The 70,920-nt window shown below is 41.6% G+C and overlaps 4 protein-coding genes and 1 pseudogene across 11 annotated transcripts in view; 3 read left to right on the top strand and 2 right to left on the bottom strand.

Moving 5' to 3' along the window:
* Window positions 1-16,212, top strand: part of PIGZ (phosphatidylinositol glycan anchor biosynthesis class Z) — an 18,718-nt gene extending 2,506 nt beyond the window's left edge. Inside the window, exons 2-5 of one of the 3 annotated variants that reach the window (XM_082626227.1) lie at window positions 8,102-8,344; window positions 9,001-9,159; window positions 11,913-12,121; window positions 14,138-16,212. In XM_082626227.1, the coding sequence (XP_082482353.1) occupies window positions 11,998-12,121; window positions 14,138-15,705 (1,692 nt within the window). In that variant the 5' untranslated portion in view covers window positions 8,102-8,344; window positions 9,001-9,159; window positions 11,913-11,997 and the 3' untranslated portion in view covers window positions 15,706-16,212. Of the gene's footprint in view, window positions 1-7,803; window positions 8,345-9,000; window positions 9,160-11,912; window positions 12,122-14,137 lie in introns of those variants that run through there. The other 2 variants (XM_082626226.1, XM_082626228.1) reach the window with 2 other exon arrangements.
* A 3,356-nt stretch (window positions 16,213-19,568) lies between these two features.
* Window positions 19,569-20,410, bottom strand: NCBP2AS2 (NCBP2 antisense 2 (head to head)). Its single transcript, XM_082625579.1, has one exon. It carries the CDS (start codon window positions 20,318-20,320, stop codon window positions 20,021-20,023), a length of 300 nt encoding a protein of 99 aa, XP_082481705.1. The 5' UTR covers window positions 20,321-20,410; the 3' UTR covers window positions 19,569-20,020.
* Window positions 20,411-20,468: 58 nt separating this feature from the next.
* On the top strand, window positions 20,469-28,047 carry NCBP2 (nuclear cap binding protein subunit 2). Of its 2 annotated transcripts, none has more exons than XM_082625577.1 (4): window positions 20,469-20,628; window positions 22,549-22,730; window positions 25,673-25,811; window positions 26,418-28,046. In XM_082625577.1, the coding sequence occupies exons 1-4, from the start codon at window positions 20,551-20,553 to the stop codon at window positions 26,487-26,489; spliced, it is 471 nt and encodes a 156-aa protein (XP_082481703.1). In that variant the 5' UTR covers window positions 20,469-20,550; the 3' UTR covers window positions 26,490-28,046. The 2 variants fall into 2 exon arrangements, with proteins under 2 accessions (XP_082481703.1, XP_082481704.1); XM_082625578.1 differs by lacking the exon at window positions 20,469-20,628 and adding an exon at window positions 20,652-21,305 and having other exon boundaries at window positions 26,418-28,047.
* Window positions 28,048-28,476: 429 nt separating this feature from the next.
* SENP5 (SUMO specific peptidase 5) lies at window positions 28,477-70,457 on the bottom strand. Of its 4 annotated transcripts, none has more exons than XM_082625028.1 (10): window positions 70,298-70,457; window positions 59,100-60,640; window positions 49,232-49,337; window positions 48,933-49,071; window positions 48,620-48,667; window positions 46,048-46,125; window positions 36,931-37,068; window positions 34,200-34,283; window positions 32,689-32,739; window positions 28,477-31,825 (listed from the first exon to the last, which is right to left on the bottom strand). In XM_082625028.1, exons 2-10 carry the CDS (start codon window positions 60,607-60,609, stop codon window positions 31,715-31,717), a joined length of 2,265 nt encoding a protein of 754 aa, XP_082481154.1. In that variant the 5' UTR covers window positions 60,610-60,640; window positions 70,298-70,457; the 3' UTR covers window positions 28,477-31,714. The 4 variants fall into 4 exon arrangements, with proteins under 4 accessions (XP_082481154.1, XP_082481157.1, XP_082481155.1 ...); XM_082625031.1 differs by having other exon boundaries at window positions 60,078-60,640; XM_082625029.1 differs by lacking the exon at window positions 34,200-34,283.
* Window positions 57,198-57,699, top strand: LOC309806768 (short transmembrane mitochondrial protein 1-like; annotated as a pseudogene). The gene has a single exon. The product of its transcript is annotated as a short transmembrane mitochondrial protein 1-like (transcript).
* Window positions 70,458-70,920: the final 463 nt, after the last annotated feature.

Genomic DNA, 70,920 nt, shown 5'->3' with positions numbered 1-70,920 from the left:
GAGTAGTTGCCATGCCCCATGTTGTTGGCTCCACCCCCCTAGAACACCCAGCGGGACCACTCCTCCAGCGTGGCCTCAGCCTGGGGAGCCAGACGCTGGTTGAGCAGCGGTGGTCTCCTTCTGAAGAGCTCCCACACTTGTTAAGCTCAATGCCCCACTACGTTGCCACCTCCTCCAGGGATCCCCGACTCTATCCTTGACCCTAGCCCCACAGTGGTCCCATGCAGGTGGGCTCAAGGCGCTGAGATGGATACGAATGGCCCCCAGAACTGAGGGTCCTCAGACAGTACAGAGAAGCAATCAGACGGTACCCGCTGTCAGTGCACAGTGCAGTGCAAGGCCTGGCACAGGGTGCTGCCAAAATGGGGTCAGGGAGAGCTTCTTGGGGGTCCAGGCAGTTTGTTTAATCCATCTTCACAACAGCCCTCAGGTAGGTTATACTCATTTTACAGATAAATTATACATTGGAGTTGAGAGATTAAGTGCTCTTTCACCATGACAGAGCAAGGATTTGAAACCGGGGCTACTCGATGCCAAAGCTTGTCTTAACCTCCATATTATAAGCATATCCCACAAAGGAAGCAATGTGAGCAAAGAATAGAGGAGGAAACTACAGGAAAATGTAATGTTTCTGGAGCACCAAGCTCTGTACACAAAGGGGTGAGAGTGGAGGCTGGAGAGGATGCTGGGGGCCTTGGAGAGCCATGGAAGTCACAGTCAGGAATGTGGACTTGGTCCTGAGGGTGATGAGGGGCTGACCCCCACCCCGAGGTTTTATACAGGAAAGAAATGCACTCTCTCTGGCTGCAGTTAGGAGGGTGGGTGCAGGTCGGGGGGAGGGAAAGCAGAGAGGGGACTGCCATGTACTCTAGATCTTGCTTCTAGATGTTTTTCTCATTATGCACACACAGAAAATGATTCCTTTTGTATGACACACTGGGGTAATAAAGGAGAGGGCTGCTTGCAGCTAGAAGCAACCAACCCAGGGGCCCCAGCCATCTAAAGTCCCTGCATAGCCACCCCTACGGCTGAGGAATCTCAGGCAACATGTACCCCGGTCACAGTGGACCTGGACTTAGGTAGTGACAGTGAGGGATGAAGAACAAGTGCTGGACTCAAAGGATGACTAGCAAGCAAAGTTAGTGTCACATAAAAGGTGTGAAGATGGGGCTTCCCTGGTGGCGCAGTGGTTAAGAATCCGCCTGCCAATGCAGGGTACACGGGTTGGAGCCCTGGTCCAGGAAGATCCCACATGCCGTGGAGCAACTAAGCCTGTGCGCCACAACTCCTGAAGCCTGCGCACCTAGAGCCTGTGCTCCACAACAAAAGAAGCCACCGCAATGAAGAGTAGCCTCTGCTCGCTGCAACTAGAGAAAGCCCGCGTGCAGCAACGAAGACCCAATGAAGGCTAAATAAATAAATTAATTAATTAATTAAATTTTTTTTAAAAAGGCATGAAGATGGCAGATGACCCCTGGGTCTCTGGACTGAATAACTGGATAAACTAGTTCCCTCACTGCTACAGAGAACATGAGGGTAGGGCTGGGTCATGGGGAAATGATGCGTTCTTTTCGGCTGCCCCGTGTTAGAGAGAGGTGCAGAAGCCCGACAGGAAGTAGATCAGGGTTCTGGAGTCAAACAGACAGGGTCCAACTCCTACGTTCATTAGCCTACTCGTTCAGTTACCTTGAGCAAAAAACTTGATCTCTCTAAACCTATTCTTTCACCTATAAGATAGGGATAAGAATAGAATTATAGGGTTGTGATGAGAGTAAAATGAGATAATGTACTGTGCCTGGGATGCAATAGGTATCTAAAAGTGGCAATTCTATTATTGTTTGTATTCATTATTATTATCAGTAAATCTGAAGCTCAGAAAAGAAACAATTTGTGATGTCGTCAAAAGGAAATTGAAACCATGAGAATAAATAAGATGACCCAAAGAGTGTGGATGATGAGAAGGGAGCACTGACATTTCAGGAGTGGACAGAGGAAGAGGCGTCTAAGAAGAAATGGTCAGAGAAGAAGGAGGAAAGCCATCAGTCAGAGCCTGGCGTCATGGCAGCCACACACATGACGCAGCTACACAGCTGATCCTCTGTCTCACTTCCTCCTTGCTAACAGAACCTGATGGTGTTAGGGTAAGCCCTCTCCTCTGGATGTCTGTGTGCCTCAAAGGAGGCAGCCCACAGCCCCAGCTCCCCTGCACTGGAAGGTGGATTCTTTACCGCTGGACCACCAGGGAAGTCCCAAGTCTTTAAGCCAGTTTGAGTTTATTTTTGTGTATGGTGTGAGGGTTTGTTCTAACTTCATTGACTTACATGAGGCTGTCCCAACTTTCCCAACACCACTTGCTGAAGAGACTGTCTTTTCTCCATTGTATATTCTTGCCTCCTTTTTTGATGGTTAATTGACCACAGGTGTTGGGTTTACTTCTGGGCTCTATTCTGTTCCATTGATCTATATGTCTGTTTTTGTGCCGATACCATGCTGTGTTCACTATTGCAGCTTTGTAGTATTCTCTGAAGTCTTGGAGGGTTATGCCTCCAGTTTTGTTCTTTCTCCTCAGGATTGCTGTGGCAATTCTGGGTCTTTTGTGCTTCCATATAAATTTTAGGATTATTTGTTCTGGTTCTGTGAAAAATGTCATGGGTATTTTGATAGGGATCACATTAAATCTGTGGATTGCTTTGGGTATTGTAGAACATGGCTATTTCTTGTGTCAACCTAATATATATATATATATATATATATATATATATATATATATATATATATATATATATATATATATATATATATATATAATTGTATGTGCATTGTTAAGTGTGGGATCATTTTTAATCACATTATTGGCTCCAGGGATTTTTTTCTTTTGGGGGAGGTAGTGTGTAATCATGTGAATTCATGCTGAAAACCTATATGAGAGTAGGCTCATGGATACAGACTCTCAGGGGAGATTGCCCTACCCCAATTCAATTAGCATCAGGATCCAAGAAAGGCAGTTTCCCTGAGAACTTGGACCCCAGAAAAACTTTAGATGTTGGAATTATCAGATCTAGCATATCATATAAGTACACTTAATATAATATAGTAAATAAAAGAGAGCCTTGGGCTTCCCTGGTGGTGCAGTGGTTGAGAGTCCGCCTGCCGATGCAGGGAACATGGGTTCGTGCTCCGGTCCAGGAAGATCCCACATGCTGCAGAGCGGCTAGGCCTGTGAGCCATGGCCACTGAACCTGTGCATCTGGAGCCTGTGCTCTGCAATGGGAGAGGCCACAACAGTGAGAGGCCCATGTACCGCAAAAAAAAAAAAAAAAAAAAAAAAAGAGAGAGAGCCTTGAAAATATGACAAAAGAGGAAGCAGATGTAGAAAAAAATCAAACAACTCCTAGAAATGAAAAATTGAAATTTAAAATTCAATAGATAGGTTTAACAGCTGATTAGATACAGCTGAAAGGATGATTAGGGACATGGAAGATAGAGGAGAGGCAGAGAGATGGAAAATATAAAATAGAAGTTTAAAAGACATGGAAGATAGACCAAGAAGATGTATCATACACTCAGTCATAATTCTAGAGAGAGTAAAGATGAGGGAAGAGGCAATACTTGAAAATAAAATGGAGGATTGCTTTCTATAGATGACAACAGACCCTAATCCACAGTCAAGGAGCCAAAGAAATTCCAACTATGATTAAAGAAAAATGCACACTCAGAATCATCATAGTAAAACCATAGCACATACTATATTAAATATTAAAACATTAGATAATGTACTGCATTTTATAACATAATAGAAATCAAGTATAACTTCCAAAGTGTTAGAGAAAAAGGAATGAAGAAAATAAAAACCAATCCAAAAGAAGGCAAGAAAGGAGAGAGAAAAGATAGAAAAGCATGAAAAAAGAAAACACAGTATAAGATGGAAGAAATAAATATATCAATAATTGCACTAAATTTAAATATTTTGAAATAAAGCTGCATTTTAAAGACAAACATCAGACTGGGTAAACAAAATCCAGCTATTTGTTCTTTGCAAGAGACATATGAAAGTATAAGTGTACAGAAAGTTTGAAAGTAAAAGGGTGGAAAATGATGTACTAGGTAAATACTAAATAACAGAAAAGTCATATAGCTATAGGAGACAAAATATTTTAAGGGAAAAAACTTATTAGAGATAAAAAGATAACTGTATAAGGATAAAATATTCAATTTTCCAATACGGTATAACAATTTAAAAAAATAATGATATAGCTTCAAAAATGAGCTGAAATGACAAAATTACATGGAAAATTAGTCAAGACCACTATCTCATGAGCTATTTCAACACACATTTCTTTGATTTTCTGTGAATAAGCAGTAGAAAATCATAAAGGACATAAAAGATTTGAGGAACACAATTAACAAGCATGATCTAATGAGCATATATAGAACTCTATATCCAATAACTATCCAATATATGGTATTTTCAAGCATCCGTGGAATATCTACAAAACTGGACCATTAAAAATTCAATGCTGGGGGTGAGGGCATGAATAGTCAGAGCACAGAAGTTTTCTGGGCAGTGAAAATACTCTGTATAATACTATAATGGTGGATACATGTCATTAAACATTTGTCCAAACCCATAGAATGTACAACACCAAGAGTAAACAGTAAGGGAAATGGTAGACTTTGGGTGACAATGATGTGTAGATGTAGGTTCATCAGTTGTAATAACTGTACCACTCTGGCAAGGGATATTGATAATGGGAGAGGCTATGCATGTGTAGGGGTTGAGTGTATGTGGGAAACCTGTATACCTTCTTCTCAATTTTGCAGTGAACCTAAAACTGCTATAAAAAATAGTCTTTTTTAAAATTTTATTTATTTATTTATTTATTTATTTATTTATGGCTGTGTTGAGTCTTCGTTGCTGTGCGCAGGCTTTCTCTAGTTGCAGCGAGCCGGGGCTACTCTTCATTGCAGTGCACGGGCTTCTCATTGTGATAGCTTCTCTTGTTGCGGAGCACGGGCTCTAGTAGTTGCAGCCTGCGGGCTCAGTAGTTGTGGAACACAGACTTAGTTGCTCCATGGCATGTGGGATCTTCACGGACCAGGGATCGAACCCATATCCCCTGCATTGGCAGGTGGATTCTTAACCACTGCACCACCAGGGAAGTCCAAAAAAGAAAGTCTTAATCAAAAAATCAACTGCTTCAGCCATAAAGCATTAGTCAAGGAAGAAATTACAATGGAATTAGAAAATATTTAGAAACAAAGAGCTGATGAAAATATTACATAACAAAACCTGTGGGATGCAGTTAATATAGTATTTAGAGAAATATATAACCTTAAATATTTCTCATAGAAAAGCTCAAAAATTAATAAGCTCAAAAGTTAAAGTCTCCAAATTAATGAGCTAAGTGTCCAATCAAAATAACACCCAAAAAAGTAAAAGGAAGAAAAAAAACTATAGATAAGAAAAAATTTTTTAAAGAAGATGAACAAAGCCAGAGGTTGATTTTTTAAAAATATTCATAAAATTGACAAAATTCTGGTGACAATGATCAAGAAATAAAAAGAAGGCACAAGTAACCAATATTAGGAATAGAAATGAGTTAAGAATACAAGCCACAAACTAGAAAACGATATTTGTCATGCAATAAATATAAAGACTATATAAAGAATTCCTATACGGAGTAAGAAAAAGATAGACAGCCAGTGGTTCAAAAGGAATTCCACAGAAGAAACATTTCACAAATTTTTGAAAAGGTGTTCAGGAATTCCCGGGCAGTCCAGTGGTTAGGACTCTGTGCTTCCACTGCAGGGGGCACAGGTTCGATCCCTGGTCAGGGAACTAAGATCCCGCATGCCTCGAGGCGCAGCCAAAAAAGAAAAAGGAAAGGTGTTTAACCATATTAATAATCAAGGAAATGCGTGTTAATACCTATGAGATTCACAAAATCAAAACGTCAGACAATACCAAGTATAAATGAGCATATGAAACAGGGGCACTACACTATCTGCTAGCTGGTAGCAACCTTTGGAAAACAGTTGGCCTTATTTGAAGTTAAAAGTGTGCATACCCATATGGATCTTTTGCCTAAAACACCTTTTTTCTTAATCTTACTGAAAATATCTTTATTTCTGAATTCTTTCTTCCTTTAACTACAACATTGATTTCTTCATTTTAATTTTAAATACATCCTTCTTATTCTCTTGATAATGGGATTTGACTTTCTCTTTTTTAATGGGAATTTATTCCCTCACCCAGCTTATATTAAACATTTTAGTATCAAGATCCCATTAAAAATTTATTGAGGACACCAAAGAGCTTTTGTTTATGTGAGCTGTAGCTATTGCTATTTACCATATTAGAAATTAAAACTGAGAAATTTTTTTTAAAAAAATGAAAAACTATGCATACTCTATGACTCAGGAATTCCATTTCTAGATATGTACTTCAGAGAACTCTTGAATACAAATGTTTATAGCAGCATTATTACGAATAAAAAAGAAAAATCTTGTAACCCCCTGGAGGTAACCTAGCTGATAAACAACAGTAGAAGGGTAAGTAAATAAGCTTCAGTCTATTCACCCAAGGGAATACCATATAGCAATGAAAGGAATTGCAGCGACAGAGAACAATAGGGTGAATACCATTATCAGAACATTGGGGAAAAAAAGCAAATCATCAGTGAGTTACATAAAGAATTATCCCATTGATCTAAAATTCAAACAGTTACAAACACTGAATTATTTAGGGTGTGTTGGTCAGTTTTTTGTGTCAGTTTGTCTAGGCTAGAGTTCCCAGTTATTCAGTCAAACACTAATCTAAGTGTTGCTGTGAAGGTATTTTATAGATACATGAAAGTCCATCATCAGCTGATTTTAGGTAAGGGGGATTATTCTAATAATAATCTGTATGGACCTGTTGCAATCAGTTGAAAGGCCTTCAGAGCAGAGTCAAGGCTTTCCTGAATAAGAAGAAACTCCCACTGTGGACTGCAGCTTCAGCTCCTGCCCAGAAGTTGCAGCCTGCCCTTCCCCGTGGCCTACCCTGCAGATTTTGGACTTACCTAGCCAGCCCCACAAATGCATAAGCCAATTCCTTGCAATAAATCTTCTTAATATAGGTCTCCTACTGATTCTCTTTCTCTGACTGACAGGTTTTGGTACTGGAGGTGGTTCTAGAGGAAGAGAATCTTAAGGATGAGTTTCCTGAATAGGTCCTGGATTTGCTGGAACTGTTTCTGTAGTCTGATTAGATTTAAAGGCACAAATGACTCTATTTCAAGTGGTAAAGGGGGTACTGGTAGTCCATGGAGTGATGATATTAGAGAAATGAAAAATATCGCCATTGGATACTCCAGGCAAGGGTTTGGATGACCTTTGAACTTTTTTTTTTTTTTTTTTTGGCGATGCCACGAGATTTGTGGGATCTTAGTTCCCCGACCAGGGATTGAACCTAGGCCCTCAGCAGTGAATGCGCCGAGTCCTAACCATTGGACCACCAGGGGAATTTCCTGGGTGACCTTCGAACATTTTAGTCAAACTAAATAGTATAATGAGATTGGCTGGTGATTCCTAACTGTGCTGGACAAATTAGGAAAAGAGAAGGATAAGCTCAAGGCTTTAAATTCCCAGCTCAAGATTCTCATAAAATGACCCAAACGCTGGCAGAAAAACAAACCCCATATCTCACTCTGTGAGTGGCTGAATTATAATGCAAATTGAATTCCCAGTCTCGATGGTATCTACTGTTAAAGTGAGGGCACTGATTGCGAAGAGATGGGATACTGAAAGTTGGAATGAGGACACGTGGGAAGACCCTGAGAGAGATGGGGACGTTGAGTCCCTCAATTCTGGTGAGACTTTTCGAGCAGTAGAAGCAGACTTTCCACTGGCATCTGAGGGGATTAACCCTGCATTGGAAACTGTAATGGCCTCCCCAAAGCAGCTGCTTTGCAAGACAGTGCTGTTTCTCCTCAGGACCCACTCCCACCACTCCCTTTGCTTCTGACCTACCATTAGACTCAAGTCCCAGCATGTCCCTAAAGGTGAAGTATAAAGCAGGAAGAGGTGTGCTATTCACCAAAAGACTGCATGATTTTCCCAGTTTATACAGACAAAGCCAGGGAATATGAGATTGGAATGTTAGCGTGGGGTACTTCTGTAAGACCTGCGCGTCAGCCCCAGGAAGCTGCAGAGGACACTTGTCTCACCACAACACAGAGGAATACATACAAAGTGGGAGAGACTATCAATACCAGCAAAGGAGTGATGTCCCTCTCACCCCTACAGCCTCATCCCTCCCACCAAGCCTGGCAGAGAAGAGAAGGGCCAAGACTCACCTTTATCGGTACTTTTCTTAGTTCCTCTGATCAGACCAGCGTGTCATGCACCCAACCCTGAACCAATTAGTGTGGCCAGTGGGATGGGAAATGTTATTTGGCTTAAACAATTCAGGGTCTATACCTGGGTTAGGGATGGGATCAAATCCCAAGCCACATAGCTGAAAATAGGTGATGGGGGTGAGGAGTACAGTTCTGAGTGGGAATTCTGACTACAATTAACTGGAAAGGGGGAATAGATGGTGGGCACCAAACAGGATGAATTTCCTCTGTTGCTGCAGAAGGAAAATAGTACAGACTCAGGACCCAGGCTTGCTGTGTACCTACTCACACCAGGGCAGGGCAGGCTGGGTTTCTGTGTTCCCTATCAGTGTAATGGATGTGGTGTTTTAATCTAATCATGTAGTAAAAGTTCCATACTTGAAAAAAAAAGTTCCATACTTGAGAAAAGCTTCAAACACATGCATAAATGTATCTTGACAATTGGACTATACCAAATCCTGTTTATTATCGTAGTCAGTAAAAGTGCTGGTTTTGAGGATCTCCTAGTGTTGGAGGAGGTCATAGAGAGCATGTGACCCACGAGCTGGACCCCAACAACTGGAGGCCTCTCACCCCCTCCCCATCCTTGGAATGTGTGCTCTGCTTGTCTTCCTCATGCTAGAAGCTGCCCAAGGACACAGCTTTGAGATAGTCATGTGGTGCTGAGACCATCTGGACGTTGTACATGATGGAGCCCAGTTCAGTCCTCTGTATAAACTTCAAGATTCTGGCAGGTGGGTGTGGAGATCTGTTCATCTTGCGGCCACCCAAGACAAGCTTGGTAAGTAGGTTCTCTTGCTTCTTAAACCTGCCACCTACCAATCTGCAGTGGTTTGCCTCTTTCTTCAGTCTCCCCCTGCCCTTCACCTATGGGGTCAGTTTCAGAAGCTCCCAAGGAAGTTGCAAACTAACACCATGGAGCAGCATGGATTATTATTTGTGCCTCAACTAAAAGTAGTAATAGCTTTTAGCTTTGGTCACTTATACATGCAAACTCTGTATACTAAGTGCCCTCCACGCATCAGCTCTTAAATCTCCCTCAACCCTGTGAGCTTGATATTATTATCTGACTTTCCTGATAAGGAATCTGAGGTTTAGGGATATAGGCAGCTTGTCCAAGGTAACACAGCTACTAATGGCAGAGTTGGAATCTGAACCAGGTCTACAGGACCGCAAAGTTTGTCCTGTATGATGGGTATCGTGCTTTGCCCCTACCCCTATCTCCACCCCACACCCATGCCCTGTCCTGCAGTATCATATTGGCTATTAATGAAAAAAAAATTCTGATTCAACCTTTGCTTCCCAGTGCTAAGTTTGGCCTCATCTTCTATCTGAAAACTCTAAAAGTCAGGATATTCACTGGCTCTGGAAAAATAGTCTGCACAATTCAGCTGCAAAGTTTGAGCAGAGGCTACAAAACTTATCTTTTAAGCTCTGTGAGGTTTTAGTATCAGGAAGCTCCTTGCCAGCTTCTGTCAGATTCCTGTTCTGTTGCTTCACTTTGTCATGTCTCCTCTGTTATGACTTGATGTCATACCTAAGAACAATAGCTGTTTACGGTCAAGCTTTAAAATATCAAACTCAGGGCCTCCCTGGTGGCGCAGTGGTTGAGAGTCCGCCTGCCGATGCAGGGGATACGGGTTCGTGCCCCGGTCTGGGAGGATCCCATATGCCGCGGAGCGGCTGGGCCCGTGAGCCATGGCCGCTGGGCCTGCGCATCCGGAGCCTGTGCTCCGCAACGGGAGAGGCCACAACAGTGAGAGGCCCGCATACCGCAAAAAAAAAAGAAAAAAAAAAAATCAAACTCAGGAAGTCAGGGAACCATATGTATTTCTGGAGGAGTAACAAACACGTTGTCAGACTTTTTTTTCTATGCACCCATGATAATACACTGGTGTTGATAAAAAGGTCCATCATGCCGTGGACTCAGATTCCCACTGATCTTTGAGTCAAGGGAGTGAGAACCTAGGGCCTCCCTGGTGGCGCAGTGGTTGAGAGTCCACCTGCCGGTGCAGGGGATACGGGTTCGTGCCCCGGTCTGGGAGGATCCCATATGCCGCGGAGCGGCTGGGCCCGTGAGCCATGGCCGCTGGGCCTGCGCATCCGGAGCCTGTGCTCCGCAACGGGAGAGGCCACAACAGTGAGAGGCCCGCATACCGCAAAAAAAAAAGAAAAAAAAAAAAATCAAACTCAGGAAGTCAGGGAACCATATGTATTTCTGGAGGAGTAACAAACACGTTGTCAGACTTTTTTTTCTATGCACCCATGATAATACACTGGTGTTGATAAAAAGGTCCATCATGCCGTGGACTCAGATTCCCACTGATCTTTGAGTCAAGGGAGTGAGAACCTAGGGCCTCCCTGGTGGCACAGTGGTTGAGAGTCCACCTGCCGGTGCAGGGGATACGGGTTTGTGCCCCGGTCTGGGAGGATCCCATATGCCGCGGAGCGGCTGGGCCCGTGAGCCATGGCCGCTGGGCCTGCGCGTCCGGAGCCTGTGCTCCGCGGCGGGAGAGGCCACAGCGGTGAGGGGCCCGCATACCGCAAAAAAAAAAAAAAAAAAAAAAAAGGGAGTGAGAACCTCCACCAAGAGTAGTCTGTTTGGGCTGCTTTAACAAGATACCACAGACTGGGTGGCTTTTAAACAACATAACTTTATTTCTCACAGTTCTGGAGGCCAGAAGTCTGAGATCAGGGTGCCAGCATAATGAAGAAGGCCTTCTTCCTGGTTCATAGCCAGCAACTTCTGTGTCCTCACATGGTGGAAGAGGTGAGGGAGCTCTTTTATAAATGGGTGGTGTCTCTTTTATAAGAACACTAATCCCATTCATGAGGGCTCCACCCTCATGACCTAAGCAGCTCCCAAAGGCCCCACCTCCTGATACCATTAGAATTTCAGAATTAGAATTTCAACATATAAATTTGGGGAGGGGGTGGGCACAAACATTCAAACCACAGCAGTGTTTCCATCACCTTCCAAAAGGTAGGATCCAGGATGTGTAAAAGTTGGAGGGAGTGACTGAAGACCATGGGGTGGAATGTAGTTCGTTTTTGCAAAGAAATGGATGGAATCCATTGAGGTTCCTAAGTTTTCAGAAGTGTAAGAGCCAGGCTGCCATGCTTGCTTGTGAATAAGAGCTGATGAATAGGATGGGGCTGTGAGACCCAGATTTGGAAGTTACCCTAATCCTACTTGCAAATGTCATATTTAGACACTTAGCAAAATGTCATATTAGGAAAAATATTTAGCAAATGCCATATACAGACACTTAGCAAATATGGTTAGCAAGTAACCAGGTTACTCAACAGAGGCCTCAGTTTCCCCATCTGTAAAATGGGGATAATACGACTCACTGCCCCAGACTGTGGAAAGGATTAATTGAGATATGGATGTAAAGTTCCTGGCATTTAGCAGGTACTTAGTAAATAGCAGCTATTATTATTAACATTCTTATTGTGTGTAGACCCATATTGAGTTTGTTCAGACAATTGAACATATAATTTATAATAACTAACAAATGTTATGCTCCTCAGATGCAGGTCTGTGGAACCAGAATAGCATCTGTAGCAGCTGAAGTCATCCTAGGCTCTTGGCCCTGTGTCCTGGCAGCAATTTGATATGAAGATGGCAGCCAGGGTGCTGTGGGGCAGCCTCAGCCTGCTCCGCCTGGTGTGGTGTCTCCTTCCGCAGACAGGCTACGTGCACCCAGATGAGTTCTTCCAGTCTCCTGAGGTCATGGCAGGTAAAGCTCCCCATGTGTGGTTACGATAAGCTGCAGCAAAGTCTGGTCAAGGAGCTGATTGGCTATTTAGTGCGGAGGGAGAAAAATGTCTGTGCAGATGAGCAGTAAATCCACAAGCCTCTTTGGCATAAGAATTTGGGAGTGGGGACTTCGCATCTGCTTCCTGAGTGGTGACATTGACCTTCTAAATGATACCGATGAAATGCCAGCCTCTTTGACATCTTCCTGCTTATAACAACAGTACAGGTCATTCAGAACAAAAGCTATTTTGGGCTTCTCAGTGGAAGGATTTTAGAGTTGGGCTTCCCCAGTGATTGGGGAAACTTACACAGGGCTGTGACATAAAATAATAATGAAACTTTTCTTCTGTAGGTTCATGTGATGGCTGAGGGAACCCAGACCTAGAATGCTCACTTGTTAGAACTTAACTTCTAGGTGGTATAGGACACATCATGAAGATGGTTGCTGGAAACCTTGAGGCCTTTCAGATGCTGTGGTCACAAGGCTTCCTCCTCATGGTTCAAGATGGCTGCTTGTGCTCCAGGCATCAGGTCTGACACCAAGTCTTTCCCGCCACCAGAGAAGAGCTAGGCATGCCTACTTTCTTTAAGGGCATATTTTGAAAGTCACATACTTTTTGCCCATTCCATCCCATTGGTCAGAATGTATCATGTGACCACACGTACCTGCAAACGGAAGCTAAAAAATATAGTGTTTATATCTGACCAAATGCCCAGCTAAAGAGAGTAAGGATGAAGGAAGGAATGGATATTGATTGGGGAGATATCAGCTATCTCTGCCACAGGGCTCAACAGGTGGATTTGTTTTTAAAGTTGAAAGGTCCAGTTTATTTTTCCACAACACCCCCCCCCCGTTTTTTTATAACCTGAGCCAGTAAAAAGCAGCCAGATTGATCTGATCCGAGGTTTTCTGTTTCCCTTTCACCTTCTGACAGAGAGAAAAAAAAACTGCCAAAAGGCCAGAAGAATAAGGAGAAGCAAACAGCCTTAGACAACCAGCAGTGTTATCAAGTGTGAGATGTTGTAGAGCTTGGAGCTAAGATGCAGAAATTAAGAGTTCATTTTCCTCACCCCCACCCCTCAGAGCTCTGGGACAGTGGGGCACAGAGTCACAGACTAGCCCCAGGCCGCAAGTAATTTTAAGTACATGAGTATGTTCTTAATTTTAAACATTAAGAATCATAGACAAAACCAGTCGCTTTTGACCATAACCACAGTTGCTCATTCCCTTCCCCCATTCTCACACTGGCTCTCCTGGGTAACAGTCATAATCACGGAGATGCGTTTTTGACTCTGACTTTGGAGACTTTAGAACTCAAGGAGAGGAATGGGACCTCCCCCTGCTCCTCCTCATACATCCTGTCCAGGACACACTGTTACCTCACTTCCCAGGTGTGGGCTGCGTGACAAACCATCACAGACCTAGCAGCTTAAAACTGGCAGCTCACAGTTCTGTAAATCAGAAGTCCAGCCTGGGCTTTCTGCTCAGGGTATCATAAGGTATGGGCTGGGCTGAGTTCTCATCTGGAAGCTCTGGGAGAAAATCTGCTTCCAAGATGATTCTTGCTGTTGAACAAATTTAGTTCATTGAGGCTATGGAACTAAAGTCCCATTTCCTTGCTTGCTGTAAGCCAAGGGCTGCTCTCAGCTCCCAGAGTCCACCCACATTCCTTGCCAACTGCCCCTTCCGCCTTTAAACCAGCAAATCCTTCTCACCTCTGATGTCCTCTTCTGCCACCAGCTGGAGAAAACTCTCTGATTTAAAGGGCTCATGTGATTTTTGTCACACGCATCTGGGTGATCTCTGTATCTTAGGGTCAGCTGACCCCTGTGACGTAACCTAATTACAGGAGTGAACTCTGTCATCTTCCCAGTCCCAGGGATTATGGCCGGCATGTACACCACGGGGCTGGAGAATCTTGGGGGCCATCCTAGGATTTTGTCCGTCATATCCTCTGCACTGGGACCTGGCTCACCTTTCCTTCTCTCTCTGCAGAGGACGTCCTGGGCATAAAGGGCGCGCGGCCCTGGGAGTTTCACCCGAGCAGCCCCTGCCGTACAGTGGTCTTCCCACTGCTGACCTCTGGCTCTGCCTTCTGGCTGCTCAGGCTCTGGGAAGAGTGGGGGCCAAGGCCTGGCCCTGTGAGCGGCTATGCGCTGCTGGTCGGGCCCCGCCTCCTCCTCGCTTCCCTCTCCTTTGCCCTGGACTTGGCCGTGTACCACCTAGCCCCATGCTGGGGGGCGGAGCGCTGGAACGCCCTGGTCCTGCTGTCTGGTTCCTACGTCACCTTGGTCTTCTACACAAGGACCTTCTCCAATGCCATTGAGGGGCTGCTCTTTGCGTGGCTGCTGGTACTGGTATCCCCACGTGTAGCTGGGAGCTGCACTCCCAAGAAGCCTGCTCCAGGCCCGTCGTGGCACAGTTGGCTTCTTGGGGGTGTCATGGCTGCTGGCTTCTTCAACCGGCCCACCTTTCTGGCCTTTGCCCTGGTCCCCCTCTTCCTCTGGGGTATTTATGGAGCCACAAACCCCAGCTTCAAGTCGCTGACCAAGGAAGCCCTGGTGCTGCTCCCAGGGGCGACCCTCACAGCAGTGGGGTTTGTGGCTGTGGACAGCTGCTATTTCTCCAGTCCATCTAGATCCAGTACCCTTGTCCTTACACCTGCCAACTTCTTGTACTACAACCTGGATCCCGTAAACCTGGCGAGGCATGGCACACACATGCGGCTCACTCACCTGGCCATCAATGGCTTCCTGCTCTTTGGGGCGCTGCACGCCCACGCCCTGCAGGCTGCGTGGCAACAGCTGCAAGCCTGCCTCCAGGCCTTCACACAGCCGGGCTTCCCGAGGGCACTGGCTGCCCGGGGCCTGCGGTCCAGCCCCAGGTCTCACCTCCTGTTCCTCTACTTCATGCCCCTGGCCCTGCTGTCTGCCTTTAGCCACCAGGAGGCTCGGTTCCTAATCCCCCTCCTGGTCCCCCTCGTCCTGCTTTGTAGTCTACAGACCCAACTGGCACCCTGCAAGTGCACCCTGGTCCTTTTCAATGCCCTGGGTGCCCTCTTCTTCGGCTGCCTGCACCAGGGGGGCCTAGTGCCTGGCCTGGGGCACCTGGAGCAGGTGGTTCGTTCTCCTGCACTCCCGCGTGTACCCACCCACTACACACTCCTCTTCACCCACACCTACATGCCCCCCCGGCACCTCCTGCACCTCCCGGGCCTGGGCTCGCCCGTGGAGGTGGTGGACATGGGCGGGGCTGAGGACCAGCTCCTGTGCCAAGCCCTCAGCAACCTCACCAGACAACCAGCCTGCCACGTGGCTGGTGGGCCGTGGCTCTGCCGCCTTTTTGTGGTGACCCCTGGCACCACCAGGTCTGCCATGAAGAAGTGCAGCTTCCCCCTCAAGAGTGAGACACTCATCTTTCCCCACTTGACTCTGGAGGACCCACCGGCCCTGTCCTCCCTGCTGAGTGGGGCTTGGAGGTACCATCTCAGCCTTCACATCCTGGAGCTGGGGGAGAAGCCTGACAATATGACAGAAAAGCCCCTGCCCAAGACTCAGCCATAGGTGAAGGCGCTGCTCCACCTTCTAGGCAGAGAGCTGGGCTGGGACAGAGCCCTGACTCTCTTGCTTCCCTTTCCCTTCCAGAATCCCCACCTCTCCTGTGCACAGCCTTTGACGGCTCCACTTTCTGGGTAAACTGATGCCCATCTTCCCTCAAAAACCAAAGATCTGACCAGTCTCAGTCCTGATGCCAAGGTCCCCAAAGAACCTGGTGTAAAATCAATGACGCAAAATGCCTGTTCCTGCCCTGTTCCTTCCAGCCACTGTGATGTTTTAAACATATGAACAGCGCCTGACTGTGAAAGGAGACAACAATCTCCTAATGACTTTCCTGAATGACTCCCCCGAAACCTTCCAGGATGCCTTACCTCTTGCTGTCATGACAACCCTTTGGCTTCCTAGATACCTGGAAGGAGGCAGTGTAGTGATGTAGAAAGAGCAGGTAACTCATATTCAGAGGAGTTAGTTCTCGTCCCTGGTCTGCTACACACTGACTACGTACTCTTAAGAAAGCCCGTTCCCCTCACCCAGCCTCAGTTTTCCAATCTGTACAATGGATCAGAAGGTCTCTGTGGTGTCTGCCAGCTAACACTGTGTTGTTCCTGGGTCTGCAGCACGTGTTCCCTGGTCGGACAGGCACGTCTCTCCCAAAGCTCTGTAAGCATAGCAGTGGGTGTGGCGTATGTAATGGCACTTCAGGGCCCACCGTCTCAGGGCTTGGTTATTACCCAAAAAAAGTAGTTCTGGAACTTTTCTCCCCGCTCACTCTCTTACTCCTGTCCCTGAGAGAGCTGATGGAACGTTTCTGCATCTCACCCTTGAGGGATCAAGGAGCCCAGATGTTCTCCCTTCTCAGTTGGCCCCAGTGGGAATGGAGATAGAAGGCTCAGTCAGTATCTGGTGGCGCTTGAGCACAAAACCTTAAATGTGGTCTGGTCACTCTCCAAGCTCAAAGTTTCTGTCTGAAGCCCCTTCACAGGATGGAGAGCAGACCCCGGGCCAAACCCACACCTGCCGCCCTGGTGGAAGCCATCAGACGGGGGCGTGTTGCTCCTCACAACACAGGGCACCCCCGCCCGGTCCGCTGGGAACACGAGGGCCTGTGGCCCTAAGCTTGTCCTCGTTCTCCCTCCTCACGCCCCTGCCGTCTCGTGAGAACAAGAGGCACCCAGGCCACTGAGAGCAGCATGCTGGAGGAGCACAGAGCAGGCGGCCAAACCTATACAACCGACCAAACCTGAGCGCTTTTCTAGCCCCGCCTTCCGCTGGCTAAAGCCTCGGGTCATCTCAAAGCTCCACCCACCACAGGCAAGCTGCTCTGCGACTGCTGCTAGGGTCCTAGTGCCACACTTTGCTCAGGACTCCAACCCCAAGGGAGAGGAAAGTCAGTGCCATGCTAGTAAGTGTTTAGCAACCCGTTCTCGAAGGGCAAACTAGCCCCCATTTGTAGTGTTTTCCGATTTGTGTGGTGTAAATACTCTCACCATGGCTGATTTCAAACTACTAAAATGATGTTACTCAACTTGGGAGGAGATGCCAAGGATCTCTCTCCTGAGCTGGCTGTGGCACACTCGCGGATATTTCCCTCTTTAAAGCTCTATAGTACCTGTTCGTGACAGTTCATTGTTGTTTTGGTTGGTTTGTTACAAACTTCAGAGTGGTCTTCCTGCCCGTAGTGCTCAGCATCATCTCTGGGGCCCGACAGCACTTACTCTGCAGCCAAAGATGGCTTTTCTGGCCAACAGATCACACCAAGTGCCACCTTGAGACACCCCGGATTCGAAGGTCCCAAACTCCTCTGGGCTTCTTGGGACTTCCCTTCCCCAGTTGGGTCCACAACCTCAGAATTCCCTGGAGGAGCTGTTGGTGTAGCAGTCTGTGTAGACTGTAGTGGTCTGACCTCTAACAGATTTGTCTGTAAAGTGTTGGTATCTAGACTTGTGTGGCACCAAGGGGTGATTTGGAATTGTCCTGTAGGATAGTGGAATGAGTTACTTCCCTGCTTCACTTTCTGACAAAGCTCGGAACAGCCTGAAAGGTATGTTGGGAGATTGTTGCCACTGGGGGTGGTGGGAAGAATTTGGTCTGTTTCTTTAGTAATAGGGTACCTGGGGGGATGACAAGCCACTGACTACGAACACTGGAGGCTTCTCCAACAAAGCGGGGAGGACATCCAAATCTCCTCTAGCTGGAGCAGAAAGGACTCAGTTCTCTCTCTCTGCTCTCAGGCTCCTTTTACAAAAACGGAGGGAACTTAGTTCCTGCACACTTCTTCCCCAAAAATAAACTGCCTTCATTTCTTGCTTTCCTTCCTTTCTTACCAAATAGCCAGCTTGTCTAGAAGCTTCATTGCTTCCTGCACTGCATCCTTTCTGTCTCTGCTAGTCTAGAAAAAGACCCAACTGTGAATGTGCTTGTTTATGTTGAGGGTAAGGGATTGGGCTGGGGACTGCTAACATTCTGCTGCTCTGATATTCAGATCCAGAGACCAAGGGATTGAAACCAATGAGGCAAACAAGGCAGTAGAATGAACAAGCTCCTCTGGCTCCTCACTGCCAAGGTCAAAGGAGAGTCCAGTGAGTTGCCTCTGGTCTGGGAGAGGGAGGACAGGAGGGTAGGATGCCAAATTAGAACTCTGTCATTAGAAGAGTGGGACACTGCCCTCAGAGGATTAAATAGAAGCCCCTCTGATGGGAAGACTGGAGGATGGAATGTCAAATCAGAACTTTGACCATTAGGAAAGTGGAGGACAGGCTGCTTTTGCTTCTCCACCCTATCCAGTGACTATCAGAATGCCAGAGTATAAACTGGTCACCAGCCTAAAAGCTTCTTGGGCTTCGAGCTTTCTAGATTGCATGATAAACTGTGTAGCCTGATTAGAGACAATCAATGCATACAATGGATTTCCTAATCATGGGTTTGTTAGCTGGAGCATAGTCTTTAGAGTGCATCCCAGATCCTCTAAAACAAGGACAAAGAATCCAGGTAGCTTGTTCCATGGTAGGCAGTTGTCCTAACACCCAGTGATGATGGTGGTTGGTGGCAGGGAAGGTAGGCATTGAAGGTCAGGGTAAATGCTGCAGGGTAAATGTGATTAGGGACGTGGGCCCTGGAGTCAAACACCAGTATTCACATTCCACTCTGTAAGGCCTTGGGCAACTTAAGTAGCCTTACACTTCCTCATATGAAAGTTGTCGTAAGGAGATAACCCACACAGAGTGCAATTAGCAAGTGCCCAGTACAGAGTAAGTACTCAATATGTGCTAACTACTATTACCATGGACCTACAAGTCCCCAGGAATCCTAATCCACCTTGCCAGAGAAGGACGGCGCTCACACTGAAACCATGGGTAATGAGTCAATCCATTTCACCTGCCTTCACTAATCAAGGTCATTTTAAGACTCACAAGGCCTCCAAGCAGCACACAGCCTAAACAATAAGATGTTTGATGGAGTTGTTTTCCAGGAATTTGCACTTGGCTGTGTCTAGTTCAAGTTCTGGGCATGCTCCTGACCTTTCGACATCAGAGGGCCGAAAACTCCACCGGCAGAGGCAGGTGGTGCTAAGAGCCTCCATTTTTCAAGCTGCAGATGCATGTGGCTTAGTTACACCTGTGCAGAACTACAATTATCACACCTTTCTCCAATCACCTTTCCCCACGCTCCCCACGTCTCAGGCCGCCCGGTTCTTTATTCTTTATCCCCAAAATACCCGAAGCCCCTTGCCTTGGGGAAGACAGATCTGAGACTAGTTCTCCTCCTCCCTTGGCTGTCTTGAGAGTTAACCCTATCTTTGCTGCAAACCGCTGCATCTCAGCGTTTGGCTTGCTACGCATGGGGCAAAAGAACCTTGTCCGGTAACAATACCCATTACTCAGCTCACATTTAATCAGAGGATTTTGGCAACTGCAGGATTGTCTTTTCATCCAGGATCTCCCCTGGAAGTAGTGTCCTGCTATATCAGTGCAGAGGCAGCAACATCCATCACTAGTTTTAGTCCTATTTCAGAGGGCAGACCCTCTTTCCGGTTGTACTTTGGTCCATGGCTCTCTGCCCGCGCGGGGTATCAGGGCCCAGTCTTTACTTCTGTCAGGCTTCGGGGGCTTTCCTCATACGCTGTGACCCGTCCGATCACAGGGCTTCCTTCACCGGGGGTGTCGGTTTGGCCTGGGATCTCTGATGAGCGGGACCTCTGTAGGCGGACCATCTGAGTCAGGATTCCAAGCCGTGCGTAGTGTCCGGGATGACTTCTTAGCGCCGAGGCCGGTGTCGAGCCCAGAAGGGAAAGCAGGAGACCTCGACTCGGCCCGGCCTGGGTTTAGGGGTTTGCTCCCGGGCCCTTCTGGCTACCTGGTGGTGGCCGCGGGCGTTCCCGGAGGCTGCGGCGTAGCTCCTGAATGAAGGTGTCTCTGAAGCGGGCAGCGCGGCAGCCCAGGGAGCCTGCGGCCCCTGCCGCGAGGGCTCGCAGGCGCCGGGCGGCGTCCTGCCCGTGTAGCTGGGCCTGCAGCAGTGCGAAGGCGGTGAGCTGCGCCGCACGCCGGATGGGCCGAGACTCAGAGAGACGCTCCACCAGCTGCGGGCTGTGCAACAGGGCGGCCAGCAGCCGCCGTAGAATCATCCTCGGAGCGTCCCGGAACCCAGAGCACGCTGCTCTCACTTCCGATCGGCGACGCCTGACTACGGACCACGTCTGCGCCGGCGCCGCCAGGTGACGACACTGCCGCGCTGGGATTGGAGCTCGGGATTTCGACTTTCCGCAGCAGCCTCCGAGCGTTTCCGGTTCCGCTACCGCCGGGGCGGCTTCGTTTTTCTCGCAGTGGCGGCGTCCTTGGCTGAAATCTGTGCACTATGTCGGGTGGCCTCCTGAAGGCGCTGCGCAGCGACTCCTACGTCGAGCTGAGCCAGTACCGGGACCAGCACTTCCGGGTGAGGCAAGCGGGGCAGCGAGAAGGGGAGGCCCCGGGCCAGAAGGCTGAGAATTGGTTTGCTCTTGTCTCATTGTGTCGTCTCCCATTCCCTGGTATCCCGAAACGCGAAGGGAAGCCTCGGTGCCTGCTGGGGAATGGATTCTGAAAGGGCGTTTGGATATCACTGAATCCTCTTCTCTCGTAGGCAGGGAATTTGAGGCTCGCTCTCACATTCCCTAGCAGCCGCTGCCTGACCCCGGGGCAGTGCAGACGGGCGGCAGTAGTAGTGGCGTCTCACGTTTTCCCGAACGGTGCCGCGGGAAGGTGACTTTGTGATGAGGGAAAGCGGTGTCTTTTTGACACGTGGAGCATGTGGAGGCGCCATCCTGACCCAGATACCGGGGCTTTTAATTATTTTAAAATTTTCAATTACATCAGCCAAACTGCGCTTTGGCGTTTCGCGTCCTTTCCTTGGGCTAGTTAAACGGCCCTCCACAAGTTGTACGTGGTGAGTGGCAGACACAGTTGAGCCCTGCCTCCACCTTTTGGGAGACCTTGGAGTGTGGAGGGGGACCAGCATGTTAAGTGTCTGGATGTCAAGATCGGAGAACTGCTGGGTTTCAGAAGAGGGAAATTTTCGTTTGGCCCACGTCACAGCAGATTCTGTGGAAAAGGGGGAGGCTACAGATATTAAAGGTGGGTTCTTCAGTATCAGCAAAGGCGGGGATGGGGTGGAGGTGACTGACACTCATTAACTAGTGGTTGTTTAGTAAATTTGTATTGAGTGCTGTTGCTGAAGCCTTCTGCTAAACTTTAGGGAGGGAAGACAGTTTCCACACCCTAAGACTTCATAATCCTCTAGGGATTGTGGGATTGTAAATGGAAGGACTGTAAATGTACAGATTTACAATGGAGGTAAGTGATCATAATCTAGGCAGAAATGATGAGTGGGAAGGGAGGGGCTGTGAGGATTCAGGAAATTCCCTGTGACGGGGAAAGGAGGGGTCACATACAGAAGAAGGTAGGTGTGGAGAATGTTTAAGATGCATTAGTAGGGTAGGGAAATGGAAATTTGAGGTCAAATTGAGAAGGATCTTAGATTTTCACGCAGTCAGCTGTTTTTAAATGCTTACTGTATGCCAGGCATGATTTTTCATTCTACCACTTTTACAGGTCTCATTACTTTAGAAAGTTCCACATCATAACCATCATGAATTTCAAGCATCCTGCAAGATTAAAACAGTGAAAGGATTCAACTTTTGCTGTTGTTTATCTCTGCAGTCTAAAGCCTATAGCTTCATTTAGATAGTAGTAAGATACTGTCTTGTAGAATTTCTACAGTGTTTCCTGAATGGGATCCACATTATTATCATACCTTAAATAAGTACTTATACCAGTTGTCCTAAACTGTAGGCGGTTTGGTGGGACATGACTTATATGTGTGAGAAAAGAAGGAAAAAGGAAAATGCTTCTTGACCATAATTTTAACAAATCAGTAACAGCAGTAATAAAGTGAATCTGCTTTATTTAATGTCTCATTCCAGAGTCCTGGAAAACCTGTTTTTAATGTATCGTTAAAATGACTCTTGTCCTGTGAACTTTTAAGGAAGTATGGGATTGGGGATAAGACTGGGTTTGGATTCCAGCTACAACTACTCATTAGATGTGTGACCCTGGACAAGCTACTTAACTGTCTTCCCTCAGGTAGAATGAGGATAATAAATTAGGACCTACTTCATTCAGCTCTGAGAATTAAATGAGACTTCCATACATGGAGATCTGACTTGCAGTCCCTTGATTCTCCCTAGAGGCAGACATATTACCTGTTTCTTGTGTGTGGTATCCATGTATATTCATGCTTTAAAAAAATATAACTTGGAGCATACGCTTCACATTGTTTTGTGCCTTTCTTTTTTCACTTTGCTCTTGGAAATTCTAGGGTGACAATGAAGAACAGGAAAAATTACTGAAGAAAAGCTGTACATTGTATGTTGGAAATCTTTCCTTTTATACAACTGAAGAACAAATCTATGAACTCTTCAGCAAAAGTGGTGACATAAAGAAAATCATCATGGGCCTGGATAAAATGAAGAAAACAGCATGTGGGTTCTGCTTTGTGGAGTATCCTTCCTGTGTGTTTGATGTAGCTGTTGGCCAGAGGTGGGGCCCAGAGTGGCTGGTACCCTGTTTTACAAGATGAGTGAGGATATTCATTGATTAGCATCCCTACACTTATCTCTGCCTCTCCTTCCTTCTGTCCAATGTGCCTATACTCTTACACTGGGAAAGCTAGTAACATTAACATTCTTCCTGAAATCCATTCTTTTTTCATAGTTGATTAAAATAATCTTTGAAGATGTAAATGCTTATGGTGTTTCAAAAAGTCCAGAGCGTAGTGAAAATAAAAGCCCTGTACCATTCTAAGTCCAGAGACAATCAGTTATGAGTCTCGTGGGTCTTTCCAGAAGTAATCCTATGGATGTGGGGTAGCGTACTGCATGCATTCATTTTTTTTTCACCTATCTTAGAAATTGCTTCATGTTAGCATATGTAGATCTCTTTTTAAAACAACTGTATAGTATTTCATTATGTAGATGTATATAGCTTGATTTTATAGGTCAAAACCAAAGCTATATTTACTTGTGACCATTTATTCTCCCCCTGGAAACTCCAGATATTGGACCTTCTGGATTTATCCTGTGATGTTTTGTTTAACTAATATTTTTTGGTCATTTTGTTTGAGAAATTTTCCAGACCTGATCTACCGTGTCTTGAATTTTCTTTTCTGTGCCCTGAATTGTTTCTTTTGGTTGCATTTATGCCGTAAAATTTCCTTCAGTTTCTGGTGATCCCTGGGTTTCTGATCATAATTAGGGGGGAAAAGACTATGTGGATCTAGGCAGAACTACTTTTTTTTTTTTTTAATTAATTAATTTATTTGGCTGTGCCGGGTCTTAGTTGCAGCACACGATCTTCGTTGCCTCTCTGGTTCCCTAACCAGGGATCAAACCCGGGCCCCCTGCGCTTGGAGCAGAGTCTTAACCACTGTACCATCAGGGAAGTCCCCAGGCAGCACTTCTTAAGTTGCTGCCTTGCCTTTGGGACATGTGGGTTTCTCAAATGCTAGAATGAAAAGGGATTTTATTTGGCTTGCTAGTGTTAAGGACAATGCCCTAGTTCCTCCAGACAGTTCAGATCCCTATCATTTTATTTTTATTTGCCTGGGATTAAATGCCTTTCTGTTAACGGGTCTTTTCCCCACATAGACACCTTTAATTAAACCCTATATGCAGCCTCACTTGTTATTCAACTTGGAATTAAGAGCCTCCTGGGGGCTTCCCTGGTGGCGCAGTGGCTGAGAGTCCGCCTGCCGATGCAGGGGACGCGCGTTCGTGCCCCAGTCCAGGAGGATCCCACATGCCGCGGAGCGGCTGGGCCGGTGAGCCATGGCCGATGAGCCTGCGCGTCCGGAGCCTGTGCTTCGCCACAGGAGAGGCCACAACAGTGAGATGCCCGCGTACCGCAAAAAAAAAAAAAAAAGCCTCCTGGGCTTGCTGTCTCCTTTAAGCCCTTTCAAGAGTATTTCGCACTGTGACTTTGTTTCATCCACTAGTACTCTTCACCTTCTGTTGAATCTCTAGTCTGCTTATGGTCTCTTCTCTTTGTATATGTGTTTCTTTTGTTTTAATGGGTGCCTTGAGAAGTAAAGAGAAAACGTGCTCTATCAGCTTGAACCAGAAACCCTTTTTTTTAATATGTAAATTTATTTTTGGCTGCGTTGGGTCTTCGTTGCTGTGCCCAGGCTTTCTCTAGTTGCAGCGAGCAGGGGCTACTCTTCATTGCGGTGCGCGGGCTTCTCACTGCGGTGGCTTCTCCCATTGCGGAGCACGGGCTCTCGGCGCATGGGATTCAGTAGTTGTGGCTCGTGGGCTCTAGGGTGCAGGCTCAGTAGTTGTGGCGCATGGGCTTACTTGCTCTGCAGCATGTGGGATCTTCTTGGGCCAGGGATTGAACCCGTGTCCCCTGCATTGGCAGGCGGATTCTTAACCACTGCGCCACCAGGGAAGTCCCAGAAGCCCCACTTTTGAACCTATTGCCCACTTTTGATTTCGGTATCTGATTTCTGGATTCTGCAAGCTTCTTCCACTCTTCCTTCAGATACGAGGGACGAGTGCCTAGGTTTTACTTTTGCCTCTGGTGCCAATACTGTAAAATAGTTCACAGGGGACAGAAAAGGCAAAGAAAATACTAGATAATAACCAGTCTCTAAGAACTGGAGTGTTTTTTGCATCTGCCTTGAAGGTCAGAGATCAACAATCATGATGGCAAATACCTGAAAGAAAGGCTACCGTTCATTGTTAAGTGTTTTTTCCTGTTTGCCCTTTAGCATTTATTTCATTCAACAAAAAATTATTGAATGCCCACTGTGTGCTAGGCATTGTGTAGATGCTGACACTGGAATTTCAGTGTTTCCCTACCTGTGTAATTAAAGACAAGAGGAAGAAGTCCAGATCAGTATTTCCTAAACCCAGCTAATGATCATAAGTATTACTTACAGAGATTTTTTTTTTTTAATAGCACCCCAAAGACAGATTTAGTAGATCTGGTTTGGAACTACTAATTTGAGTGATACTTTGAGTGTTTCCTTCTGATGAAATGCAATGGCAATTCATACGTACCGTGACCTCTTTTTAAGGTTCTTGAATATACAGCTTCATATTCAGGGAACCCAAAGATGCTGTTGTTTTCTTGGTTAACAGTTCGTGGTTAAAACCTGCACTGAACATATTTTATATTTTGCAAACCAAAATATGGAGACAGTGGAACCAGATACTTAACAGGATTATCCAAAAAATCATCAGTGTAGCCACAGGTAAGTGTCATTTTTGACTGCTTCTGGACCAACCTCAAACAGGCCTGTGCAAGACAAATTATTGTCTTTGAACTCCATCTGGTTGGATTAGTTTTTGTACTTTTTCTTAACTCAGCTTCATTTAGATGTTGCTTCCTCTGTTTACAAAAATATCTGGAGAAATGCTAATTCCTTAATAATTATAATTAAGGTACTATTTAAGAGCAGATGCAGAAAATGCCATGCGGTACATAAATGGAACTCGTCTGGATGACCGGATCATTCGCACAGACTGGGACGCAGGCTTTAAGGAGGGCAGGCAGTATGGCCGTGGGCGTTCTGGGGGCCAGGTATGCAGAAAGGTTCTCTGGGTTCAGCCTTTGCCTGGGATTCCAGTCCTAAATGACAAGTGTTTTGTCAATCTGTATTTGCTCTTTTGAAAATAACTTTGTGCCTATAACCTTGGCTTGAAGTGAATCTGAAAACCACCCACTGGGGATGGTAAATTATTTTTACACTTGATCTTAGCCAAAAGGCCGAGAAGCGATGGTAAATTATTTTTAAAAACCATTAAATAGTATATTATCTACATCACAAGCAACCATTATTGGACTTCTGCTAGGGGCTAAATGTTCTCCACATGCCAAGAGTGTTGAACAAAAGCAAAATGCACTAAAATGACTTTTACATTTTTATTTTAAAATAGTTTATTCTTTGCAACGTGCTATCTTTGAATGCTGAGTATGAACCCGGTGTTTGGTAAAACACCATTAAGTAGTCTTAAATAATTTTGCAGGGCAGTTGAGCTATATTATCAATTGCTTAAAATTATGTTCTGTTCTGCTTGAAATGTTCACATCATGACATCTGAAAAGGCTTAGTTATTTGACACATTTTAGGAAGCACGTTTGTTACACTCATCTTCTCTATACTGTAACACGTTCTTTTCAATTAAGGTACGAGACGAGTATCGTCAGGACTACGATGCTGGGAGAGGAGGTTATGGAAAACTGGCCCAAAACCCGTGAGTGGTGAGAGCCCTGTCATGAAAAACTCACTCCTTTGGCCTGTTGAATTTGATGTGTATTCCCAAGGTCTGCGAACCTGCCTGTTTTTACCAAGCTTTATTTAATATGTCTCTGCTGAGCTGGAAGGCTCTTCATGGTTTTCCACTTAAAAAAATGACTAAAGGACAGAATCCAAAAGAATGCCTTTAATTCTGTAGTCTTAGCATCTTGGTTGTGTGTCAGATTACCAGAATGATTTCTGTTACCAGGTCAAAAATTGTGTTCCTTAGCAACAGCCTTCATGTGTAATGTTGCTCTATCAGCCAAAACACACTTCTTTTAGGAAGATTGGGAAAAAATTTTTTAAGTGTTTACCATGTTTGTATCTAAGTAGGTTCATGGTCTATCGTGGGGCCTGGAATTACTATTTATAAAATTTTAAGTTTGCATGAGATAAAAGTTTAATAAGTGGAGTTTTGCCATGTAATGTAGCTTTACTCTAAATTAGGAATAGATTTTGATAACTGAATTTTTTTCTATGTTGAATTTTAATCTCTAAAGGCAAACTTAGAGTCAAGGGAACTTCCTAAATAGTTGGTAAGCCTTAGACAGTCGCAGGGGACACCACTTCTTATGTGCTTTATATATCAGGAAATTAGGTCAGGACTTGAAGGGTATTTACTAAACACATTTTTCAAAATATGTTTTAGCTAATGCTAAAAAAAAACACAAGGGTCTGTATTAGAGGGAACCTCAACTACTCTAAGGGCAGGGGGGGATGCTGTCAGTAGGAAATGGGGAGGAAATATCAGGAGATGTGAGTTAAATCAGTGCCTTGACATGAAGAAGGTTGCTGTGAGAGCCAGCAGATCTATTTTTTTCATTTTCAAACTGATCTTGGGAATTGAGTGGGGTTGTTTGTTTTGTTTTTTAAAAAAGAGCTTAAAGATCAAGAGAGAATGCCTAAGAAAAAATCAGAAATGCTTCCCTCGGGAAATGTTTTGGCTCGTTCTCATACTGAAGTCTGTTTTGTTTTTTCCCCTAACTAACTGTGGTGAGTTTCAGAGCCTGGGTAGTGAGCTGGTGGTCTCTACAGAGAAGGGAGTCTGGAGGATTTGTTTTGCATTTGTAAGGCAAGAGAGAATTTCTCTAATATTATGTGAACTATTGCTCATTTTACACTGGTAGTCTAATATAATTTTCCCTGATGTAAGTGATATTTTTTTCATCTAGCAACAAAGTATCTCCTAATTAATTTCCAGTAGTTTGTGAAGTTGGGGCTGAAGTATCTCAATTGAACATCTTTCATGTTACAGTAAGTGTATGTTTTCTCAAATTTAAACTGGCTATTTGAACTTTAAAAGATAGCTCTAAATTAGTTGTATTTAGGAAGACATTTGCAAATATCTAATTTAATGAGGACATACAATTCATTATTAAAAATCTTTGTACACTGTAGTTTGAATTAATGTATTTTATATTTTGCAGTAAAATGTAACTCAGCTTTCTATAGGCGTTAAAACCACAGTGGTTCCTATTTGAATTGTCTTCTGTAACAGATTTCAATAAAATTGGACCAACTTATCATTGTCTGTGTTTCCTCACCGATAATGACATTGAAGCGCTCTTTACTCTGGAAGACATTTTGGGGGGAAATCTATGAATAGTATGCAGAATTTGCATGTCCATTTTAATTTGACAGTTAGTTAGTTACTAATATGCTAGCCACATGTAGCGAATTGACTAAAACACTCAGTTCCTCAGTCACATTAGCTACATTTCAGATGCTCAATAGCCACCAGTGGTTAATGGCTGTTGTAGATAATGGAATTTGTAGGATGCAAATACAGAACATTTCCATCATTGCAAAAAATGCTCCTAATGGACACGGTGGGCTGCTTAGGGCCCACACTGGTCACTGTTAATAGATGAGCCTTTTCGTGACTGGTATGTCACTGGGAAAAATTACCAAACAGAGTACATTTTATCCAACACAAGAGAACACACATTTATAAAGGCATTTAGTTTATTTTTCAAAAAAATATTTTTGCTAGAAGGTTTGAGTGATTTTTTACATGATCACAATCTTTAAATAATTTTTTTCTAACCAAAAGGTACCATTTAAGTGGACAGCTTGTCTAGATCTGCTTTTGTTAACACCCAAATACAATTAGCACTTCTGATGGCATTCCCTAGGTCTTCTTAATTATCTACAGGCCAGGAGGCAGAGCCTAGCACATAACAAAGTATGTGCTTTACACCTGCTGATTAGTTCAGTTGCCTAACAATTAAGCAGAGCAGGTAATCAGCAGGATATCTAATTCACACTATTAACACACTGGTTCTCGCCTGAAGAGTCTGATTCACCCAGAGCTCCCAATTATTCCTTCTAACCCAGGGAAGTAGCATACCACAACTGCAGAGAAAAGGGGCAGCTCAACTTAGGCTAGTGCTGGCTGTGTCCCAGTTAGGTCTGTTATTTTGTTCCAACTATGAATTCAAGGTGACCAATGTTAATCATATTCAATGATAAGTAGAAAATAAAATGCAAAGCCAAAAAAAATGATTTGGGGATTACTGGCAGCAACTGCTGCTTCTCCCTTCCTTAAGTGCATCCCTTCCTTAAGAGAAGGTTGGTTCTCTATGATTCTTGAGAGAACTTAACTAAAAGTTGAACTAAATCTACATTCATTGCTATAGATTTAACAAAAGGATAAAAGCAACTACAGACTGGTAAATTTGCTGATGGAGAGGACTGAGCAGCTTGTTGAAGGCACATCATAAGCAGCTTTTAGTCCGATAAGGCCTGCCCTCAACCCCAAAAGCATAAGGTCTGCCCACCTTGAGGGCACCCAAACAACTCAGTGCCAAGCTAGTGAGAGTAAAACAATGCCTGTCTCTTCTACCAACAGCCCAGACTGTATTTCCAAAATTTCTGTTGCAAGGAAGCCATTATTGCAAACATCAGGATAAAGGCCATTCTAAACTTAGGGCTTGGGCTAAATAGAGGTTTGCACCTAATCACAAGATGGGGGAAAGCGACTATGTGTGCTGAAGCAAGTTTCGTGAACAACAGAGAAACATTTTAACCAGACTTAAAATACTTGACATTTAAGCTAAAGCACGCTGGACGATGTACCTCAAGGTGCCCTACTAAACTGGACATGAAAGGCACCCTGGACTTGGGACAGCTCACCTTAGGTTCTCTCTGCCTCCCTGTTAAGAGCGTGACCATTTCTCAGAGTGGAGGAAATGGCAACTGAAACTTCGGGCATTCAGATTTTGGCCAGAACACAAGTCTGTCTCTTCTGTATGCCTCGTTCTGTCAGAGAGTGAGATACGAGATACGGAGCTCTGAAGTGTAAGACATTTTTAATCAATAGTCTAGTTACCCATTACCAAAAACAAAAAAAAATGGCAAATGTCTTACATACAGGTTTGAAAAATCTCATGTTTGTGTAATTATGCCTGAAAACCTCAAGAAGACACCCAGCCCATTTTGTCACCTTTCCTAATGCTGATACAACCCTACCTGTAGCAGCACAAAGTGCCTCTAATGTCAGTCTTTTTAATGACTTGAAGCACAATAAGAAATACTGACCTGGTTTTATACTAAGGAGTTTGAGTCTGAGGGACCAGGAAAGTGCTGGGGCTGTTTACAATGTAAACACTGGTGTTGGTGCTTGGAATGTCTGGGGGTGGGAACCCTGCATGTAAACATGTTCTGACTCTGCCCTCAACTGCTGGCAGTCAGCCCTACCTTATGGCCAAGTTAAACTGCACATTTTAGCTTTTTATTTTCAACACCTCACACCTAACAAGGCATAAACCGAAGCATCTTCTGCCATTTACTTGGTATTTTTCTGTACAAGCTTCTGAATTTCTTGTACACACATTTGTTGTTTTTCCTCCCCCAGTTCAGAAAAGATGTAGTTTAACATGCATCTTTCCTTACTTCCTTTCCTTTCCAATATCATAAAACTTTGTTAGATTAAAGACGCAAGATCCATTACCTTAATCCTAATGCAGCCAAGGGTAATAATCAGGACAGGGCCACTTATGCCTTCCCCCAGAAGATGAGGTTCATGGAAGCAAAAAAAAGGACTCCTGTGTTAGAGTCTCAGGGTTGGTCAAGCAGAGGCAGATGAGCCCTGCATGCTGCTGAGATCACTAGAGAAGAGGGAAAAAACTCACAACGTTTGCTGTACTCCCCCAGTTTCAAGTCTCCCTTAATACCTTTCCTGTTCTCTCCTCCCCACCCACGTGCAAAATACCTGAAGTCAGTCTTCAGTTTTGAATGTTTATATTTTAAATACCCTTGAAATAGAAAGGTATTTGGCAAATCTTAACTTCTTCCATATGGGAAACAATTACTCTTAGAAAGGCTGAATTCTCGTTTGTTTGACCACTAGTTTTGACAGGTATTAATTTTTTAATGGGTCAAAACCAGAAAAATCCAGGGAATCAGTGTCCCAGCAAAAGCCTTTGTAAGATTAAAGCATTTATTATAAATGCTTCTTAAAACCAAGATTGAAATCTCTCATGTGTGAAGATAAATGGACCCTCAAGGTCGCTGTCTTTTTCTCATACCTTAATCAACTCTTCCCAAAGCAGGCACTGTGCTTACAAGTGTGCCTCCATAAATAGAACATACCAGTCAGTTTATGACCACTTCCTTTTCACCCTTCAAAAGGAATGTGACTCACTTGGAGAGGGAAGTCAGTGAAAGGTGCTGCTGGTAAAAATAAAACAGGACTGGCTTTGTCCGAAACCCCTTCTAGCTACCCTTTATGCCCCAGGGAACATCTACTATTCTCAGAGTTACGTTGTATCAAAAACATCCTGCATTTTTAGGTTCTGGAATTAAAATTTAAACCTGTATTCAGTTCACATCTAACTAAGTTTCAAAAGCTGCACCAAATCTACTAGGCTTTTTTTTTTGTTTTTTAATACTCTGCACTGCATGCTCTGTCTATATGCATGCGTTTGGATAATAAATATTAAATATGGGGGGGACACACACACACAGAATCCATAAAATTAAAAATGAAACCAAACTGAACATTAAAAAATAGTACATAGTAACTAGGGAAATGAGTAAGGGCAGAAAATAAATTTGAGGTAACAACAGTGGCCCAACACCACTGATCTGAAATATCTGTAAAAATTCAAATAAGTGTTTGGAGATTCAAGTAACAAACCATCTGCTCCAACTTGGTCAGACTTCCCAGAGTCCCTGCTGCGTTTCAGTCCATGAGCCGGCACTCACACAGCTCCTTGTAAATCCTCTTCCGCACTCGGGGCATGTCTTCTTGGGAAAACTGGAAAGGCTGCTCTAAGGCGAGGCACTTGCAGTACTGCAAAGGTCCCAGAGACACTTCAGTGGCACGTGGAGGTATGTACCAGCCCAGTGTATTTTACTAGATGCACACCTAACAGAATAGGGCCTAAGGCAAATGTTAAAGTTTGTTTAAACTCGTAACACTGTTTTAAAACATTTACCTCCAAATTATAGTCAATTTCCCAGGCAAGTATATGTCTTGGGATTCTCCCTCCCTCCCCACTCAATACTGTGAAAAGCAAAACCGACGAAGGGGCTCCAATTCTTCTCAAGGTGAAACCTGCTGAGAATGCAGCCAGACCTAACATGGCCTTTATGTGAGAACCTGAATTTGTTTACAAACGTGAGTCATATGAGTGAGCCCATCTTCCAAGATCTTCGGAAATCTCTAAATTCATGGGTTATATACTATAATTTCCTTCATAAATGTATAACCACTTTTTCAATAGCCCTTTGAGACCTAAGATCTACAGCATGAGAAAGCACAGTGCTTAAATGTGGCCCTTATTTAAAATCTAATTAGGTTTTACTCTGTGGTTAAAGACCACCTGCCAATGGTTAGAAAAATATAGTTAATACTACCAATGCCAAGGGTCTATGAAACAGACAAATTCACGTCAGTCTCCAATGTGGCTTACCAATAGCCTCTGATAAGATATGGATGATACCAGTTATTCACCTTCAGCCTTAGAAGGTGATTCTTCCTAATGATAATATATGAAAATGCAGAAACTACTGCTTCCCAACAACAAAGGAGGGTAGGGAGGAAAAGTGTTCTGTTATCTGTACCTAGTACCTGTATACATCAGAGGGATCCCACTTCTCCTCCCTAAACCCAATAAATTTAATTTATAAATACTGAAAAAACTATTTCTTTACCTGGAGCACAAATACTCCACAGTCACTGTCATTTTTCTGTTGTGGAATACACTAAGGGGAAAAACAAAACGATCATTAAAATAAAACCAAGTATTCCTCTTCAGATAAGAAAAGCTGTTTTTATGGAAAAATGAGCGAGATAGGAAACTTCTCTGTATCCAAGACAGCTGGTGTGTACCTCTGGTATTCAAAGTGTTTGAGTTTATGGAGGCATCTGGCCATGAAAAGAGCTATCAATCAACCACAACTTAGAACATTTTGCCTAAATATGAGAAGTGGGAAATCAAATAAAATCCTATTTTAAAACTTCCATTTGGATAATTAGTTTTGCTATCAATTCACTGACAATGGAATCAAAATGGAATTGTGGATCAGAGACCGCAGCGCGTGGCCTGGACTCTGAATACTTAGTAACAATGCTGCTTGGCAGTCTTCCCTTTTCATCTCATATTTCACAACTCTGTCCTATTCTTTTAAAGACATGCTAAAGGTAAGCAGTATGTTTTCCAAAGAACTGGTTACTGTATTCTGCCTAAAGTGTTGGAATATGAAAGATCCTGATTAAATTTAGAATACCTGGATATACTACTGGGTAAATTCAGAATATTCACAAGTTCAGTTCTGGTTTGAACTAATATGCTAGGTTATTTAAAACACAAAACGTAAGATTAGAAGTTAGCATTTAGTACAGTTCAAGGATAAACAAATAAGCCTTGTCCCTTTGGGTTTGGGTTAAAGGTTTATTTCAAGACCCTGCCTTTTTAACAGTGTCTAGACTTGAGTTCAAAGACTTCACTCTGTCAATAGTTTTGATGGCCTTTGGGGAAGCTCACACCTAGGATTCAGTTTTCTCATCTATAATAAAGAGCTTCTTATCCCTAAATGACCTGCCTACCTTACAGATTGTAAGGATCAAAAGAGATCATACATACAAAAACACTATGAAAACAAAGCAGTGCCCATAGAACGGAAGACACTGATATTTGTGACAGGGTTAAGAGGCTAGGCCTGCTCACTCTGCCCCTCATACAGCTTTTATGTCTATGGCCAGAGTGCTGCTTCTAGACTGTTCAGACTGAAGCACTCAGGCCACTTGTCTTCCCCAAATGCCTGGAAAGCAGCCCAGTGCACTTGCTCCCTTAGTGAATCCAAATAGTCATTTCAGTATTTCTCTGGGTCTATATGAGTCATCTGGAAATAAGAGCCATGAGGCAAGAGGCAGGTGCCACCAAAAAAAATTTTTTTTCCTTTTTTCAACAGAGCAACTATATCATCAGCAGCTGCCCCCAGGATGAAATGACTTAATTTATTTGCCCCAGCAGGCAGTGGGAAATTGGGCAGCCAGGTGACGAATACTGAACTGAGGTTTACTCTGAGCTGCCTCCCTGCAGCCTCTAGGCTCTCTGTTGGTATCTTCATGATCAGTCTTCATGTGCTTTTAAAGACACCCACCCCTTAGACAATTCCAGCCCCTTGACATGCCTGGGTTTTCATTTTTATCACTTACTTACCTTGGTAACAGCAGTCTGCCAACCCTGAAGAAATTCAGGTCTATTTTTTTCTCTGGCTTCAGTCAGCAAATACTTTCTTATATTCTGGTTAAAAAGAAACCACAACACAGATGCTGTGTTCCATCAGTTGGTGAAAAATGGAACCTGCCCGCAGCAGACAGAAGCAAAGGAGGAGGCTGTGGCCCCACCACTGGGCAGAGTATGCATTAAAGATTTTAAAGCTGGAACTTGATTTCAGACCTTTTTCACTTTATAGAGTGAAGGACTCAGACCTTCTGTACTGTATGCACTTAGACTGTGGACACTGGTATATGCTTTAATTAGATCTTTTTATGAGATGGTCAGCCTTTTCCAGGAGTAAGTCAACTTGCTGAATTTGAAACTTAAATAAATACTGGCAAAACAAAAAGAAAGCCTTAATTACTGCCAATGCCCAACACAGGGAAGGAACCCATGGCAGAAATCATTAATAACTGAAATGAAATTTAAACATTCTAGCCTTAGATATACTCCATGTTTTTGAGGGCTTCAGGTAAAAGTATCATTCAGCTTCTAGAAAGTGATACTTAAAACCCATCCTGGATACTAAATACAGTGAAGTCCACTGCTGAAATCTCTACCAAGATGAAGCCTACTGGAGTTCCTAATTTTCCCTTATGCCCTCCACCTCTTTGTGTATCTTTCTCTGCCTATCTTTTCTAAGGGTGAAGTCAGAGGTTACATGAATTAAATTAACCCCCTGAAGGTGGAGCAGAAGCATGTATGTACATGTAGAGATACAAGTATGTGTCTGTATATACATACATAAATATACACATACACGTATCTGCATATTCATATTTTCTTTCCATATATGGTATCATTCTGCAACTTGCTTTTCCAAACTCAGTATGTCCTGGAGATCTTTCCACATTAGGACACAAAGATCTACTATATTCTTTTTAACTGCTATGGTCAGTTTAATATTGTGAATATACTACAGTGTATGTATTTAGCTATTCTGTTAGTAGAGCTAAATTTAGGTTGTTTTGACTTTTCACTATTATCAGTAATGCTGCAATGAACATCCTGGTGTATGCCCCATTCTTGTGTGCATATACAAGTATTTTTATGTAGTATGTACCAAGAAATAGAACTGGTATGTAATAGGATATGTGTCTTTTTAATTTATAAGGCACTTAGAATTGCTTAGAATTGCAATTGTTCCCCAAGTGGCTGTATCAATTTATACACTCCACCAGAAATTGAGAATGCCTGTTTCTTACACCCAGTTTAGTAACATCAAACTTCTCCTAACATAATAGGCAAAAAATGGAACCCTGAGGTAGTTTTAATTTGCATTTCCCATATTTCTGGTGAGGCTGAGCACCTCTCCATGTGTTTAATGGCTATTTGCATTTTTCCTAAAAATCACTTATTTTATCCTTTGTCCCTATTAGATCCTTCTTTTTCTTATTCATTTGGAGTTCTTTTTATATTCTGGATGACTATTATCTATGTCACAAACATTTTCTCCAAATCTATCCCTTTTAACTTTATGACAGACAGAAGTTTTAAATGATGACATGGTCAAATTTATCAATCTGTTCCTTTATGTCTTTTGCTTTTTTTGGTCCTGTATAAGACCTTCCACACTCTTTTGTGTTTTATATTTAGGTCATTATTCCATCTGGAATTTGTTCTTATAAATAGTAGGAAACAGAACCTGTATTTTACTTTTCCAAATAGAGAGCTAATTTTCCCAATGGCATATATCGAATAGCCTGTCCGTCCCCAACTTTATTATATACTAAGTTCCCACATAGACATGAGCTACTTCTAGATTCTCTATGCTGTTCCACCAATCCACTTGTCTATTCCTAAACCAATATAATTAAAATAGCTTTAATTTTTAAAACTTTGTGACATGGTTTGACATCTAGTAGACCAAATATTCCTTTGTTCAGTTTTGATCTACTTCAAAACTATTTTAGCTGTTCATGCACATGAATTTTGCAATATGAATTCTAGGATGAGCTTATAGGTTTCATTCAAAATCCTCCTGGGCAATTGATTAGGACAGAAATTAGTTTATACTGGTTTAGGGAGAATTAATCTCCTTCCAATACTGAGTGTGCCTGTCTTCCCATCTATTTAGATTTCCTTTAAATACTTTTAGAGTCTTCATCACAAAGAATGTCCCCATTTTTTGTTAGTGTATATTCCTGGGTAATTCATGTCTTTGCTTTTGAAAATGGAATCTTTGTTTTCATTTACATTTTCTAACTGTGCGGGAGAATCAGGAAACATACTGATTTTTCTTGCTTTGTATCCCACCATCTTATTGACCTCTTATTAACTGAACTCTAATATTTTGCCAGCTGATTCTCTTGGCTATAATACATTCTACAGAAGTTATTTTGAAGATACAAGCCAATTTTAGCTCTAAGAGAAACCAAGGAAAATGATTTCTATCCACATTCAAAATGTAGTTTTAAGGGAAAGACAGAAAAAAATCTGATGAAATCCAAAACAGGGCATGTATCTCAGAGAGGGATCCAGATCGTGGACAGCTACCTCTTCCCACCTGGAGATTCCTCTTGTCCTTTTCTCTGCCAACATTTTTGACATGACATGACAGAAACTGATCATCTGTGGTACTGACTTCTGCTGTTCTATCCTAGAGCTGAGATACCATCTGGTCAATCACAAAATAAATGGGAAAAAAGGGGGGGGCAGAATATTAACTTACCTCTACACAAAACTTAAAATGAATGCCTTGGGAATCATAAAATGAAATAATTCGATTAGAGAGTGTCACAGTAATGAGAGACCAGTGGACTTCCAGGTGAATAGGAATCAACAGAAGACTCTTTTTAAACAAATCCACCTGATCAAGAAAAGAAAAAGAAATGTAGTCGTCACCACAGGCTTTCCAAACCAACAACAAACAGCAGCTTCCATTTACTGACCTTTGACCTGTCCAAGGTCATAAAACTAGGAAGTGGTGAAGCCAGAATCTGAACCCAGATCTTAGTCTAAAGCCCATGTTTGTAACTAGTAAGCTAAAACACACAACAAGAAAATTGAAGATACAGAAAGCACTGTTTTCCATTTAACCTGCTAAACTTGTGCTTATTAACTACCTAGTATGACTTAGCCCCTTATATTTAAGCCTAACTTATTTTCTTATACACATATTTGACCTAGAATAATTTCTTATTTAGGAAGGAATTGTGGTATTAGAAAACAACATAGCCTTGCAATATGATCACAGGCTCTGAAGTTAAGTCTGGTCAAGTTCAAATTGTAGCTCTGCCACTTATTGGCCAGATGACTGGCAATTTTCATAGCTTCTCTGTGCCTTGATTTCCTCAATTATAAAATACAGATAACAATAGTACCCACCTTATGAAGTTGTTGAGAGTGACAATAAATGTAAAATGCACAAAAGTGTGCTTAGCAAATTATATGTAGCCAATAAATCTTAGCTGTTATCATTATCACTACCTCGAATCTCTCAGATGTTGAAACTGAGAAAAAGAGCCTTGATAATTCTTCATGTCCTTTACATCCTCACTCAACCCTTCATATCGTAATACATATCGTTTAAAAATCTAGAAATATTCACTATACAACTCAAAATCCCAGTTGTGGATTGGATGATAAAGTAGTAGGTACTCAATAAACATCTGTAAAAGAGTGAGTGGATTTTTCTCAGGCGTTTTTTGTATTTTAGTGATTCCCTGGGTTAAAACAATTAAGGGCTATTTTCTTTTTTAATTACTTATTTTATTTTATTTTTGGCTGCGTTGGGTCTTCATTGCGGTGCACATGCTTCTCACTGCCATGGCTTTTCTTGTTGCGGAGCACAGGCTCTAGACACAAGGGCTTCAGTAGTTGTAGCATGAGGGCTCAGTAGTTGTGGCTCACAGGCTCTAGAGCACAGGCTCAGTAGTTGTGGCGCATGGGCTTAGTTGCTCTGCGGCATGTGGGATCTTCCTGGATCACGGATCGAACCCATGTCCCCTGCACTGGCAGGTGGGTTCTCAACCACTGTGCCACCAGGGAAGTCCCTACAGGGCTATTTTAAACTAGATTCTTAGAAACTATTTCTCAAGCGTTCTTTGCTTTCTGATATTCAGATAATGTCCTGTTCTAGAAGAATATTCTACCAGTCTACATGACCTTGTAACAAACCACTTCTGCTTTTCAGTTTCTGTATCCATAAACCTGGGAGGTGAGGTGGACAGGAAATACTAAATAGGACAATTGGTCCTTTCCAGCTCAAAAATTCTGAGTATCTAAAACAAGAAATCATATTTAAAATACAGCATTAAATGAGACCAAATTTACATTTTTCTCAAAAAGAAACTTTTTTCTTAATTATATATCAATTTTAAAATAAAAATAGCAAAATACAGATAAAAAGATATACTTCAGTTTGTCTTTCCAGATCTTTTTCTTCTTTTTAATATATTAATTTTCACACACGCACACACACAACCTTATTACATTATATGTAATTAAGAATGATGTGTGTGGAGTGACTAAGATAGAAAAATAGAGGATGTGATGATGAAGAGTCTGGTTAACAGGCTTTCTTGGATTGAGAGATAATGTCTAAACAAGACTGAGTTTGGAGCACATTTCTTCAACATGTGTAGGTTAAAGGTTTCACTTGTCAGGTGGAGTGTGTATTGAGACTGTGTATTGAGTCTTGTGTATGAACAAGAAGGTAGGCACAAAGCCCTCTGGTTATCAGAGGATTTAGCTTCAGGAGAAATGGGGGGTTATCTACTCTAGATGGCAAAGAGTTGGGAGAGGCTCATGGGCTTGGCATGCTAATAAGGTAGAATTAGAAGATGAACTTTTTTTTTTTTTTTTTTGCGGTACGCGGGCCTCTTACTGTTGTGGCCTCTCCTGTTGCGGAGCACAGGCTCCGGACGCGCAGGCTCAGCGGCCATGGCTCACGGGCCCAGCCGCTCCGCGGCATGCGGGATCCTCCCGGACTGGGGCACGAACCCGTGGTCCCCTGCATCGGCAGGCGGACTCTCAGCCACTGCGCCACCAGGGAAGCCCCAGAAGATGAACTTTTAAAACGCATTGTTTACAAAAATCTTTCTCACTGAACTATGCCCTCTCTGTAGGTATTTAAAAAGTTGGTTTCTCATTTGCATAATAAAGTGGAGGGCTAACAGTGGAACTTATCTAATTCAAAGTTATACTTAAATTTCTAAGAAAAAAATATCTGAAACAGTAACAAGTTCTATATTGCCAAAAACTACCGGAAAAAATGAAATATAATGCATTGATTTGGAGATAAAAAGAGCTTCAAATACATAAAGTACTTTAAAACTGTAGAAAATATAGTTCAAAATGATGAAAGAAGAAATGATGAAATAAGAATATGCTACAGCAGGAGGAACAAAAAAAACAACAAAACAGAACGATGTGTGTGGTCAATTGTATTACTGATCTCAATTATTTGGTGTCCTCCCTGTAAGAGGATTATACAGAGCTACCTATTACCATGTGGCTTCACTGCCCCTTCTGGGGGAAAAATGTAGTCATATGATTCACTGTAAAGAGAAATGAATTTATGTCATGACCAAGCTGAAACTTCAAGAGCCATCATGTGGACCTGAGACTGACATGTCTGAAGATTAGGTGCTGCTCCTTCAGTTTGGGTCCCATTAAAGGAATAAAGGTAAGACAGGATCATCTCCTTAGATATAGGGAAAAGCATCTGATAAAACTCAACATCCATCTATGATTAAAAGCTCTCAGCAAACTAAGAATAGGAGGGAACTTCCTTAACCTGATAAAGAGCATCTAAAAAAAACCTACAACTGACATCATAAACAGTAGTGAAAAACTGAATGCTTTCCTCCTAAGATTAGGAACAAGGCAAAGCTGTCCTCTCTCATTACTTTTATTCAACAATGTACTAGAAGTCCTAGCCAGTGCAATAAAGCAAGAAAAAGATGGCATACGATTTAGAAAGGAAGAAATAAAACAGTCATTACTTACAGACATGACTTTCTATGAAATTCTCACAGAATCTACAAAAAAGCTCCTAAAACCAGTGAGTTTGACAAGTCACAGGATACAAGGTCAATTTACAGAAATCAATTGTATTTCTATATACTAACTGCAAACAATTGGAAGGTAACATTTAAAAAAATTCTGTTTTTAGCAGTTTCATCAATATGAAACACTTAGGGATACATTAAAAAAAAATAAGAGCTCACATGCCACAATTAAGGAGCCCAGTGGCTGCAACTAAGGAGTCTGCAAGTTGCAACTAAGGAGCACATGTGCTGCAACTAAAGGAGCTGGTGAGCCACAACTAAGGATCCCACCTGCTGCAACTAAGACCCAGCGCAACCAAATAAATAAATAAATACATGCAAGACCTGTACACTAAGATTTATAAAATATTGCTGAGAAAAATTAAAGACCCAAATAAATGGAAAATACACCATGTCATGGGCTAGAAGACTTAATACCATTAAGATGTTCATTCTCCCCAAATGAACATACAGATTAAACACAATGCCAATCATAATCCAGCAAGTTTTTTAAAAGTAGAGATTGACAAAATGATTCTAAAATTTATATGAAAATGCAAAAGGACCTAGAATTGCCAAAGCAATCTGGAAAAAGAAGGCTAAAGCTGGACACTTACACTGATTTTAAGACAAACTGTAAAGATAAAGTGATCAAGACAGTGTGGTATTAGCATAAAAACAAAGAGATCAATGCAAGGAAACATAAAGTCCAGAAACAGACCCATACATATATGGTCCACTGACTTTCTACAAAGATGCCAAAGCAATTAAAGTGGGAAAGAGAAGCCTTTTCAGGAAATGCCAATGGAGGGAAAAAAAAAAAAGAACCTTGATCCCTACTTCACATCTTACACAAAAACTGAGATGTACCAGAGATGTAAATGTAAAACCTAAAACTATAAAGCTGTTAGAAGAAAACATATGAGGCAAGTATTTTTTAGACTGGATACAGAAAGCAAGACTATAAAAGAAAAAAGTAGTATGGTAAATTAGATTGCATCAAAATAAAAATCTCCATTCATCAAAACACATGTTTAGGGACTTCCCTGGCGGTCCAGTGGTTAAGACTCCACACTCCCAAAGCAAGGGGCACTGGTTCAATCCCTGGTCAGGGAACTAAGATCCCAAATGCCTCATGGTGTGGCCAAAAAAAAACAAAACAAAACACACATTTAAGTATAAAAGCCACAGACTGAGAGAAAGCAATAAAAAAGTATAGATCTGACAAAGGACTTACATCCAGAACTCAGTAATAAGTTCTTTACTACAGAACTTTTCATTTTTTAAAAAAATTAATTTATTTATCTATTTTTGGCTGTGTTGGGTCTTCATTGCTGCATGCGGGCTTTCTCTAGTTGCAGCGAGCAGGGGCTACTCTTCATTGCAGTGTGCGGGCTTCTCACTGCAGTGGCTTCTCTTGTTGAGTAGCACGGGTTCTAGGCATGCAGGCTTCAGTAGTTGCAGCACGCGGGCTCAGTAGTTGTGGCTTGCAGGCTCTAGAGTGCAAGCTCTGTAGTTGTGGTGCATGGGCTTAGCTGCCCCGTAGCATGTGGGATCTTCCTGGACCAGGGATCGAACCTGTGCCCCCTGCATTGGCAGGTGGATTCTTAACCACTGCGCCACCAGGGAAGTCCCAAAACTTTTCATTCTTATCATTCACCCATTTTTCTATTGAGTTGGTGAGGTCTTTTTCTTATTGATGTGTAGAAGCATTTTATATATTTAAAAAATTAGTTCTGTGATTTGAATTGCAAATATTTTTTCCCAGTTTACTGTTTGCCCTTTTAGGTAATTGAATTAATTCATTTTTTTTAATGTCATCTGAGCTTTAAGTTATACACAGAATGGACTTTGCTACTCTGAGATAATTTTTTTAAAGTTCTGCTATGGATTTCCTTTGTACTTCCACTGTTTCACTGTCTTGTTACATTCAAATCCTTGGTCGTTCTGTAATTTATCTTAATGTAGTCTAATTTAGTGAGTACTTAATTCTTCTTTCATTTTTTCTTTAATAATAATGCATTTATGGCCATTATTTTTTCCTCAAAACAGCTTTCATTATGTTCCATAGTGGTTGGTAAGATGTGTTCCCCTTTCTATCCTTTTCTAGACAGTTTGCATATAATGTCATTTTTTATTTTCTTTTAGACCCAGGGGTCATATCAAGGGTTTATATCAAGTGCAATTTTTTAATTAAGATTTTTTAGTCATCTTTTAATATTTATTTTTAATTTAACTGAACTGTGGTTAAGGAATAGTGTAATAATTTTCTTTGTGGCCAAGTACATGGTCAATTTTTTACAAATGTTCCTTAGATATAGGAATAAATGTATATTCTCTTTTTGAGGGGTATAAAGATCTAGTATATATCTATTAAACCAAAAGCACTGGTTGTATTATTTTTTATTTATGATCTTATTTTTTATCTACTAGATCTGTCCAACTATGAAAGAGGTCTCCCATTATTACTATTTACCAAGGTCTCCTAGCTTTTTTAATCATTGTTATATCTCCTATGTATTGAAGTTTTATCATACAGTGTACTTTTCACCTTAAATTCTACCTCATCTGCTGTTAATACTGCTATTCCTCCTTTTTGCTTGCCACTCCTTTCTTTTGGTTTGCATTTGCCTAGTACTTTACCTGTCACTTTACTTTCAAGCTTTCTTTTTCATATTATTTTATGTTTACTTCTTATACACAGCATATAGCTGGATTTTCTGATTTAACCCAATCTGAGAAGGTCCAGAGGATGGAACAATTTAATTTATTCTATTTAATGAAATGACTCACATATTTATACTTGACTTTATTCCTTCATTCTAATGTTGTTTATTATTTGGGAATTCTTCCATGAGTGTATATTTTTCCATGCTATTTACAAGGCATACCTTGTTTTACTGTACTTTGCAGATACTGCATTTTTTATAAATTGAAGGTTTATGGCAACCCTGCATAGATAGTCTATTGGCACCACTTTTCCAACAACATTTGTTTACTTCATGTCTCTGTGTCACATTTTGGTAATTCTTGCAATATTTCAAATTGTTTTATTATTATTTGTTATGGTTATCTGTGATCAATGATCTTTGATATTACTGCTACAACTCACTGAAGGCTAAGGGGATGGTTAGCATTTTTTTAGCAAAAAAGTATTTTTAATTAAGGTATGCACATTATTTTTTTAGACATAATGATATTGCAAACATAAGGGACTACAATATAGTGTAAACATAACTTTTATACGCACTGGGAAACCAAAAATTCCAGTGACTCACTTTATTGCAATATTCACTTTATTGTGGTGGTCTGGAACCAAACTGACAATATCTCCAAGGTATACCTGTCTAACCTTTCTCTAATCCATACTACATATGATCATCTTTCCTCAGCTATGTAACTTTTCCTGGTTAAGTGGCATCCTATTATATGTATGTACAGTTTTAATTTGACCAATCCCCTACTAATTAGTTGTCCTCAATTTTTCTAATATAAACACCACCACAGCCCATCCAGTGGCACAAGCCACATACTCAGAAGTCATCTTTCACACTTCCTTCTCCTTCATTCCCATAACCTACTCATCACCAAGTCCTGTTATTTTACTCCCTAGGTCACACTCATATTTGTGTACATCTTCCATCTCTACCATTCTAATTTAAAGTATCATCAATCTGCAGTGGCCTCCTGTTCTACCCACATCAACTTTGCTCCCACCCTTGTCCATCTTCTTCAGTGCCACTAGAGCAGACTACAAATTGGATGTTGTCACCTACAACGCTTCAATAGATTCTTACCCATTTAGGATAAAATTCAAAACACAGACCTCAAGGCCCTGATCTCTGCATCAGATCCACTTTATGCCACTCTCTTCTTTGCTCTGCATTCCAGCTACACTAGTCTTCTCCCATGCTTCTACCATCACAATATAAAAATGATGACCACTTAATGTGTGTTTATCACGTGCTTAATGGTTTACATGCATTATCTCATTTAATCCTCACAAGATAAATAAAACTGATATTCCTATTTTATAGATGATGAAACTGAAGCTTAAAGGAAGTAAGTAATTCACCCAAGGTCTTACAACCAGTTAAGTGGCTGAACCAGGATCTGAACCCAAAAAATCTTATATGTTCTGGTATAATGTTGTAAGTCATAATTCTAGTTATTACTTTAAAATGTATATCTCAGAAATAACTAAATTTCCTTGTCAACTGCATTATTATGAACTTTCATCAAATCTTTAACCATGGTCATTTTTAAGTCTTTTGTCATTTACAGACAGTTCTGGGTGGACTCTGATTCTTTTGCAAATATGCTCCTATAAAAGGGTTTCATCTTCAAGGAATTCATGGAAAAGACTCTGACAAGTACAGGTTTCTGGTAACCTGGTAACTGACTATGCTGCTGAACTGAATGAATAAGCATTTTCAGAACTCTAATGGAAAACTGATGACTCATAAAACTGCTAACAAAAGATCAAGATAAAAAAAATTAACTACACGGGACTGAGTGAACTGATGAGGATGATTATAATTTTTGTGACTTTGTTTGAATAAAAAAAAAAAATCCCAAAGGACTCAGGGGCAAAAAATATACAAATCAATTTTCACTGCAAAGTAAAGGAGCTGTTACAGTGGAGGATTACTGGACTGAATGTCAATATTATGACATAGTATGAGTGTGTTTTGTGTTTGGTAATTGCAATCATTGTTGCTTTTGTTGTGGTCATCCATTTACAGTGCTTGGTGTCAGTCTATTTATCTCTTGTAAAAATAAAATACAGTGTGTGTGTGTGTGTGTGTGTGTGTGTGTGTGTGTGTGTGTGTGTGTGTGTGTGTGTGTGTGTGTGTGTGTGTGTGTGTGTGTGTGTGTTATATCTATTTCCCCAGATGTGCACTCTTCAACCACATTTAGTTTATCTTGCCACTACTGATGATGCCTTGAACATATTACCTTATAGCAATGTTCAATCAGGTGTTTGTACTTTGCAAAAAATTATTTCCACCCTCAACTATGTAAGACAAGACTTACTCCTAATTTCTCTAACCCATCCAGTATAAAAAGTGAAAAGCTACAGTATCTCTAGACCTATGACTGTGGATTTTGAACTTGTTGGTAATTTCAAAATATCAAAAATAGAATATAAATATAGGCTTTTAAAATAATGTTTCTGACAGTCAATGAAGACTGAGAGAAATTAAGGTTGGAAAGTACCTTAGTGATTGCTCTAATTTATCATTTTGTTTTATAAATAAGCATCTGAAGCCCAAATTAAGTGTCTTGTCTAAGTTGTACAGCAAGCTAATAGCAATGTCAGAACCATGAACTTCCAATCCAGTGCTTTCTGTTATAGCAGATTCCAATGAACTGGATAGACTCAAAATTTTTACTAGTGTCTTGTCTTTCAAGCAAAAAGATTCCTTTGCGATGACCTAGGGGGTGGGATACGGAGTGTAGGAGGGATGCTCAAGAGGGAGGGGATATGGGGATATACGTATGCATATGGCTGATTCACTTTGTTGTACAACAGAAACTAACACAGTATTGTGAAGCAATCATACACCAATAAAGATCTATAAAAATAAATAAAATTAAAAACTAAACATAATCAAATGATGATAATAAATTAAAAAGATTCAAAAGAAACAAAAAACTTACATTAAAAAGCCTGTTTCTAATTAACATCATAATTGGCAATAAAGTTATTCTTCCACTCAAAGTGGCTTATCATCTGCATTTCAAATTTAGAATAAAAAAGAAATTAAAAAAAAAAGAAATAAAGAGAATACCTTTTTAGTCCATCTTTTTACTCCATTATATCCTTTGGTTACCAGCTGTCTATGAAAAAAGCTGTTGAAGAAGTGAACCTAGAAAGACATCAAATATAAGCACTCAGATTATATTAAGCTGTGCCAAGACTTAACTTCACAAGGAAATGGAAGTTTTAAAATCCCTGAATGTAAGATGGACCAAAAAATGAGGAAAAGTTTCTTCTTAAAAATAATGACCAGAGCTTCCCTGGTGGCACAGTGGTTGAGAGTCTGCCTGCCGATGCAGGGGACACGGGTTCGTGCCCCGGTCCGGGAAGATCCCACATGCCGCGGAGCGGCTGGGCCCGTGAGCCATGGCCGCTGGGCCCGCGCGTCCGGAGTCTGTGCTCTGTAACGGGAGGGGCCACAACAGTGAGAGGCCCGCATACCTCCCAAAAAATTAAAAAATAAAAAATAATAACCAAAGCATACATTAACCAGTTCAAAGAAGACTGTTTCAAATTTTCATTAGTACCTGTGACAAATCTGTACTATACACTATGTAAATGGCTAACAAGTCAATTGCAAACCAACTGAACATACAAATCTTAGTGCTGGTGCTGAAATCTCTTCAGGATAGTCATTATGATCTCAAAGTATGTTTCAAAATTTGCAAGCATCAAGTGTCAATCAAAACTGAAGATGAAACACTACTGAATGTTGAATTCTCATGCTTTAGGTGTACTTCCTTTTTAGAGTTTTTGGTTCTCTGCTTTTTTTACTGTACTGTTCCATTTAAATTTCCTACACGCAAACTTCGTTTGTGCAATTGAAATAAAACTGCAGTATATACATGTTAAAAAAAAAAAATTTTCATTAGGATGACCTTACAGATGTGGTTGGTCTATAGTCAGAACTGGAATGGGGCAGTAATTACCTGAATCCAATCAAGTAAAGAAGCAACCTGATAAATCTCGTCAAATCAGGTGATAAAGTTGAAAGAGGCAATGAAAGAATCAGGTAACAATTACTTTGAACTCAAGGGATGTGGAGTACAAAACTAACCCCATCTGAAGGATGCGGATTTGGAGACTCCTATAGTCATAACAACTATAAAAAGGCTTTAGCATGATCAATTCTAGCACTGAAAAAATTACCCTATTCGTATGTAGCACCATGTCCTGCATCCTTGGCTTTTTCAAAATTCTGGCTTATAAATGAGTATCAGCTCACCTGAGACAGTAAACATACTGTGGTCTTAAAGTGTTCACTCAGTAATTTTGACTCACTTGAGATGATAAAACTGTTCCCTTAGTGCTGAAGTTCTCAGGGTGTGGTCATCAGACCAGCAGTATCAGCATCACCTGGGAACTCGTTAAAAGGGAAATTCTCAGGGCCCACTCCAGTCCTACTAAAGCAGAAACTATGAGGGCAGGGCTCAGCAATCTGGTTTCTGAGGATTCTGATGCACAATTTGTTTTGAGAATCACACAGTTTAAGATATCAATAAAAAAGGCTTGTAGTAGCTATCTCTAGACAGTAATCCTCAAACTTTGAGCCCTTCAGAATCTGCAGGGCTTGTTAAAACACAGACTGCTGAGCCCCACATCCAGTTTCTGATTTAGTAGGTGTCAGTTGGATCCCAAAGTCTGCATTCCTAGTAAATTCCCAGGTGATGCTGATGCTGCTGGTCTGGGGACTATACTTTGAGAACCACGGCCTTGGTTAAGTGTCCTATTCATCCAATGAAGGTTTAGAATTAAATGTAGTGGTAATGAAGGGAAATTATACTCTTGAAATTAATACTTTTATGTTAAAAATCATCTGGTGTTTAAATCTAAACATACAGATGTATGTTTAGATTTCTGATGATTAAGAGAATTTGACAAAATAGAGAATCTGACAGATTAGCTTCATGATACCAATTTAAAATGTATAACAGATTTTTTATTTTAAGTGGAAAGTTATGACATTTTGTCTTTATTAATAAAGCGTTAGAATCTGAGATTCATTATATTTACCTGTAAATTATTAGATTTATAAAAGTTTATAAAGTACTTGGAAAGGTTTTGCTTGTTGAAATTAAAGCCTCCCCATCAGGCAATGTGAGTACTCAGAAAGAAAATTTAATATATTAAATTTAAAAAAATAGTAACTAAGCTCTTGAGGGAATTTTAGAGTTTAAGGGGGGTTAGTTTGTATTTAAACTGAGTATCAAAGATTAATCCAAGAAAAAGTGAAGATGAATACTACTTTACTACATTTTTAAAGGGAGTAATACATTAAGTTAAATTTTTTTTAAGTTAAATTTAAAAACTCAAAGCAAATAGTCCTTTTTGTGCATCTCCCCACTAAAGAAAAAAAAAAGCCTCTTCAAGATATCAAAAAACACACCCATTCTGAAATAAATAAGCAGGAAAACACTGGCATCATGACTTTCTTATGCTGAAATGATTTTATAGACCTTATGCGCAATCCTAGCACATATCAAGACAAAAATCTCCTTTTAAAAATCTAAGAAATATCCAATAATTACATAAAGTTAAAAAAAAAAAGCTTCTTCCTTTAATACACAAGGACCCTTTCTCCTAAAGAGAAAGTTTTCACTTACTTTGTCTGGGACTGCATCCATTATCAGCTCACCGTACATATTAATGACCTATAAAAAGTCAACATAAAACCAGCTTACTAATAACCCTATGCAATTCAGAACATCCACTCAGAATGAATAACATATTGCTACTGCTAACAGTAATCAAACCTTTCCAATACTGTACTGGGTTAGTGAATGAGTCACTTCAGTAAGGAATAAAGAATCCTTGATTCCAAAAGATAATTGTGAGGCCAACCTAGAGGTTATTAATTACATTTTATTGTCCAACATCCTCTGCAACTTCCATACTGAGAATATACAATACACTAACCTGGTCATTCAGCCAATTCTGACCATCCAGGGTTGCCAGATCATCCATATCCAGCATGTGCTTATTGTAGAAGATGCGGAAGTTGCATTTTTGATGTCTGGCCCGATAGTTTGTTATCTCCCTATTGATAAAAGGTTTTCTGAAACAGAAATATTTTGAAAGAAAAAGTAAAAAAAAAAACACGAAACAAAAGTTCGACTCAGTTTATTGCTAAGTATCTTTTTTTTTTAATCAAGAGAAAAGTCATATAAGCCAATAATTTTCTTTTCAATGGCTTAACTTAAGCATCATTGACAAACCTATTAGAAAAGTCTTCATTAAAGACATCTTTTAATCTTCCAAGGACATCTTTTTCACTGAGTGGGACCAAACTGCCATACTTCTTCATAACCTCATCTAGGAATCCTTAAATAAAGGAAGAAAGAAAAATTAAGACGGAAAAGCCATTTTCAGCAAAGTCACTGTCCCATTACTTAACTTATACACAACACTTAACATACATTTAACCTACATTACTAAATGCATTACAAAAAGAAATCTTTTAAAAGTTATATTTTGTAAAAAAAACAATTAAATGGATCAGGCCCTCACCATTCCAATCTAGAGAGAAATGCTCTAAGGCATCATTTCACATTGGATTTTTAAGCTACTGATGCATTGTTAGAAAATGGATAGCTGAAACTAAAGACTGACATTTTTCAGTATCTTAACCTTGGAGAAGAATCCTATCTCCCAAAGGTAAAACCTAAAGGGTTTAATCACCTAGTTAAATGTGTCTATCACATTCGGTAACTGAAGAAATTATCTTTTTAAAAATCACAATTGGAATTGTTGAGATCACTGTCATTGTATCTATTATTTGATAAAGGTGTGAAATTTCACATCTCATAACAAGGGACATATACTAAGGCATTTTTAATATACAATTTGATAGTTATTTTAATACTCATGATACTGCATAACCCTATGAGGTGAGCTTAACCCTATGAAGTGAGCTTAACCTTATGAAGTGAGCTTAACCCTATGAAGTGAGCTTAATTGGATAACAGCTGGTGAGGCATGTTTTAAAAGAGGAAACAGAATTAAAGAATGACTTCTTGGCCAGGATACAGGCTAGCCTTTACGTCAACTTAAGTAATAGGTATATGCATTTTAATGGTTTCCAAGAGGATCCACTGAAGAAATATACCTAAAAATACGCTCGGAAATAAAACCAGGCCATTATTTCTAAGTAACTACAAAGAAGCTGAGGGAAGGCTTAGAGGCTCACAGAAGTGGAGATATGACTTAGGCTATCCACTGATGCTGAGTGGGGAGAACAACAGTCTGGCTAACCATCGGTCTGACAGTTAAGTCTACCGAGTTAAGATGGAAAAAATGAGGACTGTTAGTCACTTATTTTACCCAGCCCCCTTTCTAATTTCAAGAATGGCCTCTGCTAAGTATCTATATAAAATGGACAGGAATGATCACAACACAGTAACTGTCCTGGAAATGGAGTGTTTTGTATGGGGGAGGAGCAGGCAAATGTGTGAAAAACCTATTTTCCTCCTGTTAGTCTCCCACCAGAGTAGCTCCCAACTTGAAAGGCTTAAGAGTATAGTGAGCAGGAAAGGATTGCTTGCTTATGTCTGCTCCTGGTCTAGGCTTTAGGCATACAGAAAACAGAAAGGGAGTCCCATGTTCCAGTTTAGTCAGAGTAGGAAATGATGACTTGGGGCTTCTACACTAGGAATCCATTCGGCCTTTGTTTGCCGATAGTGTTTACTATACCATATCTTACAGTTGTCTAAGCATAGTCTTGTGTCTACATGGGAGAATGGACCCAAACAGAAGATAGGGACTCCCAACATTTGAGAAACTGAATTTAAGGAACAAATTTTATACAAAAATATTGCCCCTAATAACAAAAAATTAAACTTTAGGCCCAGCAACCTTAATTGAGACTCTTCAAATAAGAAAGCAATCTCTTCTACCAAGCAAATATAGACCCAATTCCAAACTTGTAACAAGAGGTGTCCTTGTTATGTTAACAATGTTATTTCTGGACGGCAGTGTTTGGGGGATTTTAAGTTGTTATGTTTAAGTTGTTATGCTTTTTTCCTCTTACCCGTATTTTTGTTTTCACTTTCAGATGATAAACATGGATTGGTAATGCAGTAGAAAAGCCCTACCAGGATCTTCAAGGAGAACCCTAATGACAATGTCTCACTGATGCACACCATTATCTCACTAGGACCAGAAGTAAACAACAGTTAAAACGCACTCATGCTGAAGCCTGCGCACCTAGAGCCCGTGCTCCACAACAAGAGAAGCCACTACAATGAGAAGACTGCACACTGCAACAGAGTAGCCCCCGCTCTCAACCAGAGAAAGCCCGTGCACAGCAACGAAGACCCAATGCAGCCAAAAATAAATACATAATTAAAAAAATAAAAAGCACTCATAAGCCAAGCACTAGCATACCTCATTTCATCCTTATAACTATCCTATGTGTTAGACAGTATCCCTACTTTAAAAATGGAGACAGGCGGCTTAAGGAGGTTAAATAACTTCCCCAAGGACCCTTTACTAGCATATGGCAGAAATCAGGTTCTGACTGTAGGTTATGTGACAACAGAAACTGAGCCGTTAACGTCTACGCTGTGCCACCTCCAATGCAGGAAATATCTATTACCTCTTCTCTACAAAACAACTTAGTTCTTCATTTTACCTTTCCCTTCTAAACCCATGGGCCAAGAGTAACCCAAAAAACAGACTTCTTAAAATGAGAGTTACAGAATTCCCTGGAGGTCCAATGGTTAGGATTCCGCGCTTCCACTGCAGGGGGCAGTGGTTCGATCCCTGGTTGGGGAACTAAGATCCCACTTGCTGCAGGGCTCAGCCAAAAAATAAAAATAAAAAAATAAAATGACAGTTAAATTCACTATTTACCCACTTGTTTTCACCAAACCAATGAACCAAAAAGGAAAATGCATTTGGAATATACAATTTCTTTTATTCCAAAAGTACTAAAATTTTAGTATGACCAAGAGGATAAATTAGGAAAAAACAAAACAATGAAAAATTAGAGTTCAAATTATATTCCACCCTGTAAGTACAAAAGGTAATAATGTGAAAAACAAAAACTGAGGTGTTTTTTAGAAGTTAAATTACTCATCATGTTAAACTGTGTTAGACAGCTTTTTTTTGCAACAACTGATATGGGTCACTTGGATCACATCCCAACCGGAAAGTGGGAAGGGGTTCATTGTGTTGTGCACATATGAAATGCAACCACTTGGTTCTCCAACAAGATACAATACACATGTCAGAAAGGTCCCATCAAAAATAAGAAAGGCGGAGCTTCCCTGGTGGTGCAGTGGTTGGGAGTCCGCCTGCCGATGCAGGGGACACGGGTTCGTGCCCCGGTCCAGGAAGATCCCACATGCCGCAGTGCGGCTAGGCCCGTGAGCCATGGCCGCTGAGCCTGCGCGTCCGGAGCCTGTACTCCGCAACGGGAGAGGCCACAGCAGTGAGAGGCCCGCATACCGCAAAAAAAAAAAAAAAAAAATTAAGAAAGGCACAAAATATCTAAGAATAAACTTAAGGAATGTGCTTAAGTTTATTAAACTTATTAAACAAGTGAAAAGCACTACCAAATTCTAGTAAGGGACACAGATCAATAAATGGAGTGATTCTTGGGTTTTTAGACAGGAAAACTCCATATTAAAATGAATGCAATTTTCCCTAAATTAGTCTAATAATGTAATGCAATACCAATCAAAAGCCACTGTTTGTTCATTGGTTTAATTGAAAAAACAAATCCAAATTCATCTTGGGACAAAAATGTGAGAAATTCTTAGAAATTTTTGAAAAAGATTAAGGAGGAGAGGTGAATAGGGGCAAGAGAGGAGAGGAGGAGGGTCTAATCCCATCAAATTATAAAACCAAATAACAGTGATTGAAGCAGAATAGTGCTATCACAGAAACAGAGAAACCAACCAGATAGGAATCCGAATGGCAGGCAGCATCTCATAATCATGGGGAAAAGATGAATTAATCAATAAATAGTATTAGAACTACCAAGTAAATCTTTTGTTCACAGTTGAAATTCATTTTGGCGTAAAGAATGTAGGAATCTGGGCTTCCTTGGTGGCGCAGTGGTTGAGAGTCTGCCTGCCAATGCAGGGGACACGGGTTCGTGCCCCGGTCCGGGAAGATCCCACATGCCGTGGAGCAGCTGGGCCCGTGAGCTATGGCCACTGAGCTTGCGCGTCCGGAGCCTGTGCTCCGCAACAGGAGAGGCCACAACAGTGAGAGGCCCGCGTACCGCAAAAAAAAAAAAAAGTAGGAATCCATCTTTAGTTTTTTCCAAACACCTACATGTAAAAATAACACATTAATAGTCTAGAAAATAGGGCTGAATATTTTTATAAACTTGAAACGGGAACAAGCTTTAAGTATTTATGCTAATATCAAAACATGACCATAAACATTTTTTTTTTTTTTTTTTTTTTTTTTGCGGTACATGGGCCTCTCACTGTTGTGGCCTCTCCCGTTGCGGAGCACAGGCTCCGGACGCGCAGGCTCAGCGGCCATGGCTCACGGGCCCAGCCGCTCCGCGGCATGTGGGATTTTCCCCGTGTCCCCTGCGTCGGCAGGCGGACTCTCAACCACTGCGCCACCAGGGAAGCCCGACCATAAACATTTTAAAATAAAGTGGCAGCCACCCCATAATTCCTTTAGAACTTTTATGCCCTAATGAACATGTATGTCTTAAACATGTAAGTAGCAAACTATACTCACTCTTCTGGAAGCTGCTTTTTTATATTCAATACATGGATTTTTTTTCCTAAGTCAATTCAAAACAATCTAGTGGTCCATTAAATTGATCTGCCATATTTTAACCAATTCCCTGCTAATGGCCATTTGTTAATTTTTAGCTCTCTAAATAATGTTACAATTAAAACCCTCAATATATCCTTGTTCTAGTGTTTCCTTAGAACACACTTGCTAAAATTCAAATTTCTGAGGGAACTCCCTGGCGGTCCAGTGGTTAGGATTCCGTGCTTTCACTGCCGAGGGCAAGAGTTCGATCCCTGGTCAGGGAACTATGATCCTGCAAGCCAAAAATTAAAAACAAAAAATATTTTCAAATTTCTGGGTCAAAGGACACTAAAACCTGCAGATTTTCACTTATGAATTTGGTTATCTATATTTACGAGATTTTAATGTTTATGGAGTCAAATTGGTATATTTTTATTGCTTCTGAGTTTCCTATCATGCTTTAAAATGTCTTAGCAATATGAGATTATAAAAATGGTCTTTTTTTAACAGCTTAAGCTATGATTCACATACCACAAAATTCATCCTCTTAAAAGTCTACGATTCAGTGGGTTTTTATATATTCAGAGCTGTACAACCATTACCATTACCTAATTCCAGAACATCTGCATCACTCCACAAAACAACTTTGTATGTATTAGCAATTACTCCTTATTCCCCACCCCCAGGCAACCATTAATCTACTTTTTTTTTTTTTTTTTTTTTTTTTTGCGGTATGCGGGCCTCTCACTGTTGTGGCCTCCCCCGTTGCGGAGCACAGGCTCCGGATGCGCAGGCCCAGCGGCCATGGCTCACGGGCCCAGCCGCTCCGCGGCATATGGGATCCTCCCAGACCGGGGCACGAACCCGTATCCCCTGCATCGGCAGGCGGACTCTCAACCACTGCGCCACCAGGGAGGCCCTAATCTACTTTTTATCTCTATGTATTCGCCTACTCTGAACATTTCAAATCGATAGAATCATATGGTATGTAGCCTTTTGTATCTGGCTTCTTTCACTTAGCATGTTTTCAAGGTTCACCCAAACTGAAATATATCAGTACTTCATTCCTTTTTATGGCAGAATAATATTCCATTGTACAGATATACCAAAACTTTATTCATCTATTCATCAGTTGATGGACATTTAGGTTTTTTTCCACTTTTTCGCTACTGTGAATAATGATGCTATGAGTATTTGTGTGCAAGGTTTTGCTTATCTGTATGTTTCTAATTAGTTAACTTTTCAATCCACCTGGAACATATTGTGATACAGGGATCTGTTTCTTTTCCTTCCAAAGCAGCTAATCTGAGTACAGAATCCTAGACTTTCCTACCCTCCCTGAAATTTTTTAAAGTTGTCTTGTACAAACATAACACTACTGTTGTTGCAAAGCGTTCAACTTGGCTTTGAAGGGAGCGACTTTCTGGACAAATACTGCATCCGTTTATGCAATATTTGATAAAAATATGAAACACAAAAGTAAATTTTGATAAGTACAATGGGCTCTTAATAAATATATAAATACAAAATGAGCATAATGTACAGTTATATTAGAGAAGAGCCAGCACTCAGGACACCACAGAATATTGGCTAACACTACTAAGTCAATTAAGGGAGCATATACCATGCTGATCATCCTATACTGATTCCTATTCTGATTGCTCTGTTAATCCTGATTACTCGAGTTTAGTTCAATTTGTCTCTTCCATTGTATTGGCTTTCTCCAGATGTTTGGTGATAGATTACAGGCTCATCTCTACTTGAATAACCTGCAGGTGGAGGGAAGGCTGTGATGGGCAGTAGCTTTTGCTCTGCCTTGAACTATTTTCAATGTGGGGATGCTAAGAACCCCCAAAACAGTTCTTCTGGAAAGGGTTGTTCTTCATTCTTGCCAGGCATTATAAGTAATGGGGCAGGAGGAGAGGGGAATGTCCTGCCTCTCCACACCAATCTCCTATTCTTAGAATTTCAATGCTATATGTCAATTATATCTCAATAAAATTGGGGTGGGAGGAGAAATTTCAGCTTGATAGCAGATATCCTCCTTGCTGATATATGGCACAGGCAGGGAGAGATGCTTTTGTGGAGATTTTCCAACTACTCGGTCTTTTACCATGGGTCTCCCCTTTCCTCTCCACCTCCACCATCTCCAGAAATGGTACACCCTCAGTGTTGCACCATTTTCCTGCACTAATCTTCCTTCTGTCACTGGGGTTCCCCTCTGGATCTTCCCTCTACTTTATGCCTTGTTAGTTTCTCAGTTTTTGATCTACCAAAACTCTCCTTGTTTTTGAGTATAGAGATACATACGTTTTAAATATATTTTTCATAATTTCTATGGGTTTGGTAGGAGGAAGAAGAGATTCCATGGGCTTACTTCATCCTCTTAAACCTACTATTGGTTTCTGACAGATATTCTTTACTAAGTGAAGGAAGTTTTCTTTATTCCTAGTTTCAAAGAGATTTAAACACAAAGGAAGCTAAGCTTTATTACCAGGCTTTCAGTACTTGCTGAGATACCATGATTTTTCTCTTTTAGCCTATTAAAATAACTACATTACAGATCACTAAATGTGAATTCTGTAAAAAATTCCTGTCTTCACGTTATGCTACAGTTTTACTATAGAACATAGTCAATTTATCAACTTTTTCTGGAAGTGCTACATATATATTTGTAAGTTAATTGGTATTTGTGGGTAAATGCTAACTTTTTCAGATTTATGAATCATGGTTCTGCTAACCTCATAGTAGGGAAATTTGTCTTCATTCTAGGACAGCATAAACAACAGAAGTTTTTTTAAAAGATTTTCTAGGACTCTGTCATTTTGTGGGGAAAAGTTTTTTATACATACTTAATGGTTGAAAAAGCGAAGTGTTCACAATTGTTTAAACCACCAAGAAGTAACTCTCCTAACTCCCCAGAAAAAGCCATTTGTAACAATTTGATGTATCTGTCCAGATATGTCCTATACAAATGCATGTGCACACATATATACATGTACTCATTATGTGCACATGTATCTTTTAACAAAACGGCCTCCTTCTGTTTTGCAACTTGCTTTTTTCACTTTTCGAATTTTTCTTTAATAGCTTCATGGTATACTGCCTGGATATGCTGTAATTTATAGGTCCATAAAAACACTTGCTTTGGTTGTCCTCAGTGTTTTACTACCAAGACAATACTATAAGTAATGTCCCTGTATAAATATATTTGTACTCTTTTATATCTTGGCTAAATTGCAAGAAGGGGAATGGGTCAAAGACTGATACTGCCATATTATCTTCCAGAAGTGTTTATACCAAATGACTTCATGGGGCAGATTTTGACAAGAAGACTTTAAAGCACTATGTAAAAACTTGAAGCCATAAAGTAAATACAAATAAATTTTACTATGTAAGAATTGAAATTTTCTGTTAAGCAAAAATGTCATACACAAAGTCGGGGTACTGAGGGCTTTTACCAAAATTTAACATCTTTAAAACTAGGCCGGGGGAGGCAGGCTCAGACAGCCCAAGGAGCTGCCGCCGCCCTTCGAGCCCTCCTTGCCGACACTATGCTCCAGTTCTTGCTTGCATTTACTCTTGGCAATGTGGTGGGAATGTATCTGGCTCAGAACTACGACATACTTGAAGAAATTAAAAAGGATGTGGATGCCAAGAAGAAACCCCCTAGTTCATGAGGCCGACTCTAGCACTGCCTCCTGGATAAACTGATTCTACTGTTCTTGAGGGCCTCCTTTACCATCTGAAACAAAAGCTTTTGTTTTCATCTCCAGCCTCAGCAATTTTCTTCTTTACTAGACCCTGCATTGCCTTACAGCACAAATGGGGCCACAAGTTAAGAACAACCCTTACTTTTCCAACATCCTCACTTCTTCCCTTCCTCCTTCCAGCCACTTGGGAGGTCCTGAGAATGGAATTATGGTGCTAGATTAGTAAACATGACCTTTAATTAGTAGTTTCTCCCTTATTCTTTGGGATTTCTACTACCGTTTTCAAAAGAAAAAATGACGAGTTTTGTATAGCTGATGAGATATAAATAATGCTGCTTTTACAGTCTAGCAATTATACTGGGTGTTTAAACCTTTGGTACTAAATTATGTTGTTTCAAAGTAGTAACTAAAATGAAAATCTAGAAGCCATTACCAGTTTCTGGTAATTTTATATTGTTGTCAGGAAGCTCCATAGTTGCTAATTTAACCAATAAATCAATTTGCTATTCATTAACCAAGAAACTCTGTTCTGAGAACCCTATCAGGAACTCGGGAATTTAAAAATATTTAAAGTAATGGCCTTTGTCCTCAGTCAAATTCATAGTCTCATATGCATGTTTTTCTTAATGGTGCATTTGATCTCGCTCTATTCTCTCCTAAGAATCATACTTATTTTATTATAGGCACATTTCACATTACATGGCAGATAAATGAGAAGTTGTCTATAAAGGAAATTTTATGCCTTTTTACATTTAAAAAAATGTATTTACATTATAACTTTATAGTGATTCTCATAAAAAAAACTATAATGATGCTAAGGACCATGAGGGTAGGAATCAGTGTATCCTGTTTGTTGCCACATTCTTAGAGCCAACAATGGTACATAAGAGCTTCTCATATATTAAATAAATAAAATATAAACAATCCAATAGAGAAAAAGGCAAAGTAAAATTATATACAAACAAAAAATGGCAAAGACAGAAAAAGATGTTCAAACTTTAAATTTAAAAAGGCAAATTAAAACAAAGAAGTCTCCTGTGATCTATGAGACTAGCAAACCTTAGCAAATGCAAACGAGTTTAACTTTTTTTTTCCCCACTGTACGCGGGCCTCTCACTGTTGTGGCCTCTCCCGCTGCGGAGCACAGGCTCCGGATGCGCAGGCTCAGTGGCCATGGCTCACGGACCCAGCTGCTCCGCGGCATGTGGGATCCTCCCGGACCGGGGCACAAACCCGTGGCCCCTACATCGGCAGGCGGACTCTCAACCACTGCGCCACCAGGGAAGCCCAAGGGTTTAACTATTTAGAGGGTAATTTAACAATTCTCTTAAAATTTTAAGTGTGATTATCCTTCCACCATCATTTCTACTACTAGGAATTTAACTTACAAAAACAACCATAGAAGTATAAAGAAGTAATTCCACTGCACCATTGTTTATAGAAGGAAACAACTAAAAGCAACACAAGTGTCCGTCAATCAAAAACTAAACTATGGAACATCTATATAATACAGCAATATAAAAGAATGTCTAACTGCTTAAAGGGAAATCCACGTGGGGAAGGACCAAATAGGACTCTCCTAGAAAGGATAATGGACAGCAGGTGTGGGCCGGAGATTGAGGGAGAATAAAGGAAGAGTGCATACCAGAAAGGCAGATTGACAGCTGTTCATCATCCACTGGAGAGGCTTTTTGACTGTTCTTCCCACCTCCCACTTGATTTTCTAGTTTGAGTCCACTGCACGTCAGAGGAGCCTCCAGTGGACTTTTACAGTAAGGGTGGTCCAGCAACTTAGAACTAAGAATGTTCTGCTTGAAAGATCCATCCTCATCCATCTGGCATGAACTCTCATTCTGAACAGTCTCTTCGGACACAGGCCCATCTACACTACTCACAGATTGATCTGCCCCAGACACTGACAGTTTTACTCTGTCATCATTGACAGTACTTGTCCGATTTTCCTGACCCAGAGCCATAACTTCTCTCTCGGTTTCCGAGATAAACATGTTATTAGAATGATGTTCTGGTAAGGGGATGTCATGAATCAGCTCTGTACACTCCCACTTAGGAGAGGAACAGGGTGACTGGTCCCAGATGTATGTGGCACTGCCATTCTGTTGGTCAGGGAATGCTTCATCTAAACTAAGCTCCTTGCCCAAGAGAGGGCTTCCTTTAGTGTGGCCATCAGGCACATGAGAGTTCTTTCCCTTCACCACAGCATTGCTGTCCATATCTGGAAGGTATGGTTGATGCCGACAAGAAGGGTCTTTAGGTTCTGGGGAAGGGAATAAGCTGCAACTGCCACCCTCACTGTTCTCCCTAAGGGTCTCTTGATGGTCCCCAGTGACCTGCACCCAGCTTCGCTGGGCTTTTTTTAGCTTGAAAACTTTGCTTTTTGTTCTGAAGTGCTGGGATCTGAGAATCCTGTACCGAAATCTAATCATGGATAATTTCTCATACATCATATGAGGAGATACTTTTATTCTTCTATGTTGATTAAGTTGGAACTTTCTTGGAATCAGGGGTCCCCCATTCCTGTGGTGCTCCAGCCCTCGGTAGCAGCCATAACAAAAGCGCTTTCTCTTATGGTTGCTCAAGGTGACCACAATTGTGCCACTCTCACCTGGACTCTGGCTCTCCCCATTGAACTTCATAGGAGGATCAGAAGCTTGTGGCTCCGTCCTAGGTCTGTGACCACTGGCCTGACTTAAAACACTATTTGCTGGTATGTCAGTGGCTGCCTTCAAGAGACTTTTCTCTCCAGAGTATTCATGATCAGAGTTCTTTGCTGATGATACCAACTTCTCTGCTTGGAGTTTCAAGAAGGTCCTTGAGGAGGAAATTAAGTGTTTAGTGTCCTTTCCTTTCACTTTAGAGGACAAAGTACTAAGATTCTGAACAGCCACACTGGACTTTGCCTTAGCAAAAAGGGGTTCATCCTGGATCCACGTTTTCTGGATTTGAAGGGCCTTCTTCCTGCACTGGAAATGCCTTAAATGCCTGCTCCAAGTAACTGTCCTTCCCAACTTGGCTTTCAGAATGCACAACTGTTGGTGAAAGTAGAACTTCTTAAAGCCTCCAAACCCAGTATTCCATTTCTCAGAAAAGGCTAAGTGGATTCCTTTCCTCCATAGAATTTTCCTCTGTTTTTTCATTTTTCTGATGCATAATGAGATCTGAATGCAGCTGTAAAGAAGAGAAATAAAATTTACATTTCTACCCTAAAAATAAGGTCATAAAGATATATTCACAGCAATATACATTAGAAAATTGAAAAAAGCATATGAAGTTCAATTTATACTATCAGACATAATGAAATCCTACCTGATCAAGGTTTTCCCCACAATGAAAATGAGGGATAAGGGAATACATGAGTGCTCCAACATGACCCCATTTGCTGTACCTGCCTCTGATAGAAACAAGTTTCAAGAATCATTTCCCAATATGCAGCCAGTTTCTGATGAAGCAGAAAGGGAAGGGAGTCAGGAGAGAATTTCTAAGTGTTGACCTTGTTTCTCATTAGCTAAGTGACTTTAAGCAAGTCACCCAAATTCTGTGTTCTCATTTGTAAAATGAAGGACAGAGAGGGGAGAGGGGACCAGACACCATTTAAGACTGAGTTCACATCAAAACAATTTGTTCCATACAACACATATTCTTTTAAAGAGTTTTTTTTTATGTAGACCATATTTAAAGTCTTTATTGAATTTGTTACAATATTGCTTCTGTTTCATGTTTTGGTTTTTTGGCCACAAGGCATGTGGGATCTCAGCTTCCTGACCAGGGATAGAACCCACACCCCCTGCATTGGAAGGCGAAGTCTTAACCACTGGACTGCCAGGGAAGTCCCATACAACAAATTTCAGAAAGGAAAGGCAGGGACTTTTATTCTGTACAGTCATCCACAGGCAGACAGTCAATAAATGCACGCAATATCAGTACCTCAAGAGGGAGACCGACCAGCCTCCTCTTTGTCAGTCAGTCAAAGACTTTCTGAGTGACTATGAGGAGACAGGATTCTATCAGGTGCTCTCAACCAGTTATGGTTCTGGCTCTCAAGTAAGTATAAGAAAAAAGAACCAACACGTGTGTGTGTGTGTGTGTCTGTGTGTGTGTGTGTGTGTGTGTGTGTGAACTTTAGGAACACACTTACAGGAAAGGGTAGATGAAAATGATAGTCAAAACCAAACATGATTTGGGACTTCCCTGGTTGTCCAGTGGTTAAGACTCTGCACTCCCAATGCAGTGGGACTGGGTTCGTTCCCTGGTAAGGGAACTAGATCCCACATGCTGCAACTAAGAGCCCGCATGCCACAACGAAGATCCTGCGTGCTGCAACTAAGACCCAGCACAGCCAAATAAATAAATATTAAAAACAAACAAACATGATTTCCCCTCAGACTTAATAAGATCTAACGTTACTGAAGGCTCTTTAGCCTAGAAAGAAAGTCACCAGCCACTGCAGGTGGAACAGAAGAATAAAAAAAACCAAAATCCGAATTTCAGCCTACTAATAACTTACTAGGAAAAGCTGTATTACCTTTCTGTGCATCAGTTTTCTCTGGGGGCGGGGCGGGGGGGGAGAAGAGGACTGAACACATGTTTACTTCTGCTTCCTTTCCAAATCCCATTAAGATGACAGAAATGGAGTTTTAAAAAAGGCAAAACCTCTCAAGGACAATGACAACAAAAAAGGAGACAAGAGCAATAAAACTGCTGAAAGAAGAAAGCAGATGAATGAGTGAAAACAGACTTAGCCAGCCAAAAGAGCTGAAATCTAAGCCAGCAGTAGGGGAAGCCAAGCAGCAAGTTACAGGACCTCAGAAAGGCTCAGGAACCAAGAGCAACAATACCTATGAAGGTCAGGGAATGGAGGAGAGCTGAAAAAGGAAGGACTGGTTGAAAGTCTGAATAAGAAGCACTTAGACTCCAAGATCCCTTCTCCTACCATGGCAGATGATCAAAGTTTCACTTTCTCAAGGGAATGAACTAGAACAGTCAGGCACATCATGTACAACTGAGGGCAGGGGTACAAACAGGAGGATAAATCAGTTTACATAGGGAATTTCTCCCCAACCTCTTTCCCCACTCAGCTCCCAGAAAAGTTTATACCCCAAAGGAGGAGATCAGTTCTGGGGGTGGGCAGGGGGTGGGGTAGGGATAGAGCATTCAAAAAGACCAACAGATACTGATATTTGGGGATGCCACAACTACAGAGGCCCAAACAATTACCCCAAAGCTTAAGAAGCAATGAAACCCCCAAATCCCTCCCCAACTCCACATAGCAGGTAACTGTCCCTCCCCAACCCAAGATTAGAAGTTTCTCCTTCAGAAAGGAAGTTCTGCAGACAAGGGGATCCCAGGAACAGTTTGAAGATGGAATTATATATTGAATATAAGACCCCGCAACACTGTCCCACTCATCTCCCAAAACGCTGGCAGTCTGTCTTACCCGTCCAAGCAGGAGACTGGAAGATTCTTCTTCAGAGAAACTGATTAATCCACAAGAAAATACATAAGTACAGGTATGCCCCCACAGAATGGCCCAGCATGGTCCACAGTGCACCCCACAACTGACAAGTCCCACCACAGGCTCAGAACCTCCAACCAACTTCTTAGAGGTCAAAACACAGCATAACTAAGAATCACCACACTTCCAGGGATTAAAAAGTAGACCAAAACAAACAGATAAAAGCAAAAGCATATTTAGAGAAGTCAACTTAAAAAACCTGAGAAGGGGAGAGAAGGGAAGTTATTGTTTAATGTGAAGAGCTTCAGTTTAGGAAAATTAAAATGGGTCTCAGGATGGATGGTGGTGATGGTTGCACAGCAATATGAATGTATTTAATGCCACTGAACTGTATACCTAAAAATGATTTAAATGGTAAATTTTATGTTATGTATATTTTACCACAATTTCTTTAAAAAAGAGAGACGAAAAATAACCCCAACGCTATCCTCAAAGAAGAAAATATTACATCCACTGGGGAAAAAAAGAATGGGATTTTTTTTTAAAGGAACAGTTTAAAAAATAAAGGAGCTTAGGACACTTAAAAGAGCAAAAATGAAAAACTCAATAGAAAATAAAGGGCTAATATTACTAATATTTAATATCTTAAATTGAGGGATAAAGGAAAAGGCTGATGGAAAAATGGGAAAAAGACATAATGAAACAATTCACAAATAAAGATTTTTAAATGGCCCTTAAACATAAGTAAAGATGTTCAACTTCATTCGTTAAAAAATTGTCAAGGGGGCTTGGGAGATAGGCAAAATGGGTGAAAGGAGTCAAAGATACAAACCTCCATAAACAAACATATAAACAAGTCATTCATGACGATGTACTGTACAGCATGGTGACTATAGTTAATAATACTGTATTGCATATTTGAAAGCCACTAAAAGTAAAGCCCTCATCACAAGAAAAAAAATTTGGGGGGTGGGGAGCTATGTATGGTGATGGATTTAACTAGACTTATTGTAATTATTTTGCAATGTATATAAATGTTAAACCATTATGTTGTACACCTGAAACTAATATAATATTATATGTCAATTATACCTCAAAAAAATTTGGCAAAAGTTACAACACATTTTGTTGGTGGGAGGAAAAAAACTTTCATACTTTGCTGGTTGGTGGGAATACAAAATGATAAAATCATTTTGGAGGGGAATTTGGTAATATCTAACAAAACCATACAAGTATTCACCTTTTAATCCAACAACTCCACTTTTGGGAATTTACCCTGAAGATACATCTCCAATAATAATGAAAATACATAGTACATGGTTATTCACTGAAACACTGTCTGTAATTGCAAGATACTGGAAACAACCTAAATGCCCATACATAGGGCAGTGGTTGCACAAACTATGGTTCATCCGCACAATGAATGAAGCTATAACAGGATATGGATAAGGTCTATGAACTAACATGGAGTAATTTCCGGTTTAAATGAAAAAAGCAGAGTTCAAGTGAGTATCAATGGTAAGCCACTGCAATCGTTTAGCCAAGTGTACCGTTAGGGAGAAGAGTCCACACAAGATCACCCTCACTTCTGACAATAACTGAAAGTTCAGGGAGTTTCCAAAACCACCCTCAGGTCTGATACTCTGTCAGAAGGACTCACAGAACTCACTGAAAACTGTTAATAGTTATGGCTTATTACCGCTGAAGAATGTGGATTAAAATCATCCAAGTGAAGAACTACATAGTGCAGAGTCCAGGGGAAGTAACACATGAGGCGCTTCCAGTTGTCCTCTCCCCCTGGAGTAGAGTCAGCATTACTTTCCCAGCACCAGTGTGTGACAAAGCGTGGCAAGAACTGCCAGCCAGTGAAGCTCACCTAAGCCTTGATGTCCGGAGTTTTTATGGGGGTTCATAGGCATAACTGATTGCCCACATGACTGAGCTCAGTCTTCAACCCCTCTGGAGATCCACTGATATCAAAGTCATTACCCTAAATCACACTGTTGGTTTTTCTGGTGTGGCCAATCCCCATCCTATATCATACTGTTAGATTATCAGTGACCCAAGGCCCCCAGGCAAATAAAGACACTCCAATCAGACATAACATTCCAAGGGTTTAGAGATTACCTCCTAAAAGCCAAGGATAAAGGCTTTCTTTTTGTGCAAGGTTAATTCTTTACTATATTATATATAGCCACCTTTCATAAAAGAAAAAATAAGAAAATATACATGTATCTTTCCTTTTGTGCCTCCCAAATAAATTAATTAATAATATAAAAATCAGGGCTTCCCTGGTGGCACAGTGGTTAAGAATCCGCCTGCCAACGCAGGGAACACAGGTTCAAGCCCTGGTCTGGGAAGATCCCACATGCCGCGGAGCAACTAAGCCCGCAAGCCACAACTACTGAGCCCGCGTGCCACAACTACTGAAGCCCGCGCGCCTAGAGCTGGGCTCTGCAACAAGAGAAGCCACTGCAATAAGAAGCCCGCGCACCACAACGAAGAGTAGCCCCTGCTCGCTGCAACTAGAGAGAGCCCACATGCAGCAACGAAGACCCAATGCAGCCAAAAATAAATTAATTAATTTAAAAAAAAGAAAGTTAAATGTCAAGCTTGCAAGAAGGAAAGCAATCCAATTTATACAACAGTGCCTCAAAACAGGTCAGGAATTGGCAGTAGGAGGTTCTGTAAGTGGGGTGTGAACATGGTGCTAAAAACAAGAGGATAAATCAAATCATTTAGATACCCTTCTACTCGCCACAAAAACCAGCCAACTGCCCCTCCCTGCTCCTTGCAGAAGCCTGGAGTGTTACTTTCTAGACTAGAACAGTACTGGCCAACAGGAGTTCTGCAATGATAGAAATATTCTACATCTGCCCTGTCCCATATGGAAGTCTCTGGAAACATGTGGTTACTGACCACTTGAAATGTGTGTAGTGCAACTGAAAAACGAAATGTTTAATTTTATTTAATTTTAATAATTTAAATTTAAGTTGCTACATGTGGCTAGTGGCTACCACATTGGGTAACGCAGCTCTAAAGGAAAAACAAAGGATTCCTGGACTGGAAAACATCTGGTCCAGTTGAGAATGAGGGTATCATACTGAAAATAGTTGAGTTAAATGAACATGAGTGTTTACATACTGAATGCTAAGACCTCTACCATTTCCCCCAGTTTAGCTACAAGACTGTTGACAACCCAGCTTATAAGCTCCAAGCAGGAGAGCTGAAGATTCTTCTTTGGGAAATCTACCTAGCCAAAGAAAAAAGACAAAGATAATACTGTTGAAGGTTCTCCAATAAGAGTCCAGCCAGAGTACCCTAAAATCAACATATCCCAAGCATGAACTCAGAGTACATGTAATTAAAATTAAAAGCAACCTGGGGGTTGCTGCTTAAAAGCACATGGGGTCCCTTAACATTTCTGCCCCTGTATTCTCTGCCATACTGTTATGTGTTCACCAAATACCAACATTCCTTCAAAGATAAAATAGGGAATTCCTTGGTGGCCCAGTGGTTGGGACTCCACGCTTTCACTGCTGAGGGCCAAGGTTCAATCCCTGGTCGGGGAACTAAGATCCCATAAGCCATGGGGTGTGGTCAAAAAGTCATAATAATAATAAAATAAAGACCATAGCAAATATGGATTTAAAAAAAAAGATAAAACACACACACAAGGGAAACAGAGTGAGCTTTCAACTCTTATTAGATACTCACTGACCCTAGGACAGCCTGAAGTCTGAACAATCCTTGAGGGGTCCAATATTTATTTGAGTAAAATTTTGCAGTGCAACCACTGTACAGATTAACTCAAGCATCACTATGAAAAAGTTCTTTCTCCTGTAGGTAATAAGACAGTAATGAGAATAGCTGCTGTGTAGTGAATAAACAGGGGAGAGTTTATCCGTCCCCCCAAAAATGAGACAGAATGAATGGTTTGTAGTAGGAAACAAGATTAAAAACAAAACAAAAATAAAAAATATTGCCCATTGGCATCAGAGGACATGAATGAACCATAAAAAGGTCCAGATTGAGAACTGGAGACTTGTACATTTATGGTACCTACTGGTGATAGGTACATTCAGCTACCACACATAAAGTAGATTAAGTTAAATATCCAATTTTGGTCTCAAGTCCTTACAGACACAGAAGACTGCCTCAAGGAGCAGCAAGTGACTTCTAAACTCCACTTCTCACTGGCTCTTCAAGTTGTCACTACCCCCCCTCTGCCTTTGTTTCTATGTTAAATCCGTAATATCAGTTTACATTAAAATTGTGAACCCTGGGTTCCCATTTATCCTTTCTCAATACCTCTACTTGAAAAGTGTATTCTGTCAGAATCTGAAATTCAACAATTTTTAGGCTTCAGAATTAAGGTATTTCAGACAAAATTTAAAAATTTAGAGGGACTTCTCTGGTGGTCTAGTGGGTAAGACTCCACGCTTCCAGTGCAGGGGGCTCAGGTTCAATCCCTGGTCAGGGAACTATGATCCCACATGCCACACGGCTTGCCCCCCCCAAAAAAAATAGAGACTCAGTGACTTGGTTTTTCATCTTAAACACATACCATATGTCTCTCTAGATTCTGAATTTATAGATTACCTCTCTGTTAACATGGCTTTGTTAATCAGTGAATTCAGAATGCCCTGTGTCATCTGGTTGTAGGAAGTTAACATGCTATAAACAGGGTCATTTTTAAAAAGAAAATAATTCAGCATCTTCCTTTAGAAGATTTGTGATGTACAGTCCATTTCTGGCTCTACTAACACAGCCTTTTCATCGTTTCAGTGATTCTTATTCAAAGAATAATTTGCTAATGAATATATCTCCCCAAAAGAGAATGTTCAACTCTGCCTGATGATCTATTACCTTAAGAATGCTGAAAATATTAACCACCCCCCTAAAAAAATCACGAAATTTTCACTATAATGGGCAAGAAAAATACATATGAGGCACTGTTACTTCCTTATCAGTTGATCCTTTCTAGATATCTATCAATTTTTTAAATCAGTGGCACGGTACAATTAACCAAAAAAGAAAAAGGGACTAAAAATTCAAGGACAAGCTTAAGGCAATACCAAGAGCCTCTAGTTAAATCAGGTGTTTATAAGGCAATTAGAGACGTTATAGGGCTTCACTAACAGTTCTCAAATTGAGTTCCATAGGAAGCTGGCTAGTGATACAAAGTAAGAGGTCATGCATACCAGGATTGTGGGGGATGGTGGTGGAGAGAAACCTGTGGACAGTACAGTTTTATGACAAGCCAGAACAAAAGCAAAAATATTCTTTAACTGGAATTCTTCCATGGTTTATGAAGGCTTGGCATAAAAGTCTACTAAGAAACTGATTTATAAAGTGATATGGTCTTTATACAATTCTGCCAACAACAAAAAAAACCCTAAGCAACATTTAGTAAAAAATTTTACTGTAAAATCTAATACTTTCATTAAAGAGCATTAAGGAGTCTAACTGCATAGGGAACTATGAAAACAGAATTACACAGAGCTACTGACAAATGACTTTTTTCCCCTTCTGTGCTCTCAGAGCTACAAAACCTGAAATAGTACTATTGATTCAAGTAAGGTTATTTGTTAAGGAAAGGAAGAAAAAGAGAAAGAAATTTAAAAGGCACAGGCAACAAACTAATTGACATTTCACCTCTCTGAGCCTGTTTATAAACTAAAGCCTCCATTTTCAAACGGTGAATATCACCTGAAAAGCTCTTTAAAAATCGCAAATACCCAGGCCCCATTTCAGATCTATTAAGGTAGTGTCTGGGCATCTGGGGTTTTGTTTTAATTCCCCAACAGATTCTGATGTCCCTGCAGGTTTTGGAACCACTGGATGAGATGACTCTCAAGGTCCCTTCCGTATCCATGACTTAAAATTCCAAACTGACAATTCTGTGTCGAAGGAACTGAAGATTGCACTTCATCATGCTTCACTGAGCATCATCACACTCCAATGAGGGAAGGTAAGTACCCTTAATTTGTCTGACCAAGCAACTGTAAGAACAGGTGCTACTCACTCAAGTCACTGATTGCATCTCCCTTCTCCCCTCCCCAAACACTTCTCTTAGGGTCTACTTAAATTTCAGAGCAGGGAATGGTCTTCTCTCACCAATACAGAGAAAGGTATCTCCTCATATTAACTTAGAACTGTAATGTTCAGCCACTCAAAGGATTCAAGTCCCTATGTTTATTCTCTGAACATTTTCAATTAACATGAAATGCTTTAGAAGCAGAGGGAGGAGTCCTCAGAAACGTGCAAAGAATTCCTTCTAAAGCGGGCCAAGGTGTGAATGAAGCCCCTCCCAGCTTTTCTCCTAGAAAGGGCCCACTAGACATACTGAGCAAGAAGCAAAACTGATTTAGGTCATCCCTCATTCACCAATAATGTGTAATCAATAAGCATGAGACCTCTGGGTGACTAGGAGGAACTGATTTCTTTCTAATGCTGCCCGACCCAAAGCAGAGACTGCAGTTAGCTTTTAACCACAAGATCCTAGTATCTCTTCTGGCACCCTTCTCCATACCAAGCGTAGTTATTCTGGGTAAAAGACATAATTAAGAACCTACCATTAAGCGTCCTGGGTACTCTTAAACCGACTTTAACCTGATTCCCAGAATATTTCATGATTAACGTTCTGCTTTCTTCATTTCATTTAATTCTCCCAACTAATTTATACAAATATAAGAAAGTTCCACTTTACATGGGTTAAAAATGTCTACACAAGATTAAAGCCACCACCAAGTGGCAGGCCAGGATTTCAATTCAGCTTTTCGAACTCCAAGTCCAAAACCCTTATCTCCGACATCCTCTCCGCACCCCTCCTCCCCCAAAAGAGTGGTCATACACTGTAACGGGGGTTGATACTGCCTAGCATAAACAGAAGGGAAAAACAGGCTTCCCACCGCCCAAATGTTCAATTGTGCCATACCCGTTCACTAGAACAGGGCCCCAGGAGTGTGAGGATGGAACCAAAGGCAGGAAGGAAGCAGAACTGTCCGAACAAATAAAACCCAAGACGGCAGGAGCTAGAGGACCTCTACCAGCAGCTCTTCCGCTCAAAGATTCCCCCGGCTTCAGGAGGAGCGGCCGGGGGCGCTAGCCCTCTCCGCTTCTGCGTTGTACAGCTCGGACTGGCGAAAAAAAGGGGACACTGGTCCCTCGGGACGAGCTCCTTCCCCGCCCCCAGAAAGGCACAAGAGCGCCCGGGGAGAAATCCGCTGCCTCTGGTTCGAGGGTGGGGGAAGAGCAGCGCTCGAGGCCTCCAGGCCAGGGTGCTGAGCTGGCGCGCACTGGCGCGAGAATGGCCAGCCAGCCTGGTCCGTCAGTCATTCGCCGTATTTGACACCCGGGCTCCCGCTTACCTACGTCCCTCGCTGCCGGCACCTGCCCCGCCGTGGGTCCAGATACTGCGGCAGTTCGGACTACAGCCCCGCCTTCGCCAGCTTTAGGGGAAAACCCGTCAGCCAGCAGACGTCCGGCCTGCTTACAGCAGCCACGGCCGCCGAGCTTCCTCTGGAGCCACTGCCGAGAAGCCGGCGCTCACTTACAACGTCACCTCCTTCGGTGCCCTTCCGCCTCAGCCCCGCCCGCGCCGCGTGCAGGGGGCGGGGGAGGGAAGTGAGGGCTCGGGGCTGGGGGCGTGGCCCCGCCTTCCCTCCACTTCCGGCAGCGCACGCTCCCACGCCCTCCCGTAACGGCTTTCTGACGATGCGCGCCCCTGGCGTCGGGACTCCGCTTTTGGTCGGGGACCCGGCTTTTTCCTCGTGGCGCGTGAGGATTGTAGAAACTCTGATCCGAACATTGCAGAACGGGTTTGAGACTTCCTTACAGCCTGCTCTCAAGTTTTTAACCCCCATATGGCTAAGGCAAACCGCAGCTACTATACGGCGTCTCCCTCCACTAATCCCTTTTCCCTTTGGTCAAAAGCGAAGGACCACATTCCTGCTCTGGCTGCACTTTGAGGCCTGGCCCAAGCTTTTCTTCT

The sequence above is a fragment of the Mesoplodon mirus genome (assembly GCF_964341445.2).
Source record: "Mesoplodon mirus genome assembly, chromosome: 6".
Taxonomy (NCBI): domain Eukaryota; kingdom Metazoa; phylum Chordata; class Mammalia; order Artiodactyla; family Ziphiidae; genus Mesoplodon; species Mesoplodon mirus.
The sequence above is the reverse complement of the archived record's forward strand: the minus strand, read 5'-3'. Positions and strand labels throughout refer to the sequence as shown.

Coding starts and splice junctions, on each gene's coding strand:
- NCBP2AS2 (XM_082625579.1), bottom strand. CDS start 20,320: ATGATTCTACGGCGGCTGCTGGCCGCCCTGTTGCACAGCCCGCAGCTG.
- NCBP2 (XM_082625577.1), top strand. CDS start 20,551: ATGTCGGGTGGCCTCCTGAAGGCGCTGCGCAGCGACTCCTACGTCGAG. Junction 20,629..22,548: donor ACCGGGACCAGCACTTCCGG/GTGAGGCAAGCG, acceptor TGGAAATTCTAG/GGTGACAATGAAGAACAGGA. Junction 25,812..26,417: donor GTGGGCGTTCTGGGGGCCAG/GTATGCAGAAAG, acceptor TTTTCAATTAAG/GTACGAGACGAGTATCGTCA.
- SENP5 (XM_082625028.1), bottom strand. CDS start 60,609: ATGAAAAAACAGAGGAAAATTCTATGGAGGAAAGGAATCCACTTAGCC. Junction 49,338..59,099: donor GCTGTCAATCTGCCTTTCTG/GTATGCACTCTT, acceptor CCTTTATTTAAG/GATTCCTAGATGAGGTTATG. Junction 37,069..46,047: donor TAAAAAGATGGACTAAAAAG/GTATTCTCTTTA, acceptor TTTCTTGATCAG/GTGGATTTGTTTAAAAAGAG.